We start from the raw sequence: 72,089 nt of genomic DNA on the forward strand, positions 1-72,089 counted from the left end.
TGTTATGCATTATGTATTGGTCTTGGCGCGGTGTTGATGTAGGATGGTAGGGTGATCACCTACGCGCTCTTATCAGTTGAAGATTTATGAGAAGAATTACTATTTGCATGACTTAGGGTTGGCAGCCATTGTTCACATGCTGAAGATTTGGAGTCACTATCTGTACGACGTTCTAAGTGAGGTCTATACCGACCATCAGAGTCTCCAGCACCTGTTCAAGCAAAAGGACCTTAATTTGCGGCAGTGGAGACGGTTAGAGTTGCTGAAAGACTATGATTATCACCATATTGTATCATACGTGGAAGGTCAATGTAGTGGATGATGCATTGAGTAGGAAGGCTGAGGTCATTGGCAGTTTGGCATATTTGCCGGCAGTGGAGAGGACTATAGCCATGTATTTTCAGGCTTTGGCCAACCGGTTCGTGAAATTGGATGTTTCGGAGCCTAGCCGGGTTCTTGCTTGTGTTGTGGCACAGTCATCATTATTGGAGCATATCAAGACTCGCTAATTTGATGTTCCTCACTTGTTGGTGTTGAGAGACACGAGGCAGCGGGGTGGTGCTAAGGAGGTTGTGATTGGAGATGATGGTGTTATGTGGCTTTAAGGCCAGATTTGTGTTCCAAATGTTGATAGGTTGAGAGAGTTAATCCTTGAGGAGGCTCACAATTCACACTATTCCATTTACCCAGGTGTCACGAAGATGTACCGTGACTTCAAAGAACACTATTGGTGGTGGAGGATAAAGAAAGATATTATTGCTTATGTCTTTCGGTGTTTGAACTATCAACACGTGAAGTACGAGCATCAGATCGGGTGGATTGTTGCAGAGATTAGAGATACCAGAGTGGAAGTGGGAGCGCATCACGATGGATTTTGTGGTAGGTTTACCACGGACCTTGAGGAAATACGACGCAGACTGGGATATTATGGACTGGTTGACTAAGTACGCACACTTCATTCCGCTGGTGACTTCCTATTCTTCAGAGCGGTTGGCTCAGATTTACATCCGGGAAATTATTTACCTAGACGACGTGCCTATTTTCATCATTTCTGACCGAGGCACACAGTTCATATTGCATTTTTTGAGAGTCGTGCAACGTGAGTTGGGCATGCGGGTTGAGCTGAGTACTGCATTTCATCCTTAGATGGATGGACAGTCCGAGCATACTATTCAGATCTTGAAGAACATGTTATGTGCATGTGTTATTGATTTCGAAGGTTCATGGGATCAGTTTCTACCGCTCGCAGAGTTTTCCTACAACAACAGATGTCAGTCGAGCATCCAGATGGCTCCCTACGAGGCCTTATATGGGAGGCGATATCTTCGCGGATTGGTTGGTTTGAGCCCGGTGAGGCTAGATTGTTCGGCACTGATTTGGTCTGTGATGCTATGGAAAGGTTAAGGTAATTTAGGAGCTACTTCGTACAGCTCAGTCCAGGAAGGAGAATTATGCGGATCGGAAGGTTCAAGATGTTGCTTACATGGTGGGTGAGAAGGTTCTTCTCCAAGTGTCGCCTATGAAGGGCGTGATGCAGTTTGGGAAAAAGGGCAAGTTGAGTCCGAGGTTTATTGGCCCGTTTGAGATCTTGGAGAGAGTTGGGGAGGTTGCTTATAGATTGGCATTGCCTCATAGCCTACCAGGGGTTCATCCGGTATTTCACGTGTTCATGCTTCGGAAGTATCATGAGGGTAGATAATATGTTTTGGACTTTAGCATGATGTAGCTTGATGAAAACTTGACCTATGAGGAAGAGCCGGTAGTTATTCTAGACCGGCAGGTCCGTAAGTTGAGATCAAAGAGTTTTCCTTCCGTGAAAGTGCATTAGAAAGGTCAGCCAATTGAGGAGGCTACATGGGAGTCCGAGTCCGATATGCAGAGTAGATACCCACACCTTTTTACTAGTCCAGTTACTTTTCTATGTCCATTCGAGGATGAACGTTTCTTTTAGAGGTGAAAAATGTGGCAACCCGATAGGTCATTTTGAGTACTAGCCTTAATTTTTGTGCTCTAAGACCTCTTATAGATTCATTTGATGTTTATTGATTTACGTGCATGGTCCATGTCATTTTTCGGAAAGCTTTTACGTAATGTTTTGAAGAAAAAGTGAATTTTGACGTGAAATAAGGCTAGAGTTGACCACGGGTTATCGTTTGTGGTAAACGATATCGAATTGGTATTTTGACGATTCTGGTATGTTCAAATGATATTTTTGGACTTGTACGCACATTTGGTTGGGGTCCGGGGTGACCCGATCGCGTTTTGGCGCATTATGTGAAAGATTGTGAAAAATGAGTTTTCAAGTTGAAATCTTAAGTTTTGATGATCGATTCTTATTATTTCATGTTATTTTGATGATTCGAAGAAACGAGCGATTTTATATGATGTTATTACACTTGTTTGCATGTTTGGATTGGAGCCCGGGGGGTTCAGGTGAGTTTCGGATTAAATTCGGACCATATTTAGACTTGTGAGTTTGCTGGTTTTTCTGTTGGTGTATCTGTGCTTCGCTGAACACGAGGGTAGGCTTGCAAATGCGAAGGCTTGGGGGGACTAGCCTTCATGAATGCGGTAGACCCCACGTGAATGCGTAGTGTTGGGGGAAGGTCTGGGGAAGGCAGGTGGTCCTTCATCGCGAACGCAACACATGGGATGTGAACACGGAGGCTTGGCTGAGAAATGCCTTCGCGAACACGATAAGGTCTCCGCGAACGCGAAGGCCAAAGGGCCTGTACACTTAGCGAATGCGAAAAACACTTGACACCCAGTTAATAAAAGGTAAAAGTCGGGATTTTATTATATTTCACCATTTTTGAAACCTAGAGCTCGGGTAAGTGCTTTTTAACTAGTTTTGATGTATTTCCATAATCACCTATTGATTTGTAACCTTAAATTTATTGATTTCAAAGTAGAAATAGGGGGTTTTGGGTAGAATTTAAAAAATTGGTAAAATTAAAATTTAGACCTCGAATTGGGTCGGATTTTAAAACAAATCACATAACCGAACTCGGGGGTGAATGGATAATCAGAATATGGTTCGAATCTCGAATTTTGACCAAGCAAGATTAGAGTTGACATTTGTTGGTTTTTTTAATTTAGTTAAAGATTGAACCTTTTTTACTCGTGGGTAGTTTCTAAATCTTGTTTTGAATTATTTAAACTATATTTGGCTAGATTTGATTGGTTTGGATTCTTATCCTAAAGGAAAAGCCGTGATTGATCATTGATTTGGTTGCGGAAGAGGTAAGTATCGTGGTTAATCTTGATTTGAGGGAATTAGGACTTGGTTGGTCCATTTGCTACTTGATTTAAGTGTGTGGATGGAGTATATGCAAGGTGACAAGTGTATATACGATGTCATGGGTTAAGCATGCGGGTTGGGATATTTATTTGTTGTCTTCAATTATTTCATGCCTTCATTTAATCCGTATTATTACGTGTTAAATGCTTTCGTTACTTGCCTTTACTTGTTAAATTCATGCCTTTATTCATTACATGCCTTAATATGCTATATGTTTCCCCGTATCTATGCTTTAATTATTGACTGTCTTTACTTGCTTTATGACTTTGTGTATTGTTAGATAGCCAGTTTTATCCATTTTATGTCCTTAATTATGTAATTCCCTTATTACGTTTCGTTGTGAGATATGCTGTAGTTGGTTGCAGTTTGTACATTTATGGTATTATTATTTGGGATCAAATTACACGCCGCAACGGATATTGGTATTATTATTTGGGATCGGGTTGCACACCGCAATGGATATTAGTATTATTATTTAGGATCGGGTTGCACGCCGCAACGAATATTGATATGTTATTTAAGATCGGGTTGCGCGCCGTAACTGAATTGGTATTTTTATGAAATTTGTGGATCGCGTTACGCACCGCAACAAAGAAGATGTGTTATGACTATTCTTGTTTGTTGGTTCTATATCCGTGCTGTGTTGTGAATTTGAGTATAGGTGATTTTCTAGATGCCCTCTATTATGTAATTTTGTTCTGGTTTTCATGTTAATACTTGTTTTCTCTGTTTTGTTATTATTTCATTTATATGCGTACAGGTTTATAGTGAGTGCCTTGTTATAGCCTCGTCACTACTTTATCGAGGTTAAGCCAGGCACTTACAGAGTACATGAGGTCGGTTGTACTTATACTACACTCCTGCTCTTCTTGTGCAAATTCTGGTGTTGGTCGGAGCAACAGTTAGTGGAGGCTCGCTCGTACTATCTTTACACGAAGATCGAGATAGAGCTGCACAGCATTCGCAGACCCTGAAATCCCCTTCTTATTTTCTTGTACTGTTTAGTTCGTTCAGACAGTATATTTAAATTTCAAACCTTTATTGTAGTATTTTATTTTACTAGCTCATGTACATGTGATACCAGATTTCAGGGTTTGACTAGACGACATATTTGGAATTATTATATTTATTTTGAGGTTCTAAAACTTTGTTTCTTATTAAACTATTTTTTTAAAATTTGTTTAAAATGAATAGTCGTGTACTAATATTGGCTTGCCTAGCAAGTGGATGTTAGGCGTTATCACGGCCCCGAGGTTGAGATTTCGGGTCGTGACACTTAGTTCGAGCTTTAATGGCTGATTTTCCTGGCCTCTACGGTGGTTTCATGATGGGTTGAGGTAGTTTAGTTAAGAAGAAAGGAAGAAGAGAGGCTAAGTTGTGGCTGCTTAAGCTCCCTACTATGCGACTCTAAGGTTTCTTGGGTTTTTTACAAAGAAAGAAAATTAGGCTGAAAAAATGACCTCATGCGCTCAAAGTTTTGTTAGCGAACACGCATATGCCATATTAGCAATATATGTTTACTTTATATATTTAATAACTACTTGAAGTGTCTAAATGGTGAAAGGATAAGTTGAGATGCATGTCTGGTCGTTATGGACAACTCAAAGAGGTCGTTTATGTATTTCACATAAATTATATACATGTGTTTACGGATGCACGTACACTACATATAATATATACGAGGTATACAGTACAATTATTTGACTTTCGCTCAGAGAGTCTTTTATATACTCCATGTTTATGTGACATTATTTGCTTTTCGAGATTCAAACTCCTTCCTAATTTTAACCGTGCATTTGAACATAGAATCTTTTATTTTTTTGAAATAAAATTTACATATTTGGAAACTATGCAAAAAGTACTATAATTCATAATAATTAATAATTCAAAATATTTAAAAGGCATATGAAAACGGTCAAAATATAATTCGTTTGATACTCGAAATCCGAACAACGTCACATAAATTGGGAGTTTTTTCCTTCTTGGTTCCCTCTCCTTAATTTCCCAATAACCATTTTTTGTCTTAACGCCATAACCTCTCTAATTTCCTATTACTTTAAATTTTTAATTTGGTAATAGTCTTTCAATGGAGCAAAAAAAAGTCTATTGTTTAAAGAAAATAGTTCAAATGCTACTTATTGCCTACGTAAAAATGGACTTTTTAGTCTATAACCCTAAAGCTAACAGAATACATAAAAAAATTGCGTTAAATTTAAAAGATTTTCTCATTTACAATTTGTTGACGACAAAATCAGTTGCTGCTATATAGCTCTTCTACTTCTGAATTTGTTCTTTTTTCTCTGCATACTGTAAATAAAAATCCAAGAAGACCATTTGCAAATTCTATTACATTTTCAAAATTTCTAATTTTGATTTTTTTCCATATAAAGATGAAATGGAGAAAAATAATCTTCACCTTTTGTTTACCCGTAAAATGATACAATTGAATTTATACGTAGTTTCTAGACAAATGAATTAATTTGATCCTGAAATAATGCAATAATAGAAGAAATATACAATATTTAGCCTTGAAATGTAGATGAAATATTAGAGATGATAGTTCCGGGAACAAGGTTTCCGGGCATAGCAATAATGAGATCAAAAAGCGGAAAAGTAAGATTGTATTAAGTTTTATATAGAATGTGGTGTAAATTTTGCCAGAAAATTCGTATCTTTTACAATGATAACTACGCTCACTATTTATAGTTGTATCTAGGGAAGGAGGTCTTAGGATCGTGCCCTCCTTTAATGTCAATTATGAGGGTCATTGATGAAGATGTGATGGTGAATATAAATTCCAAGTTCTCTGAAACGGGTCATCGCCCTTAATGATGTAGAATATTTCTTATTAAATGCTACGGGTGTAGAGCATTTCATACACCTTTATGAACGTTATCCCTTCCGGTGAGAGGCGGAATGGTTGCGTTCCCTCTTCTGCCATCCCTGTCTAGGGTTCCACATGTTTTTCTTTTAAATGACTGTGTGTCACATCATATTTCACCCTCTACAGATAGTCCCCCTGCTTTCCGGTAATATAATTTTGTCTTACCGGGAAGTTGGTAGAAACACTCTTTTGGTGTGAATTACTATAACTCCCTCTGAAGGCTTCTGACGGCTGATTAGACGCATGTCTCTCCGCATTTAATGCCCCGAACACGCGTCATCCCACGATTCAGCACAACTTTTGCCGATTATCGAGGTAATCATGGCTATGAATTTTGCCGCAAAAAATTTACTTATACGCATCATTTTTTTCCTTTGCACTTCATATTTTCTCGAACTTCTGATTTGCATCTTTGTTCTCCAGCCTTTCTCTAATTCTCTTCGAACAAAAACCTTTTCCTTCTTCTTATTCAATGGCTTCTTCCTCCAAGAGTGTCGGTTCTTCAAAGAACAAGAACAAAGCAGAGGACTCTGCTCATCCAACGGTGGGTTCCATCATCCCAAGGAGACTCAGTTCCACGAAGGACTTAGAAGAGAAATTCCCTACTGCTAACCCTCATACATGGGATATTAGTAGGTACCCTTCTTTCATTCGTCCTTCCAGTATTCCTGTTGAAGGAAGACTGTCGATGCCATGAATTGGATATCATTGCTCCTGATCCATCAGAGTGAGTGACCCTTCCCAAGGAAGGTTTTACATACTTTTACACGTATCCCTTTATTTTGGGTGCATTTTCTTTCAGTGGAGAGCTTGATTCCATGATTGCGGAGTTTTGCCTTCACTTCCAGGTGTGTTTGGCACAGGTAAGTCTTTCAGTATGGAGGACGATAGCCTGCCTTCGATGCTTGTGCCATGAGACTGGAGAGGTACTAACCTTAGCTCATATGATGAATCTCTATTCTCCCAAACACTTCTTTACGGAGTCCCCAGCCGGAGGATTTACAACTGAAGAGAAAACACTCCTCTGCGATCGGGGAAAAGAATAAGAGGGCAAAGATTGATGCCCTCGAGTCATCTCTGGTGGCGATGGTAACTGGTCCTCCTTTCGGGCCGGTCATATACTATGTGATGATTGATGATTGATGATGATGAAGAAGCTCATGATAAGGGAGCTTCCCTACATAGAAGACAACGATCCTCATCATCTCAACAGGATGCTCGACCTGTTAAGAGAGTTACACCAATCGAGGACGATTACTCGGCAATTTGGGGAGAGTTTGATTTTGTAGATAATATCAACTCTCATTTTCAGGCCCCAATTGTTGTGTCCGGTACTGCGGGGTTGAGTATCGGGTCCTTGCCGTCTTTGGTTGGCGAGCATCCAACAACCAGTATTGCATTTGATGCAGTTGTTTCTCACTCTTCAACTCCATCAGCTTCATCTACATCTTCACCAATACTAACAATTACGACATCACTTCCATCTTCATCCACTCTTCCACCAGCAGTTGCTACATTGCCTCCACCGGCCGTACCTTACCATGAAGAGGGTATTCCTCTTCCAAAGTCCCCAGTTCATGGGAATTTGGGGCAAAATTATGCTGTCCTTTCTGAAGATCCACAAAGGAGAAGGAACGTTACTCTTTCGGTCTCTACCGGATGTAACTTGCTATCCCGGCCGGTGGAGATTGCTAATTATCTGAAGCCTTTGGCTTCAAAGAAAGACTGGAAAAAGATTCAGGCACTCTCGTAGAGTATTTGTTGAACAACGTCATGCACAATGCCGCAGCGGTACGTTTCTTTCTTCCTTTGTTATTTCTTTTACTTTTGCATGAATGTATTCTAGGTTTTACTTCTTCTTGTTTTGTAGGCTAACTTTCTTGCTTCTGAGGGCCTTCAGAGGTTGATTCATGAAAAGGAGGAACTTACTTCTGAACGGAATCAGCTTTTGGTGGAATAGGACGGAACTATTCTCCGCCTCTCGTAACTGGAAACCAAAGCTACTGAGATCGTTGTTTTGGAGGCACGTTTACAGCAAAGCGAGCAAGAAGTGGTAACCCTTAGCCAAAATATTGGCCCGCTGAGGGTTAGATTTGATGAAGATAAGGCCAAATGGGCTGAAGTCCAGGACGTCGTTCTTGCTGCAACCGAGCGCGAGGCTGCCTCCGCTGAAAGAGTGATTAACTTAGAGGCAGCGTTGAACTCCAAAATTGAAGAACTTGCTGCTGAGGTCGGTTGTACTCATACTACACTCCTACTCTTCTTGCGCAAATTCTGGTGTTGGTCGGAGCAACGGTTAGTGGAGGCTCGCTCGAACTATCTTTACACAAAGATTGAGGTAGAGCTGCACAGCATTCGCAGACCCTGAAGTCCCCTTCTTATTTTCTTGTATTGTTTAGTTCATTCAGACAATATATTTTAATTTCAAACCTTTATTGTAGTATTTTATTTTAGTAGCTCATGTACTTGTGATACCAGATTTCAGTATTTGACTGGGCGACATATTTGGAATTATTATATTTATTTTGAGGTTCTACAACTTTGGTTCTTATTAAACTAAATGAATAGTTGTGTACTAGTATTGGCTTCCCTAGAAAGTAGACGTTAGGCGTCATCATAGCCCCGAGGTTGAGATTTCGGGTCGTGACACTTAGTTCGAGCTTTAATGGCTGATTTTCCTGGCCTTTACGGTGGTTTCATGATGGGTTGAGGTAGTTTAGTTAAGAAGAAAGGAAGAAGAGAGACTAAGTTGTGGCTGCTTCAGCTCGCTACTATGCTACTCTAAGGTTTCTTGGGGTTTTTACAAAGAAAGAAAATTATGCTGAAAAAATGACCTCATGCGCTCAAAGTTTTGTTAGCAAACACGCATATGCCACATTAGCAATATGTGTTTACTTTATATATTTAATAGCTACTTGAAGTGTCTAAATGGTGAAAGGATAAGTTGAGGTGCATGTCTTGTCGTTATGGACAACTCAAAGAGGTCGTTTATGTATTTCACATAAATTATATACATGTGTTTACGGATGCACGTACACTACATATAGTATATACGAGGTATACAGTACAATTATTCGACTTTCGCTCAGAGAGTCTTTTATATACTCCCTGTTTATATGATATTTTTTGCTTTTGGAGATTCAAACTTCTTTCTAATTTTAACCGTGCATTTGAACATAGAATCTTTTATTTTTTTGAAATAAAATTTACATATTTGGAAATTATGAAAAAAGTACTATAATTCATAATAATTAATAATTTAAAATATTTAAAAGGCATATGAAAACGGTCAAAATATAATTCGTTTGATACTCGAAATTCGAACGACGTCACATAAATTGGGAGTTTTTTCCTTCTTGGTTCCCTCTCCTTAATTTCCCAATAACCATTTTTTGTCTTAACGCCATAACCTCTCTAATTTCCTATTACTTTAAATTTTTAATTTGGTAATAGTCTTTCAATGGAGCAAAAAAAAGTCTAAATGTTACTTATTGCCTACGTAAAAATGGACTTTTTAGTCTATAACCCTAAAGCTAACAGAATACATAAAACAATTACGTTAAATTTAAAAGATTTTCTCATCTACTATTTGTTGACGACAAAATCAGTTTCTGCTATGTAGCTGCTTCTACTTCTGAATTAGTTCTTTTTTCTCTGCATACTGTAAATAAAAATCCAAGAAAACCATTTGCAAATTCTATTATATTTTCAAAATTTCTAATTTTGATTTTTTTCCATATAAAGATGAAATGGAGAAAAATAATCTTCATCTTCTGTTTACCCGTAAAACGGTACAGTTGAATTTATGCGTGGTTTTTAGACAAATGAACTAATTTGATCCTGAAATAATGCAATAATTGAAGAAATGTACAATATTTAGCCTTGAAATGTAGATGAAATAGTAGAGATGACAGTCCCGGGAACAAGATTTTCGCGCACAATAATGATGAGATCTAAAAACGGAAAAGTAAGATTGTATTAAGCTTTATATAGAATGTGGTGTAAGTTTTGCCAGAAAATTCGTATCTTTTACAATGATAAATGCGCTCACTATTTATAGTTGTGTCTAGGGAAGGAGGTCCTAGGATCGTGCCCTCCTTTAATGTCAATTATGAGGGTCATTGATGAAGATGTGATGGTGAATATAAATTCCAAGTTCTCTGTAACGAGCCTCGCTCTTAATGTTGTAGAATATTCCTTATTAAATGCTACCGGGTGCAGAGCATTTAATACACCTTTATGAACGCTATCCCTTTCGATGACAAGTAGAATGGCTATGTTCACTCTTCCGCCATCCTTATCTAGGGTTCCACGTGTCTTTCCTTTAAATGACTATGTATCACATCATATTTCACCCTCTACAGATAGTCCCCCTACTTTCCGGTGATATAACTTTGTGTTACCGGAAAGTTGGTAAAAACACTCTTTTGGCATGAATTACTATAACTCCCTCTGAAGGCTTCTGGCGGCTGATTAGACGCACGTCTCTCCGCATTTAATGCCCCAAACACGCGTCATCCAACGATTCAGCATAACTTTTGTCGATTATCGAGATAATCATGGCTATGAATTTTGCCGCCAAAACTTTACTTATACGCATCATTCTTTTCCTTTACACTTTATATTTTCTCGAACTTCTAATTTGCATCTTTGTTCTCCATCCTTTCTCTAATTCTCTTCGAACAAAAACCTTTTCCTTTTTCTTATTCAATGGCTTCTTCCTCCAAGCGTTCCGATTCTTCAAAGAACAAGAACAAAGCCGAGGACTCTACTCATCCAACTGTGGGTTCCATCATCCCAAGGAGACTCAGTACCACAAATGACTTAGGACTTAGAAGAGAAATTCCCTACTGCTAACCCTCATACATGGGCTGTTAGTAGGTACCCTTCTTCCATTCGTTCTTCCAGTATTCCTGCTGAAGGAAGACTACCGCTGCCATGAGTTGGATATCATTGCTTCTGATCTATCTGAGTGAGTGACCCTTCCCAAGGAAGGTTTTACATACTTTTATGCATATCCCTTTACTTTGGGTGCATTTGCTTTCAGTGGAGAGCTTGATTCCATGATTGCGGAGTTTTGCCTTTGCTTCCAGGTGTGTTTGGCACAGGTAAGTCTTTCAGTGTGGAGGACGGTCGCCTACGTTCGACGCTTGTGCCAGGAGACTGGAGAGGAGCTAACCTTAGCTCATATGATGAATCTTTATTCTCCCAAAATCTTCCGTAGAGGAATGATAAACCTCTGCAACCGTAGCAAGCATGCTTTGCTGTCTAGCATGGATGATGACAACGACCGTGGGTGGATGGAACAGTTCTTTATAGTCGCCACCAACGACATCATTCCGGCAACGGCTTCATCCTTCCGGCCGCTTGGAATTGCACTCGTAAGCTCTTTGTTTAGTACTTCCTTTTAATATAAAATTTTCTATAGCCATATTGATCCTCCATCCTTCATTTGTTTCAGCAACTCGATTGATCCTACCAGTGATGGAAGGCTTGGACCGGTGGGTTCAAAAGATCATGGACGTCACGATGCTCGAAACTCGTTTGTGGAAAGAACTGGCCCTTATATACGGGTGGAAGGCCAAAAAACATGGTAATTTTAACTTACCTTGCTTCTATTTTTTGGTATATGGAGAACTTGTTGAACCATTCTGACTTGTTCACGAAATTAGGTCTACCTGCGGGCTCTGTTATTGTCCCGGAGGAGGACGTCTTCGCTGATCTTGCTAATGCAGCGAGCCTGCTTCAGGAGGTACTTACTCAAACAGGTATCTTTGGGCCTATTTCGGGCGCAAACACTTCTTTATAGAGTCCCCAGCCAGAGGATTTACAACCGAAGAGAAAACACTCCTCTGCGATCGGGGAAAAGAATAAGAGGGCAAAGATTGATGCCCCCGAGTCATCTCTGGTGGCAATGGTAACTGGTCCTCCTTTCGGACCGGTCATAGACTATGTGATGATTGATGATTGATGATGATGAAGAAGCTCGTGATAAGGGAGCTTCCCTACATAGAAGACAACGATCCTCATCATTTCAACAGGATGCTCAACCTGTTGAGAGAGTTACACCAATCGAGGACGATTATTCGGCAATTTGGGGAGAGTTTGATTTGGTAGATAATGTCAACTCCCGTTTTCAGGCCCCAATTGATGTGCCCAGTACTGCGGGGCTGAGTACCGCGTCCTTGCCGTCTTTGGTTGGCGAGCATCCAATAACCAGCACTGCATTTGATTCAGCTGCTTCTCACTCTTCAACTCCATCAGCTTTATCTACATCTTCACCAATACCAACAACTGCAACATCACTTCCATCTTCATTTACTCTTCCACCAGCAGTTGCTACATCGCCTCCACCGGCCGTACCTTACCATGAAGAGGGTGTTCCTCTTCCAAAGTCCCCGATTCATGGGAATTTGGGGCAAAATTATGCTGCCCCTTTTGAAGATCCACAAAGGAGGAGGAACGTTACTCTTTCGGTATCTACCGGATGCAACTTGCTATCCCGGCCGGTGGAGCTTGCTAATTATCTGAAGCCTTTGGCTTCAGAGAAAGACTGGGGAAATATTCAGGCACTCTCGGTAGAGTGTTTGTTGAACAACGCCATGCATAATGCTGCAGCGGTACGTTCCTTTCTTCTTTTGTTATTTCTTCTACTTTTGTATGAATGTATTCTAGGTTTTACTTCTTGTTTTGTAGGCTAACTTTCTTGCTTCTGAGGGCCTTCAGAGGTTGATTCGTGAGCGGGAAGAACTTACTTCTGAATGTAATCAGCTTTTGGTGGAACAGGACGGAATTGTTCTCTGCCTCTCGGACCTGGAAACCAAGGTTACTGAGGTCGTTGTTTTGGAGGCTCGTTTCCAGCAAAGCGAGCAAGAAGTGGTAACCCTTAGCCAAGAAATTGGCCCGCTGAGGGTTAGATTTGATGAAGCCAAGGCCAAATAGGTTAAAGTCCAGGACACCATTCTTGCTGCAACCGAGCACGAGGCTGCCTCCACTGAAAGAGTGATTAACTTTGAGGCAGCCTTGAACTCCAAATTGAAGAGCTTGCTGCTTTGGGGGCGAAACACGTCCAGCTAGAAGAGAAGTACAGGAAAACTATCGAGCATAATAGGCTCTTTAGTTCAACTGTCTGCGACCTTGATGTCATCCTCAAATCTGCTAGGTCCTCCCGGGAAAACCTTTTTGTCGAGGTAACATAACTCAAAGAATAATTCAAGTGCCAAGAGGCTTCCCTCGTTGTTGAAACAACTTACGCCATGTACAGCTTGAGGAGAAAAACCTTGAAAGAGGCCAAAGCTGGTGTCATTGACTTTGATGCCAAAATTGCTAAGGCACGCGACCTTGAGTTAGTTGCTAAAAGTGGACTCCCATCGAGGTCTGATGTACCCGGCCCTTCTGGTTCTAGTTCCAAGTTTTTGGGAACTAGAGAAGGATCGGAAGATGATGATGCCGATGGCCAAACTAATGAAAATGTTGAGCCACCGGTGGACCTACCTACTTTTCTCGGGGATGCAGACACTCCTCTTCCTCCTGGTTCCGGAGGTACTGCAGTTTAGCTTTTCTTTTCTTTTTCCCATTTTGTACTTTTACCGTTTTGGCACGTTCTTGTAAATAAATAGATATTTTTGCTCAAGTATTATTTAAGTTTTACTTTTGTTTGAATATCCATGCAAGTCTTTAACCTTTGCATTTGCTTGAGAATTCTGCGGACGTTTTCCTGTTTGTGCTTTACTATGTGTTGTCTCGGATGCATTTTCCTCGAATCACTTTGGTTCCGAGCATTATCCCTTTTACGCGAGGGTTTCTGTAAGTATTTGTGCAAGTTTACTTTTTGCGTCTTTTTTTTTTTTGACAATCCACTAGGCAAGTGCCTAGGGCTGGTTTTTTATAAATACAAATCCAAGAAAACAACAAAGAATATCAGGAGGTCTTACATGATGAAATAGATAAAATTTGACAAATACATAGATCGTATTATCAATTTTGGGCGTATGATACCCAAAATGGATATTACATTGTGATCTAGTGTAGAAATAGAATATAAAGCATAAAATATGTAAAAATACTAGAGTATTACAAATGTATCGATTTTCTTTATTTGCGCGCACTTGTTTGGCATTATGACCCGTCGTGGTGTAATTCTCAGTATTTGTGTATTCCATATCCACTGCTAACATATCCCTCATGTGATAGAATCTGCATTCCATTGGTGTTGCAATATGTTGTCTCGAACTGTGGCCATCATCTTTTTCCAGCACTGCCCAGCAGTAGATGCTAGTGCTGACTGTCCATTTTTGCGTCCAAATGTCACGCATGATGCTTGTTTGAAAGTGTGACATTCCCCCCAACTTATCTTCATTGTACACCCTACTTGATGCATATGATAAGCTGCTCCATCTGGTACTTTTCAAAGCATCCATACGACCTGTTGAAGAACCCAGTGTCGTGCATGAAAGACTGGGCAGCTGCTGTAGTTTGCCTGGTTTGATGACGATCTCGTGTGAATTGCAGGCGCCTTCTTTTGATTTTTTTATGTCAATCCATTCATGGTATATTGAGCTTGTGAAATGTGATGTTGTTTTGGGCCCTTTTCTTCTGTTGCAAAGTTGTTTCCTTAGCAGCTTTTGTACAGACAACACGCTGAAGCTGTTTGTCTTCATTTTCCTCTTGATCTTCGATTTCCTGTTTGTGCGTATTGAGAAACACAAAAGTGTCCTGCTGCTGCATTCATTCCAGTTAACAGAATCAAAGGCCTTCACTTCATTTTTGCATGATCTCCTTCCGTGCGTTGCTGTATTCTTTGCTTCAAAATCCTCCTGAGTTGTTCTATAATTATGTCGCATTGAAATAAACACCCAGTTTGGATCTGTTGTTTCCAAAAAATCTTTCCAAAATTGCCTTGTGGATTGTCTTCGGTTGCATTTTTCCTCGAAGGGTTTTTGATTTCGGGCATAAATTCTTCCGAAACCAATCCTTTAACGTGAGGGTTTCATAAGTATTTGCACAAGTTTATTTTTTGCGTCTTTACGTGTATGTCTTCGGGTGCAGTTTTCCTCGAAGGACTTTTGATTTTAGGCATAAATTCTTCCGAAACTAACCCTTTAACGTGAGGGTTTTCATAAGAGAGGGCCCTCTTATGTTTACAGTGCTCTTGAAGAGGATGTCTCCTATTCATTGTGGCACTAACATTTGAAGTACTTGTTTAACTTTCAAATGACAAAGTTAGTTCATCGTTCAGACAAGAAACAAGATAAAAATAAAAGGATTTCTCTTCATATAATTCCTTCTATTTTCAAAAGTACACAAGCATTTATAATACTAAGAAATTTCCATTACTTGTGGCTAGCGTTTATTATGCTAAAAAGAAATTGTCATTACTTACGTCTATCTTGTACAACTTGTTTCTACACGGACTGGCTGCGCAGTCCCCGGTCTCGATGATGCATTTGGTTTCCGGATTTTCGTTTTCCGGTTGATGTGGCAGTCAATATTGTCGTATCCTCATATCATTCCCCCTATTGTTCGAATGTGAAGAATATAAATTGGAACACTAGAAGTCTTGTGTCTTCAAAGATCCCACCAATTAATTGCTAGATAATCCTTAACTCGGCAACATACCTTATTTCCCCTTGGGAATCCATGCTATCGAGAGAAAGAATATCTAACAATCCAATAGTGGTTTGTGCTCGTGAATGGTCGGGTAACCTCTATTCGGTAGCAACTTAACTTCCTAGTGGGAATTTGCTATCGAACTAAAGATTATCTAACTGTTCCCGAGTGGAAGCTTGTTTGTTTGCCTTGCTATCAAAAGTCTTATTGTTGTTGTCTTCGTAGTATACTTTCTATTGATACCTCATTAAAAATCTTGCCAGAAAAACCCAATGGGGACAAAAACTGAACGAAGGGAAAAAGAGTACAGCACATACTTTCCGCTTGAGTAATGTTCATCAGCAATAATATCTTTTGACGTATGCCACGTTCCAGTTGCTAGGCAACCTATCTCAATTTTGGTTCTCCAACTCGTATGAACCTTTCTAAGTGATAGTTGAAATCCGGTATGGACCTTCCCACGTTAGACCTAGCTTCCCCACGTTAAGTTCCTGTGTATTTTGGGCTACTTTCCTCATAACCAAATCTCCTACTTTGAAATAACGGAGGTTGGCTCTTCGATTATAATGTCGCTCCATTCTCTGCCTTTGAGCTGTCATTCTTACACGCGCCAAGTCCCTGCATTCCTCGAGCAGTTCCAAGTTGATTAACATTGCTTCGTTATTTGATTCTTCATATGCCCGAAAATATCTCAAAATGGGTTCGCCCACTTCCACCGGGATTAGGGCTTCAGCACCGTACACAAGGGAAAAAGGAGTTTCTCCTGTGCTCGATTTGGCCGTTGTTCGGTAGGCCCATAGAACTCCGGGCAATTCTTCGGGCCATTTGCCTTTTGCTGCTTCCAACCTTTTCTTGAGGTTTTGAATAATCACTTTATTTGTTGACTCCGCTTGACCATTTGGGCTTGGATGATAAGGAGAAGATATGATCCTTCTTATCTTCAAATCTTTGATGAACTTTGTAACTTTTGCACCGATAAACTGTGTCGCATGCTATCTCTTTTGGTATTCTGAACCTACAAATTATATTTTCCCACAGGAAATCCACCACTTCATGTTCTCCGATCTTCTGATAAGGACCTATTTCCACCTATTTAGAAAAATAGTTAGTCAGAATTAAAAAAAACCTTACCTTTTCGGGAGCCGGTGGTAGCGATCCATGATGTCCATCCCCCATTTCATGAACGGCCATGGGGACAGAACATAAGGGTTGTGCCGGTTAGTGTACTAGTGGTGCGTAGCGGTGGCACATATCATATTTTTGTACGAAGTCTTTGGTGTCTTGTTCCATGCGAGGCCAGTAATATCATGCCCGTACCAACTTCAGCACCAAAGAATTTGCGCCTGAATGATTGTCACATATCCCTTCATGGACCTCTCTCATGACATAATTAGCTTCTGACGCTCCTAAGCACTGGGCCAGCGGGCCTCAGAAGGATTTTCAATACAATTGGCCTCTCTTGAATCTATAATGTGCAGCTTTGGCACGTAACGCCCGTGATGCTTTGGGGTCTTCGGGAAACTTCCCCTGCTCGAGATAGTCGATTACTTTATTTCTCCAGTCCCAAACCAGACTAGTCGAATTTACCTCATAGTAACAATCTGTATCCAGGATTGAGTTTATCACTTGCACTACCATCCCAGACTCCGATCCTTTTATTTTCATCGATGATCCTAAGTTTGCTAATGCATCCGCTTCTGCGTTATCCTTTCTCGGGATATGAGTAATTGACCATTCTCGAAATCGTGCCAAAAGAGCTTGAGCCTTTACCATGTATTGTTGAATACGTTCTTCTTTGGTATCAGATATCCCGTAGAGCTGATTTACCACCAGTTGTGAGTCACATTTGATTTCTATAACCTCGAAATCAAGTCCCCAGGCTAATTTGAGCCCTGCAATCAAAGCTTCATACTCCGCTTCATTGTTAGTTAAAGGGATCGTTCTGATGGCTTGCCTTAAGGTTTTCCCCGAAGGCGTGATTAAGACTATTTCGAGTCCGGACCCTTTTACGTTGGAAGCTCCATCCGTAAATAAGGTCCAAACCCCCGATGTCGATTCCGACACCATTACTGCCTCCTTGGTTGCCAAAGACAGTAGTGCCAAACTAAAATCGGCCACAAAGTCAGCCAAGACTTGTGACTTAATTGTAGTCCTTAGTTTATATCTTTGTTGAACTCACTAATTTCGACGGCCTTTTTGGCCAATCTACCCAAGAGATCGGGTTTATCGAGGATGTTCCGTAAAGGGAAAGTAGTCACCACAGTTATCGGGTGGCATTGGAAGTAGGGCCTCAACTTCCGAGCGGAGAATACGAGAGCTAAGGCCAGTTTTTCCAAATGTGGGTAGCGAGTTTCTGCTCCCGTTAAAATTTTTTAATGTAATAAATGGGAAATTGCGTACTTTCGTCCTCCCGGACTAAAACAGCACTTACCGCAACTTCTAAACCCGCGAGGAAGACTAGCAATGTTTCACCTTCTTTTGGTTTTGAGAGCAATGGAGGGCTTGATAAGTACTTCTTCAGGTCTCTCAGAGCCTGCTGGCACTTTGGTGTCCATTCGAAATTATTTTTCTTTATGAGAAGTTTGAAGAAGCAATGACATTTTTTCGACGACCAGGAAATGAACCTGCTCAAAACTACAAATCATCCTGTGAGCCTTTGGAATTCGTTTACGTTCGACAATTGTTCTGGGATATCCTTTATGGCTTTGATTTTGTCCGGGTTTACCTCAATTCCCCTTTGTGAGACCAGAAATCTCAAAAACTTACCAGAATTGACCCCGAACGCGCACTTCTCGGGATTAAGTTTCATGTTATGCTTCCTTAGGATGTCGAATATTTCTTGCAAATGCTTAAGGTGGTTACCTGCATTCAAAGACTTAATGAGCATATCGTCTATATAAACCTCCATAGTCTTTCCTATTTGCTTTTCAAACATCTTATTTATGAGTCGTTGATAAGTGGCTGCGGCGTGTTTCAACCCGAAGGGCATCGCATTGTAACAATATGTACCGAAATTCATTATAAACGAAGTCTTTTCTTGATCTTTTGGGTTCATCTTTATTTGGTTATACCCGGAATAAGCATCAAGGAAACTCATTAACTCGTGCCCGGCCATGGCATCAATCATTTGATAGATATTTGGCAGTGGGAATGAGTCTTTTGGGCACACCTTATTAAGGTCTTTATAGTCTACACGCATGCTAAATTTATTGTTATTCTTCGGAACTACTACTACATTGGCTAGCAAGTCTGAATATCTTACCTCTCGGGTCGAACCGATATTAAGCAAGTGGGTTACCTCTTCTTTGACAAATTTATTTCTGGCCTCGGCAATAGGGCATTTCTTTTGTCTTACCGGAGGTACGTTGGGATCCAAACTCAGCTTGCGCATGGCTTCTTCCGTCTGGATACCTGTCATATCCTAGTGTGACCATGGAAAACAATCGACATTAAATTTAAGGAATTCAATAAAACCTGACCTGAGCTCCGGGTGCAGTCCTGTCCCAAAATGGAATTTTCTTTCTAGGAATTCTTCGAACAATGCAACTTGCTCCAGTTCCTCCGCCGTGGACTTCGTTGCGTCCGTCTCTTCTGGAACATGGAAATACCTCGGCACCTAATAATGTTCTGACGACTCTGCTCCCGGGCTAACTTCTTCTAGCTCGGGAATAGGTGTCGGTTCCTGTAATTGCTATGCCGTATGCTCTTTCCCTTTGCTACTAGAAACTGAAATTGCATTCATCTCTCTTGCTACTAGTTGATCACCTCTTATCTGCTTGATTCCTTCGGGCATTGGAAACTTCAGCAATTGGTGATATGTTGAGAGTATAACTTTCATCTCGTGTAACTATGGCCTTCCCAGGATGATATTGTATTCCATGTCACCATCTACTACTTCAAAGAGAGTTGTTATCATTACTCCTTCAGCTTTCGTGAGCAGCAAAAGCTCTCCACGGGTCGTCATGCTCGCAAGGTTGAATCCGGTGAGGAGCTTTGTTGCCGGAATAATGATTCCGGTGAGTTTAGCTTGCTCCAGTACTCTCCATTGTATGATATTAGCCGAACTTCCTGGATCCACTAGAACATGCTTAATCTTAAAATCCAACACATTTAAATAAATTACCAGTGCATCGTTGTGTGGTAACAACAATCCGTCTGCGTCCTCCTCCGTGAAAGTGATATCGTCTTCCCACAGTCTTTTACTATAAGTTATTGATACTTTCGTCTTCTTCATTGCCGAAAAGGTAACCCCGTTAATCTCATTCCCTCCGAAGATCATATTGATCGTTTGGCATGGGGGTTCTTCTCCTGCTTTTGTAGGTTCCGCATTGTCTTTGTTACGATCGTAATTATTCTTAGCTCGGTCACTCAAGAATTTTCTGACGTGACCATTCTTTAATAGTGTTGCCACCTCTTCCCAGAGGTGTCAGCAGTCCCCTGTTCGGTGGCCGTTCATCCCATGGTATTCACACCATAAGTCGGGATCCCTCTAGCCAGAATCAGATCTCATAGGTCTCGGGAATCGTGCTTCTTTAATGTTTCTCATGGCTGACCCCAACTCCACTATACTAACGTTGAAGTTATATTCCGAAACTTTGGGGTAAGAAGGATCCCGAGACCCCGACGTCTCTTTATCCTGAAAGGATCTATTGTTTTGACCACGATCGGTCCCTCTGTCAACGGTGAACTTGTTTATTGCCTGAAAGTTTCTGCCATGGCCTTCGGTCTGCTCGTAAGGAAAAAATCGGCCCCTCGAAGTCCGTCTGTCTGCCTCGTAGTCATCCTTTGATTTTTCTCTGCTCTTATCCCGTCCCTTGGCTGATGATGTAGAACTGACCTGGTCATCTTCAATCCTTATCTTTGACTCGTACCGGTTGTGGACATCTGCCCAAGTTGTTGCTTGAAACTTAAGCAGGTTCTCCTTCAGCTTCCGGGAAGTGTCTGAGCTTCTCGGATTCATTCATTTGGTGAATGCTTTAGCTACCCATTCATCCGGGATAGCCTGGAGCAACATTCTTTCTTTCTGGAATCGGGTAACGAGCTCTCGTAATAATTCGGATCCTCCCTGTGAGATCCTAAATATGTCGGCCTTCCGGGCTTGTACTTTTCTGGCCCCGGCATGAGCCTTGATGAAAGAATCCGCGAGCATCTCAAAGGAATCTATGGAATGCTCGTGTAATATTGAATACCACGTTAGATCTCCCCTCGTGAGAGTTTCTCCAATTTATTTAACAACACAGATTCAATTTCATGAGGAGCTAAATCATTTCCTTTTACCGCCGTTGTGTATGTGGTGATATGCTCCTGTGGGTTTGAAGTCCTGTCATACTTAAGCATTTCAGGCACTTTGAACCGCTTTGGGATTAGTTTTGGTGCCGCACTCGGCTTGTACGGCAATTGAGTATACTTCTTCGAGTCTGGGCCTTTCAATACTGATGGCGCGCCCGGGATCTGGTCCATGCGGGCGTTTACTTCCCTCATAAACCATAAAAGTTTATTCTTGAACGGGTCGTTCTCGTTGTTGAGATCGGGTTCGTTCCCCCTAGCCCCGTCGGAGCCGACTTTACCCCTGGGAGTGTTGTTGTCGACTCTCTACATTATTTGGTTTGCGGGAACACCGGGAGGAATTGGATCTCGTCTGTTTGCATTATTCGAAGCCCCTGATAGCGCCTGCTTCAGCTCCGTCATAACCTTATCCTACCGCGTGAGATGGATTAGAATGATCGCATGTTGTTCTTGCAAGACCCTCACCGCATCCACGACATGCTCCTCATCAGCATCATTAAGAGTTGTCTCCCGAACCTGTCGAGGGTTCTGCCTGTCATGCGCCGGCATGGCATCATTTCCCTCATTGCGGGTGTCACTGATTGAATCCTCAAAATGAGGCTGATCCCCTCGAATTTTAGGTTGTACGTGTTGTTAACAGTATTATCTGCCATTTTTTGTGATTTTTTCTAAGACAAAATAATCAAATCATGTTAGTGAAAAAGGCAAGGATCAATTTAATTGTACTGTTATCTGGGCCCTACGGTGGGCGCCAAACTGTTTACCCGTAAAACGGTACAATTGAATTTATGCATATTTTCTAGACAAGTGAACTAATTTGCTCCTGAAATAATACAATAATTGAAGAAATGTACAATACTTAGCCTTGAAATGTAGATGAAACAGCAGAGATGACAGTTCCGGGAATAAGGTTTTCGGGCACAGCAATGATGAGATCAAAAAGCGGAAAAGTAAGATTGTATTAAGCTTTATATAGAATGTGGTGTAAGTTTTGCCAGAAAATTTGTATCATTTACAATGATAATTGCGCTCACTATTTATATTTGTGTCTAGGGAAGGAGGTGCTAGCATCGTGCTCTCATTTAATGTCAATTATGAGGGTCATTGATGAAGATGTAACGGTGAATATAAATGTCAAATTCTCTGTAACGGGTCGTCGCTCTTAATGCTATAGAATATTCCTTATTAAATGCTATCGGACGTTGAGCATTTAATATACATTTATGAATGTTATCCCTTCCGGTGACAAACGGAATGGCTGCGTTCGGTCTTCGGCCATCCCCGTCTAGGGTTCCATGTGTCTTTCCTTTAGATGACCACATGTCACATCATATTTCACCCTATACATCTTGATCAATCATGTTTTCCTATTTTCTGGTTGTCAAATTTCATGGAAAACAAGAATATTAATAATGTGCATCAAACAGAAGGGTGAGGTAAATTTTTCTTTTAATATTTTTCGATATATGTTTGTCTGAAAGAAGAACTTTCTTGTGGTAAAGATAGATTTGAAGCTCATAATTAGAATATAGAAAACCAAAACCCACTTTTACATGGTTTTTATGGTAAAATCAATTTAGCAAAATAAAATCAGAATATCAATGATATAGTTTAGAGAAAAAATAAGAGAAACGTTCAAGAAAATATAGAATGAAACACAAATCAACATTAAAAGGATGAGTACTTATATGAAAGATAAGAAGTTGAGGATACTAAACAGGTGCTTAAGGGAGAGACTAGTGAGATTAAGAAGAGGAGAAATGTGCTAAACTCAACTGGAACTGTGATATCTTTCATTAGTTTTACCATTAATCCGTCGTATCAACGTAACGGTCTAAAATCCCGCCTTAAGGATAGTGATGGAACCTAGTTCCTAAAAATAGGTAAGCCTATCACGTAGCAAGATCAACAAAATCAAACATCAACTTAAATAGTAATGAAAGCTGAAAAGTGTTATAACATAACTAAAAGCGGAATACAATAGTCACATAAATCTCCAAAACCCGGTAATACTGAATCATAAGATCTACAGAGAGTACACAAAAAATCTCAAAATACAACACTGTTTGGAATAAAATAATAGTAGAAAAGAAAATAATGGAAGGTGACTCGAAGGCCTACGAGCGGAATAACAAGTATACCTTGAAGTCTCCACAGCAACCAGGAATCAGCTCACTAACGACTAGTACGCTCTAAGGTACCTGGATCTGCACAAAAATGTGCAGAAACATTGTATGAGTACACCACCATCGGTACCCAGTAAATATCAAGACTAACCTCGGTGGAGTAGTGGCAAGGTTTAAGTCATGACACTCACTAGGCAAATGATATGTGTAAAGATATCAACAACTAGAAATAGGTAGAATAACACGATGCGATAACTACAATCTTATCAAAACAATAATAACAATTTAATACAGATAAAGGCTCAGTTTCCACAACCAGTCACTCAATAGAATCGTGCCCATATGGCACCTCGTGCCTACATTGTCAATCACCATCGTACGACAAGGACCTCGTGCCACAACATATATCATATCTGCACGGCAAAGACCTTGTGCCACAACATATACTACACCTATACGGTATGACATCATGCAACAATATATATTATATTTGAACAACAAAGACCTCGTGCTATAATATATAGCATACCCGCATGGTAAAGACCTCGTGTCGCCGCATGTATCATACCTCTGTCAACTACCAATAACATATTCAAGAGGAATTTATCAAAATATCAAATAAAGTAATGCATGATAACAACTTTCTTTTTGTTCCAATCTGTTAAGCATCCAACAACTCAACAGAATATGAGATAACAACTTCACATAGGTAAATCTATCTTGCCAACCAAATTATATAGTAACAACAAAGGCATAGAATGGTATATTAGAAATCACACAACAAATTATGTATAAATGCATGGTATACACAAAGAATGCATAAGCACAAACAGAATACCCCTTTTTCACCACCACACAAACCTCATTAATAAACACCCCCAGATCATCACATATCATCTCCATATAGCCATCCTTATCTCACCATGTGCACAACAATTAAGTAAGTGACTGCCTTATTTCGCTACACGTGTTTTACAATCATCCCATCTTGTCTCGCCACACGCGCAGACTCGATATAATTCGCCTTGTCTCACCACACGCATTTTATCAATCATCCCACCTTATCTCGCCACATGTGCAAACCCGATATAACCTGCCTTGTCTCGCCACATGTGTAATATAAACAATAATAATAGCACGGCAAAAACCTCGTGAAAGCACCGAATAATTCACCCAACAAGTCCACATGTGCCACAATCATCACAACATAACATGCCAATAATTGTCACTAAGACATAAATTCATATTCTATCGACACAGTGTACAAAGACAATTCAACAAGGAATGCGGGTGGGTGTTCAACATATAAGCATGAAAGCTAACTCAATTAGTAATAATCTTACATGGCCAACTTATGAAATATAATCCTAAAATAGGATCTCTAGCATGAACATAGATTCAAGTAATTATCGCAAGTGAAAACACATAGTACAGGGACGTGTCAATCAAAACAAAGCAATAAAAGCAATCTCGGGTCAAATCCGGTCATCAGGCACACATACGTCCGTGTACACACTTGTCACCTCGTGTACACGTCGTTTACACACACACACAAATAAGCAATTAAGCTAAATCCTAAGGGGCAATTCCCCCACACAAAGTTAAGTAAGATGCTTACCTTAATGAGACCAATTCAATACTCTAAATATGCTTTTTCTTTAAAATTCACCTCCGCTCGGCTCAAATCTAACCAAAAATGACTTAATAATATCCAATAATGCAAGAGAAACTAATCCAAACTCGATTTTTCAAAAGTCAACCTCAGGCCCGTCCGGTCAATACCCGAATTGAAGGATAGATTTTGACTACCCATAACCTCAAGAGTTCAAATATGTGTTTGGTTTTCAAATCAAAGTCCAATTCGACTCTCAAATCTTAAAAACAAAATCAAGACATAGTCAAAAATCCCCAAAAATTCCTTCTAAATACCATGATTTTGATGTTAAAATCCATACAAAATTAAGTTAAAATATTGAAATTGAGTCAAAATCACTTACCCAATAGCTAGATGTAAAAATCCCCTCCAAAAATTGCCTCCACCAACTCAGGGACTCAAAATATAATAAAATGAGACTAAATCCCGAAATCCCTTCCTTAATACTAGCTGCAGATGTCGTATTTTGAACCTGGGATTCGCAAATGTGGAAAAAGAATAATCGCAAAAGTGACAAAATATTCGCAAATGTGAACACAGATCCCTTCACAAAAGCGATAGCTAGGTTACAAATGCGGTCATCCCCCGCCCAGATGCCCATCGCAAATGTGATCAAAGAGTTCACAAATGCAAACTCTCCAACCCCTAGCCCCTCTCGCAAATGCGATTAACTGCTCGTAAATGCGAGGTCCACAAATGCGAACAGGATTTCGCATTTGCGAGACCTGCAAAATAAGCCTAAAAACAGCAAAACTGAAACTCACTCAAAATACTCTAAAACGCGTCCGAAACTTACCCGAGCCCTCGGGGTTCCACACCTAACATCCACACAAGTACATAAGTATCATACGAACTCGTTCGAGAACTCGGATCATCAAAATAACATATAAAATGATGAATCGAACACCAAAACACATAGAAATTGTCATGAAACTCAAGAACTTCTAAAAATACAACCAAACGTCTGGTTCCTACCAAACCAACTCGGAATGATGCCAAACTTTGCACACAAGTTTCCAATGACAAAATGGACCTATTCCAAGTCACAAAATCAAAATCTAAGCCTGATTGCCACAAAGTCAACCTATGATCAAACTAAGGAAATTTCTAAATCTTCAAACTGCCAACTTTCGGCAAAAAGAACCAAATCAATCTAGGAATCTCCGAATCACATTCCAGACATAAGAAGTCAAACCTCGGTCAACTTTTTCAACTTAAAGCTTTCAAATTGCAAATTTCTCCATCAAATAGACCCTGAATCTCTCGAACACCGAAACTAACTATACACGCAAGTCGTAATACATCATATGAAGCCACTCAAGACCTCAAACTATTAAATGGAATGCTAAAGGTCAAAACAACTGGTCGGGTCATTATATTATCCCCCTCTTAAACAAATGTTCATCCTCGAACGTGCCAAGAGTCACTCCAAAGCCATCAAATTACTGTATAATATCATCATACACGTAGCCATGGGTGATTCCATGTCACCCCAGTCCATATAAGCCCATCAACACAATCTTGACTGAAGATTATCTGTTCAACCTTAACCGATAAACCTTAGAACCAAATCTCAATATCCAGGCCTCCTCCCAGGACCTAATTCTCATATATACACATTATATCAACCTCAACCAACTACAAAATATCATAAAGACATTCCCAAGGTATACTCATATGATGTAACTCATCGCTCGTATGCCCATAGCAACATCTCTGATCACAACAACTGCCTATTACCAAACTCGGTACCAATAAATACCCTCATATCAGCTAGAACCTTGTTACGAACCTTCACAACATTGAAAATGATGTAAGAAACACATGGAAACTCATACCACTCACACAACCAACAAGCCATAGAGATCTCTCGCCCGACAAGAACTAATGCCAAGCTATACATTGAACAACGACATTCTTACTCCGACATGCCTCATCCAACTTCGATCGCACTAATCTCAGGTCCAATGATCTCATCTCATCCAGTACAAGATATACTACCGACAAGCCACACCAAACGCCAACTAGTCACAAACGTCGCAATCCGTACCCAACATACACAACTCAAATATAACTAAAGATGGAAAGAGAGACACATGAGAGAACTATAAAACAAGTCCAACAGGTACAACTCCCCATCAGTACCATACTAGGAATCCATTCCACAAGGGAGAAACAATACACAAAAAATAATCACAAAGAATCTCATCCTAACATAACTCCACCGCGGCACGTAGCCCCGCCCAAACATATCGATCCACATGAAAAACACGAGGATCCCATCCTTAACTCGGAATCAGAAGTAAGAACAACATCCCATCAACCAAAAACCCTTCACTAACTCAACCCCATGGAAAGTCACAACATATAAGGGACTTTCTATGCATGTAGAGCACCACAATCGCACGTCATGGCCAAACTATCCAAAAATCACGTCAAAACCCACCATATTAAGTAACAAAAAGTCAAACCTAGTCTCATAGCCCCAATAGTGAACATACAAGAATGATATACACGATCCACCATAATAAAACCTCCAACAGGTATAGACACATAACAGGAGTACTCATGAATCACAAGATATATCCAAACATGAAGCAGAATAGGACGACTCATACAATTAAGCAGGACCCGGATCAAATAAAATTGATGCATCTCTATGACATACCGACACAATACCTGTAATGACATTATCTGGTGCAGCAGCCTCAGTCCTACCAAGGAAAGCATAACAACGGGCTTGTCCTCCTCCTCTAGGACGCCCTCTACCCGCTTGTCCCCCGTCTCTATCTAGCTGCGCAGGTGTAGTAGCAACTGGAGAGAAAACCATAGCCTGAGTACTCTGCTGAGGCACACCTGCCCAGATTGTGGGACAATCTCTTACCATGTGCCTGATGTCCACACACTCAAAGAAACCTCTATGTTGACGTGAATGTGAGAGATGTCCAGAACGAGTGCTTTGTGGCCCATGGATAACTGGAGCACCACGTGAAATATGAAGTGCAGACTGAAATGGCTGACCAACAAAACGTCAACCATGACGCTCCTTGCCCCAAAATAGGGACCAAAAGCAGGTGCATGACGAGTGTCAGTCTCCAACTCCCGTGGCATCCCCAATCTGACACCATAACTGAGTCCCTCAATAAATCTGCGGACTCTCTCTCTCTAACGGTGGAAACAAAAGGAAGTGCATGACGAGATAACTCACTAAACCTCATAGAATACTCGGACACAATCATAGTCCCCTTGCACAATTGCTCAAACTCGGTGCGCAACTCATCCTTGAGGTTCTGTGGAATGAACTCCCCTAAAAATAGATTAATGAACTTAGACCAAGTAAGTGTCGCTGTGCCGGCTGGCCTACTCTCCTCATATTCCTACCACCATCTCTACACCGGCCCTGTCATCTGGAAAGTAGTAAGGTCGACCCCGCTCAACTCCACTATGCCCATAGTGCACAGAATACGGTGATACTAGTCTAGAAAATCCTATGCATCCTCAGAAGCTGCACCACTAAAAGTAGGAGGAAAATACTTCTTAAACCTCTCTAACCTCTTCTGCTCATCCTCTGACACCACTGGCGTGATCTCAGGCTGAATCGCAATCACGGGTTGCACCTGCATAACACCCGGATCCTGAGTTGTTCTGGAGTACGGGCGGCAGAAGTCTGAGTCCTCTCTCAACCTGAGAAGTAGCTGGTGCAACTGGAATCAATCCCACATGAGCCAAGGTACCAAACTTGCTCAAGAAGTGAGATAAAGTCTCCTGAAGTCTAAGAGTAGCAACAAGCGCCTCGGGTGCCTGGTCCCCAACCGGAGCTAGTGGTATCTCCTCAACTGCTACTCTGACAGGTGCTTTAGATGTAGCACGTGCCCTTCCTCGGCTTCTGCCTCTTCCCCGGCCCTAGGGGCAACATCATCAGTAATTGCAGCTCGTGTCCTCGCCATCTGTAAGAGAATAGAAGGACAAAGTTTCAAACTCAGAAATCAATAAATCAGCATGATATGAATGAAAGAAGTGAAGCTTCCTAATAGTTCTGTAGCCTCTCGAAGATCAGTATAGATGTCTCTATACCGATCCGTAAGACTCTACTAAATTTGCTTATGACTCATAGAACCAATGAACCTAGAGCTCTGATACCAACTTGTCACGACCCAAAATCCTGCCTTAAAGACCGTGATGGTACCTAGATCCTAGAACTATGTAAGCCTATCACATAACAAGATCAATAGAACCAAACACCAACTTAAATATTAATGAAAGCTGAAAAGTGTTATAACATAACTAAAAGAGGAATACAATGGTCATATAAACCCCCAAAATCCGGTAATATTGAGCCATAAGCTCTACACAGAGTACACAAGAAATCTCAAAATACAACATTAGTTGGAATAAAATAAACAGTAGAAAATAAATAATGGAAGGTACTCTGAGGCTTGCGAGCAGAACAACGGGTATACCTTGAAGTCTCCACAGCAACCTAGAATCAGCACACTAATGACCAGTACGCTCTAAGGTACCTCAATCCGCATAAAAATATGCAGAAGCGTAGTATGAGTACATAACAGTCAGTACCCAGTAAGTATAAAGACTAACCTCAGTGGAATAGCGATGAAGTTCAAGTCAAGACACTCACTAGACAAATAACTTGTGCAAAGATATCAAAGACTGGCAACGGGAAGAATAACAGGAAGCGATAACTGCAATCTTATCATAACAATAATAATAATTTAATACAGATAAAGTCTTAATTTCAACAACCAGTCATTAAATAGAATCGTACCCATATGGCACCTCGTGCCCACATTGTCAATCACCCCCGCACGACAAGGACCTCGTACTACAATATATACCATATCCATACGGCAAAGACCTCGTGCCACAACATATACCATACCCGCACGGTAAAGACCTTGTGCCATAATATATATCATATCCGCACGGCAAAGACCCTGTGCCATAATATATAGCATACCCGTGTCAGCTACCAACAACATGTTCAAGAGGAATTTATCAAAATATTAAAATGAAGTAATGCATGATAATAATTTTCTTTTTATTCTAATATGTTATGCGTCCAACAACTCAACATATAATAACTTCACGTAGGTAAATCCATCTTGCCAACCAAATTGTCAAGTAACAACAAAGGCATAGAATGGAAAATTAGAAAACACACAACAAATCATGTGTAAATGCATGACACACACAAAGAAGTCATAAGCACAAACAAGAATACCCCTTTTTCACCACAACACAAACATCATCAATAAACGCCCCCAGGCCAACACAAACATCATCAATAAACATCATCAATAAGCGACCGGCGCTCAACCGAGAAATTCCGGCCGAGCAAGCCTATTAGACTTACTTCTACCCAAACTCATCCATGAATAAAGAGGAGATGTACTCCATTAATCAATCATTGAAAAGATTTTATTAACAACTTTCTTTTCATTCCCATTAGTAGCTTCATTCATAATTTCCAAAACATTACGAGTTTATAAAATTAATGAAAAACATAATTTCCAAGTACCAACATTTTTAGTTCAATTCCCAACATAAATCATAACCCACAACTTGTCTACGGAGCCTCTAAATACAATAGAAGAGTAATATGGAAATGCCGGCAGCAAGGCCCCGGTTATACCTCAAAATATTGTACATGAGAAGCAAAAGATACATGACCCCGAAATAAAGCGAGGCTCACCAAATTAGCTGAAAAGAGTGTACTGCTATCACTGATCAATGTCGCCTGCTGAAGAACTACCTGTATCCATTAAAAATGCAGCGCCCCTGGCAAAAAGGGACGTTAGTACTGTCGAATAGCACTAGTATGTATAGCTAAAAATCCTCTTTCAAAATAGAATGCCCATATAAGAAAAGGCAACACATAGAAACAACAAGTCACAACCAACAATATCCAAACGTCCAGTTAAAACATAATAATTTTCAAAATACAAACTTCATATATAATTTTGGTTGGGAGATCATTAGCACCGATATACCACCGTCTTTGTTAGCACGGAGTCCGATCACGCCCGATCGGCTAGGCCATCTCCCCACGAACAATGTGGTTTGACATGTGATGCGAAAGAAAGTTGTTACCAAGAGTAGTACCACCATATGCGCAATATGGCGTCTGATCTTCACCCGATCAGCTAGGCTGCCTTCCCACATATGTCGTGCGGGTTGACTTTTTCAATCCACAAAGGTTCCAGTTTCATCCCAATTAAGGGGAATAATATCACAATCCACCCCTACACCGGCACGTGTAGTTTCAGGTGTGGGCCTTATGACCCACCCTTCCTCGGTATTGCTAATGATGCTCCCAAAAATAGTTTTGATTTGATTTGCAAACAGAAACATCATAAATACAATTGTACTCACCTCAACATCTTTCACATTGTATGAATTCTCATTAGTATTTTTAGTCATTCACAACGACAATATTTCCTTGGCTCATTAGGCCATTCACAAGATTCTTTATTCCTGGCACAATGGCCGTATTTCATATTCCACACTTTTACCTCTTTCAATTTCAAAGATCACCATCAAGTATCAGCATATAGGATATTTTAAAAATCATATACTTCAAATTCATTTGAAATGGAAATTTCAAACACAAATGGTTTCTTCCCAAAGAATGAAGCATACCAACCAACAATAGAAATACACATGAAAAATCATAAACAGTCAATACACCATTTACTCTTACAATACTCTCCCCCAGAAATGACAATATACAATTTCAACACAAGAGTATATAGAACTCGAATCACACTGGATATATTTATAAATCAAAGCATTAGTTAAATCAACCACTAATGGGCATGAATTTAGTACAAAAGCTTTTAGACAATTCTATCTTTCGTTAAAACACGACTCAAAGCCATAACCTTTTAATACGTAACCCACACTTTGAAACTTACAGAAACATTATGGAATTCAATTTTAAGAGAGAAAGTTTAGCCAACATACCTCAATTGCGCTTCTTTAGACTCTACAATTTTCCGGAACCCTTAGCAACCTCAATCTATTTTAGCAATATACAAATTGAACCCAAAATTAGGAAAACGTTCATGGTTCTAGTTTACTTCTTATTTTCCCCACACTCTTTATCACATGCATGCAAGATAAATAACCCTCACACCCATGGACCATCTTATTAATACCCCATTATAGCTATGTTTGAAATTAAGATTTGGGGTGATGAAGTTTTACCTTTTTGGATGAAGAATTTGGTACTCTACTTGAATATTTCCAAGCTTTGAGTGATGGTTGAAGATTAATTGGTGGGAATTAGGCCCTCCCTCTAGAACCCTCTCTCTCTCACACTAAAAATATGAGAAATGAGCTTCAAAATGGAATAAATGGGTGTTTTAACGGAATGGGGGTCGGGTTTTAAATTAAAAAAAAATGGGTGCCCCGACACAGGTCTGCGGTCGCATATGCGACCGCATAATGGTTATGCGGTCCGCAAAGTGACCGCAGAAATGGCCCTCAGAGGCATAAACTTTCGGCCCAGATATGCAACCAGTATGCGGTCCGCATACTTGTTCTGCGGTCGCATAATGAACCGCAGAACTTCCTCCGCAGAAAACCAAGAAGAATTATGCGACCAATATGCGGTCCACATATCGATTATGCGGTCCGCATATCGATTATGCGGTCGCATAATCGACCGCAAAATGGACCTCAAGCTGGCCAAACTTACTGCTTCACTCTGCGGCCATTATGCGGTCCGCAGAGTGATTATGTGACCGCATAATGGGCCGCAGAAATGCGTTCTTCTGCGAAATATTTTTCTCTCAGTCCGTAGGGTACTGTTCAATCCAAAAAATCTGAACCGCAGAATTTCTACTAATATAACGCAGGGATCTATCTTGGCACCACGAAACCCCGAGTTTTTGGTTTAAATTTTTTACAGGTCCTTACAATAGCCACACTTATCTCACCATGTGCACAACAATAAAGTAAGTGTCTGCCTTGTCTCGTTACACGTATTTTAACAATCATCCCACCTTGTCTTGACACATGCGCAAACTCGATATAATTCTTCTTGTCTCACCACACGCATTTTAACAATCATTCCACCTTGTCTCGCCACATGTGTAAACCCGATATAACCCACCTTATATTGCCACAATGCAATATCAACAATAATAATAGCATGGAAGAAATCTCGTGCAAGCACCCAGACAATCCGCCCAACAAGTCCACATGTGCCACAATCATCACAACATAGCATGCCAATAATTGTCACTAAGACGTAAACTCAAAAACCATCGACACAGTGCACAAGGACAATTCAATAAGGAATGCAGATAGGTGTTCAACATAACTCAATCAGTAACAATCTTGCAAATGCCCAACATAGCCAACTTAGGAAATATAATCCTAAAATAGGATCTCTAACACAAAACATAGATTCAAGTAATTATCCAAAGTGAAAACACGTAGTACATGAACTTCTCAATCAAAACAAGGCAATAAAAGCAACCTCGTGCCAAATTCGGTCATCAAGCACACATACGTCGGTGTACACACTCGTCACCTTGTGTACACATCATTTATACATAACACAAATAAGCAATTAAGCTAAATGCTAAGGGGTAATTTCCCCATACAAAGTTAGGCAAGACACTTACCTCAATTAGACCAATTAAATACTCTAAAAATACTTTTTCCTTTAAAATTCACCTTCGCTCGGCTCAAATCTAATAAAAAATAACTTAATAATATCAAACAATGCAAGAGAAACCAATTTCGATCAATAAAGTTAATTTCTTACAAAATTTTTCAAAAGTCAACAAAAGTTAACCCCGAGCCCGTCCGATCAAAACCCGAGTCGAAGGATAGATCTTGACTACCCATAACCCCATGAGTCCAAATATGTATTTGATTTTCAAATCCGATTCCAATTCGACTCTCAAATCTCAAATTTTTATTTTTCAAAATATACTAAACATTTCCCAAAATTTCCTTTCAAATCACATATTTGATGTTTAAATTCATAAGAAATCAAGTTAAAATATTGAAATTGAGTCAGAATCACTTACCCAATAGGTAGATATGAAAATTCCCTCCAAATATTTGCATCCCACCAAGTCTAGGGCTCAAAATGTGAAAAATGAGACTAAAGGTGTGTTTGGTATGACGATAAACGTTTCCGGCAAATGTTTTCCCATTTTTCACTGTTTGGTTGCACAAAATAGTTCGAAAAATATTTTTCTAGATATTACTTTTTCCTGAAATTGGAGAAAAATGACTTCCGTAGAAAAAGTTAGGAAAATATTTTCCAAAAACTCCACCTACCCTCACATCTAACCCCAACCGCCACCCCCTTCCCCTACCCCCTCTCCCACCCCATCTCTCCAAAAAGGTTTTTTTTAGATTTTAATTTTTTTTTCTTTTCAGTCACCACCCACCCTGCTAATCCCCCCTCCCATTTTTTTCCTCCCTCCAACCCTCCCCCCCCCCCCCCCGAATTTTTTTTAATTTTTTTTTGTATTTTTATTTTTTTGTAAAAAATATTCTACAGACCCTTTTGTAAAAGCGACAGCTTGGTTGCAAATGCGGTCGCCTCCCACCCAGATGCCCATTGCAAATGCGATCTTCCAGTCCCCAGGACACTTTGAAAATGCGATTACCTCCTAAAAAATACGAGGTCCGCAAATGTGAACAGGATCTCGCATTTGCGAGACCTGCAACATCAACCCAAAAACCAGCAAAATTGGAACTCACTCAAAACACTCTGAAACTCGTCCAAAATTCATCCGAGCCCCCGGGGCTCTACACCAAATATCCACACAAGTACATAAATATCAAACAGACTCGCTAGCACACTCGAATCATCAAAATAACATATAAAATCACGAATCGAATACCAAAATACATAAAAATCGCCATGAAACTCAAGAACTTCTAAAAATATAACCAAGCATCTGATTCCTACCAAACCAACTCAGAATGACGTCGAACTTTGAACACAAGTTTTGAATGACAAAAAAGACCTATTCCAAGTCCCGAAACTAAAATCTGAACCCGATTGCTACAAAGTCAACCTATGGTCAAACTTAAAAAATTTCTAAACCTTCAAATTGCCAACTTTCAGCAAAAAGAGCCAAATCAATTTAGGAACCTCCGAATCAAATTTCGGACATACTCCTATGTCCAAAATCACTATAAGAACCTATTGGAACCATCAAAATAACGTTTTAGATCATTCTCACAAAAGTCAAACCTCGCTCAACTCTTCCAACTTAAAGTTTCCAAATTGAGAATTTCTCTTCAAAATAAACCTCGAACCTCTCGAACATCGAAACCAATCATACACGCAATTCGTGATACACCATATGAAGACATTCAAGACCTCAAACCACTGAACGAATGCTAAAGCTCAAAACGACCAGTTGAGTCGGTACATTCAAAGACAATTTGTGTTAACTGGAAGAAGTTTTGACACTTGAAGTTATCTACAAAAAAAATTTTTGGAGGTTAACTCAAAATATTTTGCCTACTAAATCAAATTTACTAGCTAGAGGCATTAATCTTCAAATGGGATATCGTTTTTATGGCTCAATGAAAAATAGTGAACATATATTTCTTGATTGCAAGAAGGCAAGAGACGTTTAGGTGGAATGACAGGGAAGGCATTGGTATGGTAAGAGTTCCTTGGTGTTGTTGTTAATGACTCAGATTCGTTGAAGGCTAGGCACACATGTACAATCCTTTAAAAAATTTGGGCCATGAGGAATGAATTTATATGGAATAGTAAAGTTCTTCCTCCTGCTTATGTGCTATATGAAGCTTTAAAATTTTTAAGCGAATGGGAGATTGCCATGACTAAAAAGCGACTACGAGGTCTAATGAGTGCTTCTACTCAGGTTGTGGCCTCGTCTTGGTCTAAGTCTCCATATGGGATCTGAAAATGCAATATAGATGCAATTGTCTTCCTTACTTCGGGTTGTAGTAGAGCAAGACTGTCGTGTGTGATTCAACAGGTAAATTTATAGTTACAGCTTCTTCAGTTTTTCAAGGTTGTATCTATGTTAGGCAAGCTAAAATTATGGGTGTACGTTTTGCCCTTATCTAGCTGATTCAACATTTTAATGGCCCGGGGTATAATCAAATATGATATTCAGGAAATTATAATTTCTTGTAACTCCAAATGAAGATTTTACGGAATTTGAAGTACTTTTAGATGGTTGTCGTTTCTTGTTAAGGAGAAAAATCTAGTTGCTCATCGATTGGCAAGAGATTCTAGAAATTATGCTAATTTTATTTTAAACTTGCTAGTTACCGAATCAGCCTAATAAAAGTCTTTATTTGATTTGTGTTAAGCTACATATATATTAAGAACCAAAATAGTTTACCCTACCATTTTGATCTTTTTTCTCGCCTTTTCTAACTTTTCTAATCAAAGGTACTACCTGAAATGGTTCATGTCTTTGTTTTATAAACTTTAAGGTGCTCAAGAAAACAAAAAGTTATTTAAGGTGGCAAAGTATGAAAATCCATAAAAGCTTAACAAGCTCCTACACTCTTGACTCTATTTTCTCGCAGTTCTAGAGAATCAAAGGAAAGAGGAAGGAGAAGATGATGCGAACGAGGTTGCTATGGTTCACAATAGGTCTCACTTCCGTTTCAGCTACAATGACTCACTTCATATTCAAAGATCTATGGGCTGATCGACTCTCTCTTTCTTCCCAAGTAATTTCTGTGACCAAAAAAATATTATTGTTATTATTTGTTTTTTTGGGGAAAAGAAATGTTGATTTATTCCTTTTTCTTTTTGGAGTACAGTTGAAGGAGAAATTTAGCGTCTTGGAGACTAGGGTTTCCAGTCTTGAAGTGCTTCGTGATAGTCCCAATCCTCAGCAGGTATTTTCTGGCTAATATTAAGGAATAATATTTATTGTAATTTGTTTTAACCTGAATTTAGCTTCAGAAGTTAAGCTGGTCAATTGTATGTTTAAGTACGGTTATATTATGAGATTATTTATTATATAAGCAAATTCCTGTGGAATCAAGCTTTGTTTAGTTCCAATCAAGTTTGCATTCTGGATTTAGATGAGGTGTGTGCAAGTTGGCCCGAACACTGCAACAAATAACTAAGCCTCTCCCAAACAAGTTATGCTTGGCTATATGAATGTCTCATTGACCACATTACTTCATTCAAACTCATCTCATGCTAATAGTATGCACATACAAATAAAAAGTGTTAGAAGTATTAGAAACAGGCCCGAACACTACTGTTATGAAAAAGAAAAGTTTGCCTTCTGCATTTGCATACATCCATAGCCAATTACCTTGTTCAAATCGTTTAAAAAGTTCTAAATAGTTTTGCTTAGCTCACCCTTTTGAGGGATGACCTCTCACATTATTCCTGAATATTAGTTTGATATATCAGCTCTGTCTTCTGTTCCCCGTTTCTTATTCCAAATGTTGTTATTAATGTTATTAGTCTCTTCTAGATGGAGACTAGTTTTTTTTTTACAGTCAGTGAGAAGCTGAGTGGGAATGCTTGACAAGGACAGTGTTTTGGATAGCGTGCGGCGACAAATAGCGACGAGGGCCCGCTTCACTAAGGCGAGAGGCGCGCAGCGAAGCGCTCTCCTTTTTGATGTGAAGCGACAATTTATACAAAAACATAAAATATTATATACATATAACTAAAAACTCAATAACAATAATATATTAATAATAAGAAGAAAAACAGAGGAAAAAAAAAAAGGCTACTGCCTCTGGAAAACAGCAAAGAAAGAAGAAGAAAAATGAAGAAACTAATAGCAAAGAAAGAAGAAGAAAAACAGAGCAAAAAAAAAGGCTACTGCCTCTGGAAATCAGCAAAGAAAGAAGAAGAAAAATGAAGAAAGAAAGAAGAAAGAGCCGATCATTGAATGATTGAAGAAAGAAGAAAGAAGAAAGAAGAAAAAGAAGAAAGAAGAAGAAGTCGCTGCTGAAATAGAGGAAGAAGAAAGTAGAAGGAAAAAGGAGAAGAAGAAGAAAAGAAAAGAAAGTAACATACCTGGTGATGATGGCTGATGATGGAAGAAGAAGAAGAAGATCGAAGGTCGCTGAAGGAGAAGAAGAAGGTCGCTGTTCGTCGCTGAAGGAGAAAAGTGAAACCCAAGCCCTAATTTTGTGTTTTAATATTAATGCCGCCTTTTCTTCCGTTTTATTCAAAAAGCGACGCCTCGCAGCGCCTCTCGCCTCGCAGCGCCTCTCGCTACACATGCAGAGGCGCTCGCCTTTTCTTCCTCGCAACGCAACAGACCAAAATAGCGATGCTGTCTCGCCTCGCGTCGCTACACGCTATTAGCGCTGTAGCGCTCGCTATTTACAACACTGGACAAGGATGCCTCCTTTTAATTGGTGTTGCACTTTTCATCTAGCAAGAAATTCTCTGATTTTTTTGTTTTCAGAAATTTTTCCGAGAGGTAGCTAAGAAGAAAAGAGCAGATTACTAGCCCAAATCACATGCTGATACTGTGAATCAACATTACTTTTACAATATTTTTTTTCAGAACTTAGTTCCTCTAAATGTTATCAAAGACACCTAATGTGCCATAAGTGACATACCTGATTTACCCAAAAATAATGATAATGAGAACAATGTTAAAAAATTTGTTATAAAAAGAATGAGAACATTGTTAAAAAGTTGGCTTGAGGCATGCTTCAGCTCTGAACCTAGGTCTAGGCATGTTGGGTGCTTCACCTCACTTAAGCGGCTGTTCAATGCCTCAGCACCCACCGGCGCTTCTTGAAAAAGGTCATACCAAGAAATAAATATACTTGGCAAAGCAATATATTAGTCAATCAGTACTAATTTATATTTCACTCTTTCAATTTCGAGGTGTCCCGATATGTTTGGAAACTGGTCATTCTTTATGCAATTTTCATGTCTTTCAAGAATTTAAATACACTAAACAAGTGGAATTTTTTAACTTTGATGTGATGCGTTCTCTATCAAACTAGTTTTCAGTCATTATTTGAGAATATCTTTTTATGCTATCAGCTGTATAGTAGATAAATCAAATTATCATTTTAAACTCTATGTCCAGTCAAATACTCGTATAGCATACGACAGATGCAGCACCTGCTAAGAAAATAATATCTACGAACATGTTTATTAGGAATAGATATATAAACACATCTTTCACAGCAAATTACATATTTAACTTAATTGCAACTCTTTCAATTCAGCTGTTTATGTAATTGTTGTTTGTGTTTATCACTTCTTCTACTTGCACTACATATATTATTCTTCTCTTCATCCATGCCTCTCTTCAGTAAAGTGAGTGCTTTTGTACGGTTGTTGCTTTTTGACAGCACCAATGAAAATAATGGGTCTTGGACCCTCTTTGCAACCTTTGAAGGGGAGCCTTGGAACAACGGTAAAGTTGTCTCCGTGTGACCTATAGACCATGGGTTCGAGCCGTGGAAGCAGCCACTAATGCTTGCATTAAGGTAGGCTGTCTGCATCACACCCCTTGAGGTGCGACCCTTCTGCAGGTCATGCGTGAACGCTGGATGCTTTTTGCACCGGGCTATCCTTTTACCCTCTTTGCAAACCTTTAATGGTTGACTTAGAACTACGAAGGGATTCCCTGACCTGAAATTGGAAGTAAAGATCTATATCTCAAAGGGCTCGCCTGAGGATTATTTGTGGCTCGATTGGTAGAAATCTTGATGGAATTTCATGGCTAGAGATGAGAGTGCAGTTGAGGGAGAGAAGCAACAAAATCGGGGAGAGTTAGTGGTTGTTTATAGGCTGTAAATAGGTCATTTTAATCAGTAACAGCATAAAAAAGAAGGTTGAGTACTCTAAGAGGTGCACCATAAAGGAAGAAAAGAACCAAAAGTCGGACGAATTAGCAGATAATACTAATGCAGTGAATGCTGCTGCATAAACAGTACGTACAGGTTGAAAGAATGAGAAAGAAGAAATTCTAGAGCTGACACCTAGAATTTCCTTGTAAATAACTCTATAGCCAAGGCTGAATAAATCACCACTGAAGCTTAAAAAAAAGGAAGGAATCATGGAAATCAACTCACAATTCAATCATCATAAGATAGTGTGTATAAGTAGCTAGATCTTTTGTTTATGCATTGAACAATAGCAAGAATGAGGCAAATAGCTATTTCATGATTTTAGAACTACTATACTCCAACTAGAGTGGAAAATCATTGGATATTGTAATTAAACACTGAATGATGTGGTTCCTCGAATCTATCATAAAAAACACATTAGACTCTTATCGGCTTTAGGACCTTCTTGTAGAAGCAACAATAGTGCCTGTATCTGACTGACTGAACCTAAACCGGTTAAAATATGCTCCAAATGTGTCGATATAATATGCTTATAAAAAATAACATAAATTTGTTACAGTTGTTGATAAGAGTTTTCAAAATTATTTCTGACTTGCATCATGTGTCACAGACCCAAATGTTATGTCTTACCAACCTTCTGCAAAGAAGTGTGTGTGTGTGTGTATATATATATATAGTAAGTTTTATTAATGTTAAAAAAACCAAGAAAATACCCTGATTACCCCCCCCCCCCCAAAAAAAAAAAAAAAACAAAAAGAGAGAGAGATAAGAAAAAACAAAGCACCTTGACGACTATCTATTCTATGAACTGTAGCATGGCTTCTGCTTCATTTACCCTTTCCAATTTACGCTAACAAGAAATCAAAAGAACACAACCAGACTTGATTTTCAGCTGGGAGTTCTCTTGTCATTCTAAAACTCTTTTTGTCCTTTCTCTCCAAACACACCATCAGATGCCAGCATGTATGGTGTTTCGACCTTTCTTTAAATTCTTACCTAGACCTTTTCACTGCCAGCACAAAGTAAATCTGCTGCTGCTTTTGGCATAGCCCAGTTGAGTCCCAAAATATTAAACATATGCCAAATCTTTGTGGTGAAAGTACAATGCAGGAAGAGATGGTTATGAGTTTCTGACTCAATGCACAAATAACTTCTATTGGCAAGCTGTATCCCTCTTATTTGTTGGTTGTCTTGAGTCAAACCAGCTTCTTTGGTCACTAACTACTCAAAACACATCACTTTGACTGGTGTGTGAAAGTTCCATACTTGTTTACATGGTCCCTGAGTAGTCTGGTTATTTTCTTTAAGCAACAAAAAGTATCATGAGTTTACTGTGAATGTGCCATTGCCCTTTCTTTTTCATATCAGCTGATCTTCTCTGTTGTTGAGGCATTGGAAAGAGGCAAGGATGCTGTGAAATTCTGAAATATTGTGCAACTCCCAGTTATTTAGGTTCCTTCTGAAAGTGATGTTCTTACTGTTACCTTCCCTACTTTGTGCAGCAGTAAGATCGATATCTTGAGCAAGGTTATAGAGGGATGAGAGTTGATCTCTAAGAGGTGAATGCCACATATTCTCCTACCAGAAAGACACCCTTCTTCCATTTCCTAATTTAATACCAATGAGTGTAGAAAAAAGTGGCCAATGTGCCCTAATATTTCTCCAGATTCCAGCCCCTTAAAACATTGACTTCAACAATGAATATTTAAAGCCATTTCATTAAGAGGCTCTTGTTTTGCATTCTTAGATTTTTGATACCCAGCCCTCCTTTTTAAAGTAGCATTGCCCTATTTGACCATATTAATTTCCTTTTTGTTCCATTGCCACAAGAATTCTCCCCTCAACTTGTCTATACTCTATTCTTTTCTCTATCTTCAAAAGCATTGGAAACAAAGACATAATATAAGCATAGAATTCAAAACACTATGAATAGAACAAATGCTCCCCCCCCCCCCCAAAAAAAAAAAAAGAGAGGTATTGTTTCTTAATTTGCTTCTCACTCTCACATCTTTCCGACGCTCCCTGCCATATGTCTTCTGATTTAAGTTTTCTCTTAAAGGTAGATCCAAACAAACTGTAGGAAGGTTTGCAGTTTGGCAACCCAAGATTGATGCCAAACCCTACAAATCATGGACTGAGTTGACTGGAAGAAGCTCGCTCTTGGACACACACACACACACACACACACACACACACACACACACACACACACACACACACACACACACACACATATATATATATATATATATATATATATATATATATATATATATATATATATATATATATATATACATACATACATACATACATACATACACGTGAGGCAAGGTTGAGATGGTTCAGGCATGTCAAGAGGAGAAGCACAGATGCCCCAGTCAGGAGATGTGAGAGGTTGTCCTTGAGAGGTGAGATGAGGGGTAGAGGTAGGCCAAAGAAGTCTTGGGTAGAGGTGATCAGGCGGGACATGGAGCAGCTTGAGCTGATCGAGGACATGACCCTAGATAGAAGGGTGTGGAGGTTGAAGATTAGGGTAGAAGGTTAGTAGGTAGTCGTGCGTTTTCCTTTGTCTTCTATAGTTCGATAGTATTAGTGCTAGTACGGTACTCTTTTTTCCTTAGTTTGCTATATTCGCATGTCTTGTTATGTTATTACTTGCCATCGGTAATTCCATAGTTTGCTGGCAGTACTTCGTTCATATTCTCGTTTGCTGCCTTGGATTTTGTTTTCTAAATATATTGTCTTGCTATAGTTTATCGGTACCTCTTTCATATTCTCTGTTGCTATCTTCGATTTAGTTTTTCAATTATTTGTCTTGCTATTGCTTGCTATCAGGGCTTCTTTAGCCGAGGGTCTATCGGAAACGGTCTCTCTATCCTGCCAGGGTAGGGGTAAGGCTGCGTACATCCTACCTTCCCAGACCCCACTTGTGGAATTATACTGGGTTGTTGTTGATGTTGTCCTAAATTCAAATCATGTTCAAATAAATATTTTGGGCTAATATAAATGAATTAATTATTCAAGTCCAATATATATGGATTTAATTAAAAAGTTCAATTTGGGTTTGTCCTTTTAGTTGTGCTACAAATGATAAACCCATGTTATTAGCCCAAGGTCAATTAGATGTCATGTTTTCTTAAAGGCTCAACTTGTGTCACGTGACAAGTGACATGGCGCGCCAAGTCAAACAAAGGAGCCAGTGAGATCTGCCATGTGTAAAATGATGCGGCATGCCAAGTCAAACAAAAAGTATCATGCCAAGTGCACAAGTGATATATTTTGACTCATCAAATGTGGTCTTATCATTGTTTTAATCTGATAGGCGATAGGTCGGTGGGTCAAGACAACAGAACAATAGGTATCCTGCAAAGATAAGGTGCCAAACTGAAATATCGTGTCAAGTTCAGGGGGTTGTCAATGTATTTGGCCTAATTTTTTACACGGGGAAAGCAAATTAGTTAAGAACTGTTATTGCTAGGGACTATATTTCCTCCATTTAGCAGGTGAAAGCTTGAGCCACTAAAGAGTTGAACAGTGCTACACCAAATGGACAGGAAGAGGTTGCTCTCTCCTCTGGAATTGAGGGCTGATAATCATTCTTTCCATATTCCATTATTTCTCCAGTGAAATGTACCAAAAAGTGGGTAACCTTGCTCTTCATAAGAGCTTCTCTTTCTCCCTGCTTTAAGACATTAAGAAATAAGTATTGATTCTTGAGATAAGAAAAAGTGCCCTTTATAGTGGTAGAAGTTTTGTCATGAAAGATGCACTAAGAAAGCTCTAGGAACTTGAGCTTGGACAACATACGTGAAGAAAGTTCAGAACCATATTTTGGGTATCCTTTTTTTCTTTATCTCCTAGATCAAATATTTTGATGTATATAGGAAGCTGTACCTCTTAATATGCCCTGGAGAATCATCTTTATATATACTTGGAATGACCTGATTGCGGATTGTAGAATCAGCAACTGTTGCTTAAATATTTTTAGAACTGTTAACCAAGAGTTCCTGCATTGGGATCACCAAGGGTCTCATCTTCTGCTTTTCCTTTCCTCTTCTTCCTTTTCCCACTTTTCTTTATTTAAACTCTCTTCTTTTTCTTTTTCTCCCTTTCGACATCCCTAACATCCTTTTTCTCTGTAGATCCTGCATCTTCCCTGCCTTCCCTTTTCTTTTTCTTGTTTCGTCGAAACTAAATGAATGGAACTGGGGTAGTTGCAGCTATCTGTGAAACTTAGGTGTTTTTACTTGCCAAGGATTCAGTAAGGAGCAAAATGCAATGTGGGGAAAAAAAAATCAAAGCAGCTCCTTGGCACTTCACTATGTCTTCTTCTCTTTTATGTTCGCCCACCAATTTAACATATTTAATTATTCAAACTGTTTTTTTTTTTGTTTTTCCAAGTGTTTCTCGTACATAGTACTTTTGCTGTTGCAGTTAATGTGACAAATTCTAGTTCTGGTTGTCACTGAATTGCCAAATCATCATTTATACCTATAGGCAGAGAAGGGACAATGATGAAAAGGATATCACAGATGCCTATTAACATGGCTTCTTTCTTGGTCTATGTGGCTCTTTTGTTTTCAAAGCACACACACTTGGAACAGTTTGTTCATAATTGTTGTTCAGGATATCTTCAATGCTCCATTCTTTGTGTTTTTGCCTGAAGGCACTTAATGGGGACTGAGGCGTCGTTGATCGATTGTTTGATTGATTTTGCGGCTAAAAGCACAACATCACCTTTTGAGAAATAAAAAAGAGGAAGAATGGGCTGTTGTCTCCTTATAGGCAATCCTCAGTTCATGATTTAGTATTTTGGGTAGACCCATGTCCATTTTCTTAACATTTGCAAATATGTAGTATTGCTTTGTTTTGGATGAACACATTATGAAATCTGATTGTTTTTACTCTTAACTTCAGATCTTCCATTGCTGCTCTTGTACTTGGTTAACTGCTTCAGCCTTGCTGAGTTTTTGCTTAGTTCAATTTGTTAAATATCTTACAACTCTTCTTCCTTTTCTTGTAGGATGAAGGGAACTAAATCACTAACTAAAGCGCCATCTTCAGATCGTTGCATCTACATTGCTGGACGTTGTTTCTTGATTATGTACCGTTGTGATGTCTGATATCTCAAGATAATCTGTAATAGAGAACATGGAATTTAGTATTTTCATTTGGTGGTACAAATTTGTAGTCTCGCAATCCAGTCGAAGTCAAGCACTCCCTTCCTCCAAAATTCACCAAAAGAAAAAAGAATAGAAGTATCTCTGATCAATTGAAAGGGTGTTCCCTCAACTTTAAGAATATTATAATGTAACATGATATTCTCCGAAGATTTTAGCATGTTTCTGAACTCATAGTCACGTTATTTGAGTTGCAGTGAGCAAAATGTCGCCTCTAGTTATTTATTTATGGACAAGTTACAGTATATTTTATCTTTCGGAGCATATCTGGAAATGGAATAATGGATTGAATTGACATAGGATAATTTATCTCGCCTAGGAAAGTCAAAGCGTTATTGGTTTATATATCATATTAGTGCTTCGCCCTCTTTTGGGCAATATTAGTTCTATTTCTTAAGAAATCACACGGATTGAGGGAAACCTATGTAAATATTTTGGTTTCAAATCTTGTGGTGTTTGGATTTGGTTTTGGTTCGCGTTTATCTGGGAAACATTGTTGTTTGTTCTTGTTTTTGGAAAATGACGTGCATTATTCTATTTGGTTTTGAAAACAAAATCTGTAAGCCAAGTACTTGGTTTAAGTACTATTTTCCAAGTCTTTATCAAATAAAAAGGAAGAGGAAGTTTTCAAAGTAAACTGCACTAATTGACCGGCCTAAAGTCCTCAAAAGGAGTCAACAGGATGAATAAAACTAACAAAACAGCGGGACAACATGTTTGAAAGGTTTTATTTTTGTGTACCAAATCTCTCGGTAGAATTCCTAAGATACAAATGTCACACCTAACACATTTGGACTATATTTGGAGTCCTGCTAACCTCAACTCAGTGCTAGGGGGACGAATTCTTCAAATAATAGTATTGAACTAATGAGTATAACTTATTGACATGAACAATAAGAATTAACATAATCGATCCTAACTTGTTTGAGATTGTGATATTATTGTTGTTGTGGTATTTGTGTACCTAGCTCAAGTCAATTACTTTTCTCAAATACAAAAAGATGCATTATGAATAGGTAGAAGGAATTAATGCGACAATGTTCTTGTGATGGATGTGAATAGGAGTTACTGATACTTTTCCCTAGATTTAATATTAATGCTTAATTTCAGGTCTATAGAGAAGCAAAATGCCCTTGAGCTGTGGGAAAAGATTGAATAAAAATGAATACTCTTCTAGCTTTATGAATTTCATACATGCCATTGAGGGTTTGTCCCCATTGCTGGCTTCTTTAACTTTCAGAAGAAGCAAGAATTTCCTATTCGGGCTAATTCTGGAAAACAATAAGCAAAACTAAAATAAATCTGGTCCTATAACTCTACTACATTTTCCTCCATAGGAAAAAAAAGGAAAGGCATTTTCTAGTCCCCTGAGCTGAGGGTGCAGGGAGATGTACCCTAAAATAAAAGAATGAAAGGCCGCTTTGCGTTGGATGCTCTTTAACCATGATGTCTCAGTTGTTGTCTGGGAGAGCGTCGAAGCTTGCTTCTTCTCCAGAGCATTATTTGATCTCTCATAATTCTTCTAAACGCCTATGATCGTTTCTATCTATGCAATACAATGAAGTAATATCTAATTAGCTATTATTATTTACATGACTGAAGCAGAATTTGAGCCAGTGTTGGCTTCTTTTGCTGTGCTTAATTCCAGCATATCTGCTGCTGCAGATTGAGGCTTGACAGAAGTATCTAAGTTGTGATGATTCCCTTCATGTCTTGCTTCGAAAGACCACACGAGGACTAATGCTACCATTACAACTGAGAGGAAAACAAGTCCTCCCCATACCAAATGCGCGCTTTTCTTCAATGGTTTGCAATGTTTGTCAATGATATCGCCGAATGCATTAAATACTGTGTCACACTGAGTTAGGTTCTCCATTCCAGGGTAGACGTCGAGGATTTTCTGGAGAGCAATTGTGTATGCCTCCACATTGTTGAAAGCTCTAGGGGAAACCATCACTCCTCCCTTGCAATTTGGATCAGTGCATGTCAACATCCTTAAGAACTTCATCAAAGAAAAGGTCAGATCAAAGGTAATGGAGAACTAACTCACGATGCCAATGTCTTGTATAATCACTGAACTCTATTCCTAGAGTCACAAAACTATTTTGTCACATTAATGTAACTGACCTTATCTACTATGTATAATAGTAGAGTCATAAAATGATTTTTTTGTCATGTTAAATTATACTTTACCCGATATAACATTAAAATTACAAACTTTTATCCACTATAATAGTAAATTCACCTTAATGGGTAGGTTTGTTTTAGTAAAGTTTAGTAACAATATTATTGCTATAGTAGGTAAAGTTCAATTACTTTAGTGTGACACGAAATAATTTTGTGATTTAATTGTTATAGCAGTGGATAAAGTTCAGCAATTATACGTAAAATCATTGGCCTTTTTGTACTTACCCCAGGGAGATCCCCCACACGAATCGTAGTAGATGAACAGTTTCGTGGCTGGTAGTTGTATTCTGGTGGACCGGAGAAAGGATTGCAGATTTGTGCAAGATTTCCATAATCTGTAGATAACCTTTGGTTCACCTGCAGTTATCCAACAATATTGATAACTACGATGGAATCTTTATTGACTCATACAACATAAAATCGAGTTACCAAATAGGAAAACTGAAGAATTAGCTAGGCCTTGGTAAGTAAGTGTTCAGTCATGGCCTAATTCCAGCTTTAGTCCACATTTGATAGCGAAATCAAGAATATTATGTAAAAGAAATTTAATACTTAAGTTATAGGTTTTGATTCTTTCCTCCAAATATATATAATTGCCTTTCTGCCCTCGCGCGTTCCAATGTCATTGAAAGGTTGCAATAACTTAAAAGAGAGAAGCAAGGATGTAGCCAGGTAGATCCAAGGGCACTTAGCCAGTGAAGGAGCCAGAAATCGTAATAATTGTGATTAAACCATGCGTGCAAATTAAAGCAAATTTGCAGCCACCTTTGCTACGACAATGGAAGCTTTCTTTATGTCAAGGGCATTGAAATTTTTTTATATATATATATATATATGCGCTGAGCATGATCTGATCTATTATATTTTGAATTTAATTAGACCTTCTTAATTTTGCCAATGTAACTCTGCCCAGGAAGGGAGTGGGTAAGTATTTGTCAAATTTCATTCATTTTGCTTGGTGCCATTCGTTGAAGGAACATTAACCCTTTTTTGATAAATAAAATGTTAAAAGTGTTGACTTTTGGTGATGAAGTGAGACAAATCGGATTAAAACCCATAAATAATATAATGGATCGGAGTATGAATTTTCAAGTTTACCTCGTTAACTATTCGATGTACCCCTTCACTGACATCATAAAGGACTGATTCAGCTGAAACCAATTCATCACAGGGAAGAATTGAGCTCAAACTGCTGTTGTTGGGATCTGACTGGAAATTTTCTAGTGCAGTGCATGTATCTCCAGCAAAGCTGCAAAAGTCATTTTCTATAATTAATTAGAATCCAAAGTAAATACAGTTTGGTAATGAAATAAATATATATATCAGCTAACAATTGGTTGAGAATAGTTTTCATACTTGTCTAAAAAGTAATAAATGCCAAAAAGAAACCAACAGAGAGTTGTAAAGACCCAACACAATGTAATGAGCCTGCATTCAATCAGAAGAATGTGTCAGAAGTTTTTTTGTAATAGTGTCTTTTAGTTTTTGACATAACATACTTACAAGTTAAGGGTTCTTCTAAATTTGAGTATCCCAAATACTGCAATTAAAAAGATCAGACCGTTAGTCAGTGTAGTTGAGCAATGCAAAAATATAAAAAGATCAAACTAGATAAGAGTTTATTACCTGATAGGGCAATTACAGCAACCAAGTTTAGAGAAATAACCACTGTAGTCACTATGTACCTGTGCGGGGATCCGGATTATTTGAACAGTAAATTCCGAATATATACTGAATGATTAAACAAAGGAGAGAGACTTACACTATCTTGAGAAGTTTTTCGATTAATCGCCTATTTTTTCTGGCTTCCCTATGTATATCATCAGCCTGTCTGTTAAGAGTTTTAGAGGTAGGTACCAAGAAGTCAGCAGCCTCTTTACCTAAATCAGTCCCTTGTAAGCCATTATTCATCTCTTTCATGGCTTCAGTTGTAGTGTAAATGGTCTCTGATGCCCCATCTGCTGTATCTATGATTATGTCCACTACTGTATCAGCTCTTGAATGAAACTTTGCATTCCCTCCTAGAACAAGGCCTGTTGCTGTTCTGTGAAAATTGTAAAAGCTGTTTCAGTTGCTTGAACCTTTCAACCATCCTTTGGAGAATGACTTTTTCTTATTACTCTCTCTCTAGTACCATTCGGATTTCGAGTTTAAATATTTTGAATTGTTAATTATTGTGACTTATAGTAATTCTTAGATAGTTTTCAAATATATAAATGTGAAAATTCTAATTGAATTAATTCTCCAAATCTAAATTGTCTCACATAAATTAACTCAACTTTACCCACTGTAATAGTAAAATCATAAGTTATTTTTTATCATATTAAAATAACTCTTTAATTAACTTCACCCGCCATAGAAGTAACGTAACACCACTATAATTATAAAGTCGCTTTGATGGATGTTGTTATAGTTGGTAAAATTTAGTAACTTTACTGTTATAGTAGGTAAATTGCAAATCATTTTAGTATGACAAAAATTAGTTTGTGACTTTACTGTTATAGTAGATAATGTTGAGGGACCGTACCCTTCTATACACACATTTTAAGCCCTTGATGCAAAGAAAATTGTGAAGTAACTTACATGGCTAAAATTGTCAAGAAAATAGCTGAGAGAATAAGCCAGAGATAATAGTGCTCATTATGACAAGTTGATCTCTTTTTGAGCTTTCTGTTCTTTCTTTTGCAGCAAAAAGTTGAAGCAACAAGACATAGTCCATATCCTAAGCCGAACAAGAGCCACACCACAGCAATGGCATAGCCATATATACCTGTAAAGATGGTTGACTGCACCAAATATTAAAATTTAGTTTCTTGAAATAAATTTGTTTCCTACGTGATCCAATCTTCTATGTTTCGTAGCTAATATCTCGAAATTTAACTTTATTCACATAAGAATAAAAATGATGTACTAATAATTAATACTTATAAGTGAAATGACCACAAGTTTAGAAAATAATATTCCTATTCGATTTTATCAGAGCGTAAAATTTTGCTAACTTACACTCCAATAATGTTTCTCCGTAATGTCATATCCTCCTCTATATTTCTTGAAATTGTCCAAAGGATCAATCCTCACAGTATCATCTGATTGCTGCATGGATCCTGACTCATTCTCTATTTCAACCAATTCTTTTTCTGAAAAATTAAAAAAATCATTTTTGCACAAAAAATGAGAAGAAAATAAAATAAAAATATATAAAAGACAGGAATGATTAATACACTTTCAGCTAGCTAGGACATAATTTGCAAAAATGAACAACGTTTAATTGATATGTAAGGTTTGCAATAGCGCCGTTAAATATTTCCAAACTCTCGTATTCCTAATTTTATGATGATAAATGATAATATACCCCAATCGGAAAAGTAGGCTAAGGTTTTGAATATTTATTTACATCTCAGTATCGCGCGATTAAAATGTTATTGTAGGTCTTTCTTTCTCAACTACGTTATTTGTTTCATAGGTCACAAAATGTTTAATTATATGTAAAAAAATCACTGTCACTGAGTTTTAATAATTTCAAAAAAAAATTATGTTTTATACACTTTAAAAATATTTACATAATTAGATCATTTATAAAGTAATCACAAATAAATCTGTATGATAAAAATTAGTAAGTAATCCGAAATAATAATAATAATCTGATATAATGTGTTAAACTACATCGATAATGTAATATTATACTATCAGTATATATAACATAAATCCTTTTAAATATATGTCTGTATTATTGAAAATTGAAAAAAGAAATGTTTTTTTTTAATTTAAATCTTATAAACTAACCAAATTGATATATCATTAATAATTGCAAAGTATCAAATATGGAAAGGAAGGAGCAAGTTCAAAATTGATGAAAACCTAACCTAACTTCATCTTTTTTTTCTTTTTTGTAGCAATCAAGGTAGACTGTAGCCCCAATCTACTATCATCTTCTCTTTCCTTTCAATTTATACGACTAGTTTGATTCGACACATTTTTAAAAAAAAAAAGATTTTTAAAATTAAAAATATATGATTCTTTTTAAAAAATAAACAAAGAAGGGATGTTACAAGAAGAAAAACGAGAGAAATTAATGGTTCTCACTTCTCACCTGGTTTAATTATTTGTCCATCAAGACTACTTAAGTTGAAGGAAATGAGGATAACAACCAGTAGCAGGGATAACCCCACTTTCCTCCTTTGCATCCATTTCATCTTCTAACTTCTAACCTGTCAACTGCCAATTAACCATTTATTGCGACAAAGACTAATTAATTTGACTTTTACTCGAAAGAGAATTTTCTGAATAATTTACTTCAAGAAACACAGTCAGGCAAACAAAAAGAGAGGAGGAAAAAAGAAGAAGAGATGGAGCACGTCACTTGTGAGAATTAATTACTAAACTGGGTTTCTAAAGATGGAAAGTATTTCTTATATAAGAATAATAATGATATGATCGCTCTTAATACAAAAAATATATTATAACAATTCCACTATTAGAATAAGCTACAATTGGAAAACCAAATATGGATATTTCTTCTATTTCTTCCACCTAGGACAGATACTAGTACACCAACCTACCCCCACTGTCCACTCAATCCCATCCCACCCCACGCCCAACGCAAATAGACAACCAAATAATCTCTCTGTATTAATTTATGTAGCCGAGTTTATACTCGATATGTACAGAGACGGAGCCAGAATTTGAATGTTATGGATTTGAAATTCTAATCATTTTAAGTTACTGTTAAATTTCGTAAGATAAACAGAGAGTTTGGACAAAAGCTACTGGGTTCAGCCGAACCCGTAGCTCATGGGCTAGCTCCGCCCATGTATCAGTAGCTAATAAAGTATGCTATTAAGAATACAATAAAAAATTAAAAGTTTTCAAATATAAAAACAATTCTTTTTTTTAAACATATATAAAAAAATAATAACACATAAATGAAACATTGCAAATATTAGACTCAAGTACAAATCTCTTTCACGTATACATACACACTATGATAAAATTTTGAAAGCTAGCTAAGAAGAGATAGGAAGGGAGAGGGGAAAGAGGGAGTTATCAAAAAACCAAAAAGGAATTTAGAATCTAAACTCCTATTCAGGTAAGAAAAAATATTTTCAGACTTATTCATAAAGGAGAAGGATATCTGGAGTTTTTAAGTCATTATCTTCACGTACGAGCTACATGTTAACCGAAATTTTCAACCATTTTAGAGTAAGTTTGATATCCAAGTAATCTTTGAAAATGGTTAATCAGAATCCTATAAATAAGAAGAGACAACAAAACAAGAAAAACAAAAAAAGATACACACACACACACACACAAAAAAAAAAATCTAAGAAAGAATTGTCACCTGAGAAGCAAAAACTCTATGTCTGGCTTCTTCTTCTGCTGGCACTAAGTAGTTTCGTCTATACACAACTCAAGGAGATAGCCAAGCTTCTTGTTTTTTGAAGGTGAAGATGATATATATAAATATTTAACTTGCAATATTAGAAAATTCTTCATATCGGTCCAAGGATAGAAACTTTTCTAGATAGCTTCTTCTGTATAGAAAAGGGAAAGTTCAGTTTCACACGAAGAAAAAGGATCAGGAGAACAGATAGTCTTTTATTTCTTTATTAAATAAACAGCAGCCTCTCTATCTTCAACCCCCTTTTCTCTACTTTGAATAAGAAACATATCGAGAAAGTTTAGAACTTTCAAAGTAGTTTCCCCCTTTTGCTGCTCCGAAACAGCTTTAAAAAAGGTTATAATTTTATTTAAAAATACTTAAGTAATAATAATAAATAGTAAGTTTTAAAATGAAAAAAAAATAAACATGGATAAAAGCATCCCTTATCCGTCTATAAAACATTTATATATGATGCTTATACAGAAGGGATTGGTTACTTATCAATTACTAGCTAGTTTGACAAAAACTTCTTAATTAGTTCCTATTCCTAAATTAATTATAATTCCTAGATTTCAATTTATATGATATTTTTTCCTCTTTTAACATATTGAAAAAGGAAAGACATGTTTTTATATTTGAAAATTCTTAAATTCTAATATTTTTTATATATTTTCATTAATGGCAATCTCTTAATAATGACATGAAAGGTTTATGAGCACAAAATTTTAAGATATTTTAGTGTGTATATATATATATATATATATATATATATATATATATATATATATATATATATGTATGTATGTATGTATAGCCGCATTCACAATAAAAATATAAAATTTTGTACTTAATCAAACATTAACATATAAAATGAAACATGTAGAGTAATATTTTCTGAATGTCTATTTCTTCATTTAAGAAAAATACCAAATTCAATTCTTTCCGTTAGCTAGTCAAAAAGAAACAGTCATTTCATGGTCAAAGGAATGATCTTTTTGACATGGGCTACGTTCAAAACAATATTGTTAGTTTATCTTTTAGATTTTAAGTTATATATACTAACTGTGTTTAGAATATTTATACTATTGATGTCTTTTAATATGTAGTAGCAGGTTAGATATCGTTTTTATTAAGTTATATCATAAATTTTACCGATAATTATCTTACAAATAATTTGATTGTGTAAATTAAACTCTTATTTATTTGGTATGGGAAAATTATTTGGCGTTTTTCTTTGGTAGGAAAACGTGTGAAAGCTGGTATGGCGATGTGTCAAAGGTTTTACGAACTCAGGTACTTCAGCAAGTTTGATAAAAAAAAATTCTAAAATAATAAACTAAGAAGTATCAATGTCTAATTAAATGCATAAGATATGCATCAGTGCGAAACTGGTAGAAGAGCAATAGCACGAAGGTCTAGAGGCACTTTTGACATTGTTTGACGACTATTTTCGTCAAATAAAACACGTAGTCAGAGAAATACAACGACCCATTTGTGTGGGCTTCTTTTGGTCCCACATATTTATTAAGGGAGAAGTCATTTCTCGTTCTAAATGTGTGAAAACAAGGAGTTTTTATTTGAAGAATTGACCTAAATAATCGTTCAATCATTAGTTTACACATAAAATAATCTATCTATATGTAATATATGTACAGTTTATTGTGTAATATATATGTATTATATTCGATAAATAATCTATGTATTATAAATTTGATCGATTATTTGTATAAAAATTCTAATTTTTTTTAAACATAAGAGTTGAATATTAATCTCCTCTATTTTCACGCTGCCGTCATTGACGGATGAATTTAAGAGATAATACTTGAGTTGACCTTTTAGATTATAAATCTGACATTCTTTCCTTTTTCTTTTCATAAAATTGATTAACTTGAATACTTGTTATCTCTTCTGATTTTTCATCTTAAATATTTTACGTACAATTTAGCATATCGTATCGTATCTTGTTCTGATTATCATTCTTGTTATATTCACAATATAAATGAAAAAGCCTTTATTTTAAGCAACTGTTATATTAGCTAGTTTTATTGGGTCGAGATCCCCTCCAGTATCCATCCGTCCAGTATTTCTCACTGGAATGGTAGGACATTGCCACGTGTCAGACTAAACTTTAAAAGGCTAAGATTTGCTTAACATTTCAGGAGTCGAACATTTCAGGAGTCGCTTTGTTTTAAGTTGTTTCGGTTGGGTCGATTTTTCCCTAAAAAAAAATCAAATTAAGTAAGTCAGTTTTTTAAATATTAGAACCAAACCAAATCAATTGAGTTGGTTTTTTATCGATTTGATTTTTTCGGTTATTTATCGATTTTTTTCTTAAATATGAGGCATACACTACCAAAGAACTAGATTATTATAATAGTAAAGAACTAGACTAAAAATACAAATGACTAATATGTACCATAAAATTTTAGAAACTTTATATAAAAATATACATATATATATATATGTGTAATAATAAATTTAAATAGCTATAGGTGTAATAATAAATTTAAATAGCTACTTTTATAGTCGGTTTGGTTTGATTTTTTCGATTATTTTTTGATTAAAACCAAAACCAAACCAAATTTGATCGATTTTTAAAATTCAAAACCAAAATCAAACCAAACCTAAAAAGTATCGATTTTTTTGATCGATTTAGTTCGGTTTTCGGTTTGGCTCGATTTTTCGGGTTTTTTTGAACACCCCGGTGTTACTAGTATTTTAAAGCAAACAACAATTTGTTTCTGGAATAGTGGAACTTACATGACCTGAAACTTTGGATGCCGGCAACATTTTCTTTTTTTTTTTCTTTCTCCTCTCTCTATTCGCTTATATCCCCTCATCCACCCCTCTTTTCTCTGTTTTTTGAAGATTTGTCTTGATGTCATACTTGGGTACTTGTTTTTTGGGGCAAACTTCCCTGAATAATCGAAGGAGACATCAAAGGTAAGATTTACTGTTTGCAATGCGTATGTGATGCATGCGATCATGCTTAGTGGCTTTCACTCATAATTAGAATAAGAAATTCAACAAAGATGAAATAAAGAATTATTGAGAATATGAGAGATCGAGGACATCCAAATTCAACTTGTAAGTTTCAAAATGGAATCTTATTGGGTTACGCATTTATGCTTTCCGTGTCGAAGTTCACGGCAGTCCAACTCCAACTCCAAAGGAATTTCTCTTTGATCTTAAAGTACTACAAAAATGGGTCTTGAAATGGCAAGCAAATCTTAGCCTTTAAAAGTTTAGTTTGACAGGAAGTCCATTGAGTATGTGGAGTTTCCGCTCCTTTCTTTTCAACTTGTAGCTAAAATTTAAGTTTTGATAGGCATCAGTAACTAACTAATTAAATTTTACTACTATTTTCAGTTTTTATGTTATTACTTAGAATTCTTTCATTCTTTGATGTTATTAGCGAATGTGTTCTATTACTATTTGTTTCATTTTTTGGGACTTCATAAAAAGCATGTGAGTTGTGCGATCACGTCCAACTATGCCTTATAAAAAGGACTAAACGGTCGTTGCAAATATAATTCGATTTATAAGTCCGGAATCGAATCCCACAGAGAACTAAGGCTTAGCTACAGTTGTTCAATATTGCTAAGAAACACAAGTCCAAACAATTTTCTAGTTATAAATATTTGATTTTTATTTAACTAACAAATATAATAAAGCAGTAAAATTATCAACTAACAAGGATGAAATTGGAGACAAGCCTAAGGAGGTCTAGAGTTATAATTTCCCTCATTGTCAGAATCCTTTCCGCTACGCCTTCTATAATTTCGCCAAGTATTTTCTACCGATCGTGAGTACTTTGGGTGTCGTAGCTCTCTCTCTCGAGCAACTACCATAATTTACTAGACGTATTCACTCGAACTACGCTAGCTGGCACTAATTCACTGCTCACTACGATCGCACCAAGGTTTCGTTATCTCTAATCCCACCTTTAAACCCTTTGTATCGATCTCTCAACTATGTTTGGAGTGGTGTTGTTCAACAACTACCTAAATGTGTACTCTCTCTCGAGCAATATACACAATATATGAAAATATAGTTGAACAAGTAAAGAAAAATTAAAGTCTCAATTATATAAAAACATAACAAGAATTCATCCTACAAAAGGTTCTATCAAAACTCTAGATAACAAATTAGCTATTCATAATAGTATGCAACACTACAATACTAGAATTCATAATCAATAATGAAAATAGGAAGAACGAAGTGATAAACTCATAAAAGAAATCTCTGCCTTGCTCCTGGTATGTTTTTGCCTCCTTAGGTTGAAATCTCATCTCCAAAAACACCCCCTTTGGTTGAATCTACCCTAAAAATGGCTCCTCATGTGCTTGGCAGGCTTTTTCTTCTCCAAAATCGTGTCCAACCCTAGAATAACTCATTTGAGGAGTATCTATGTCAATCCTCCGGTCCAAATTCGGGTTTGAGTCTTTTAACCCGCGACTTTTAATTATCGTGATATAGACCTTGCGAAGCCTGGTCTGTAGCGCGGTTGACCTAGCTATAGACCTCGCGAAACCTGGTCTATAGCGCAGTCGACCAGGCTATAGACCTCGCGAAGCCTGGTCTATAGAACAGTCAACCTAGCTATAGACCTCGCAAAGCCTGGTTTGTAGCACGGTTTGGGTACTTGATGTTTTTGGCTCTTTTCTTGCATTTTTTGTCCACGTTTTGTGCAACTTTCATTCGATGATTCATTTCGATGTTCCTACTCATAAAACAACACAATTTAGCGCAATTGTCGCACAATAACTCACTAAACCAATAAAATATAGGGCGAGTAATGTGCTAAAAGTATAATCTTTTTGCCTAACATTACCACCCCACACTTAAATGTTGCTCGTCCTCGAGTCAACTACCAATTCCTATAGCACTTTTATTCTCTTTTAGCATATCTGAAGCACACCATACCTATGACTATGGTTGATAGCAACAATTAAACTTTAGCATATGCCTTCAAACTACCCTTTACTTTATGCTATACTTCAAAATTTTATTCAACAAAAAGACAACATATTTATAACAATCTTGACCTCACAAACCGACTCAATATCACAATGTATTCATGGCTTTAACACTTATATCATAGAGAAATCTAATAACTTCACCTATCCCTTGCGAAATTATGTGCCCTCACAACAAGAACAAGAGAGTAAGTTGAGTCCACATATTTGAATCAAATGCTCAAATATATTTTAAGGACTCAGATAAATCAAAGAAATTTCTCACTCTCACACAAGTCACATGCATGCACAAAGTATCATAGGCTTGCCCATTATGTAAACCTCTGCTAATATAGGCTTGCTCGATCTAAAATCAAGTAGAACTTTTTATGGTTGAAACGTGGGCTAAGGGAAGGGTAAGATATATTTTGGATTAGTGGTTCATCCTCCCAAGTACTTTAACACATGACATAATAAACTTTAAGCGCAAATTCTTCAACCCACTTCAATTTCACAAACATTATCACCCCAAAAAATATTTTCTCTTTTTTTAAGCACTATATTAATTCATACACACTAGCAAGGATAAGATATGCTTATTTTCCTTTGCTACATATTTGTTTTTCTTTTCAACAATACTTTTTTTCTATCCTTCCTGCTAGTGGTGTATTATTTACAATACAAGTGCCCCTTTCTTTCTTTCATTGGTTCTACTCAAAAGCCACCCAAGTTTCATCCTTACTTCTTTTAGCACTCATTTTACAATTAAAGTGATTTAAAAGGTAAAAGGATCAAACAATGATAATTAAGAACAAAGGGATATAAGCTTGTAACGTGGTTGCCAAATAAAAGTTTATAGGCTCAAAAGGGTTGACTAGGGATAATTTTTATTGTGGTAAGCATTAAGTTCAAATAAATTAAAGAAAGCCTAAAATCATTTTTCAAACCAAGCAAAACCTAAAATTTTGCTTCAACTCATATACCGGGCAAGTTCTAGACTCTAATGCAATGACATGGACTATATAATTTCTCACCACACATGGCACATAATTCACCAAGGATGGTTCCATTTATATTCTCAAATAATTACAAGTATTCACAAAGCCACAAAATATTAAGCATCAAGCACAAAGTGACACAAGCCAAGAAAACGAGATATAGGCGTCAATAAATATGTTATTACTCAACAAGACATCATAACATTTTCAAACCATAGTGAAGGTACTGCTCATGCTAGAACCTAAATATGCTACTATCAAATTAGTCAAAAGCGCCTAGCAATTCTCATTTTTCCATTATTTTATTTCCTAAATCCTATTCTAATCTAAAGACAAAACAAAAACTACTACTCGGTTCAACTACATCCCATGGAAAAGAACCGAGGCACAAAGAAAAATCACGAGGGATCATTACTATCTAAAATAATAAAAAGACATATTTTTTTTGGATTTTTCTATTTTTTATTTTTCTTTTTTTTTTTTGTCAGACTTTAAACCCTCAAGAAAATTGTCTAGGATATCCATCGTCGGGAAAAGTCCAATAGTTTTCTATTTTTCTAAAAAAAGCATTATTCAATTAAACTAACACAGCTAAAATAGCATAGAAAGTTACCTAGACAATCTCCTCACCCCACACTTAAAATTGTGCATTGTCCCCAATGCATACTATACTAATAAGAGGGTAAAAGAAACTCCATGGTAGGCCAAGGACCGAAACACTAGCAGCTCATGGGGTACTCAGACTTCTCCCATACTTGGTTCGTTGTGCGGGTACCTCACACTTAGTTCCAACCATCTGCTTTGTTGTTGCATCCTTCCAATAGCTTTACTTTTTATGCTCCTAGAAAATCAAAAATCGCCACTACAAAAATAATACAATTAAAAAAAATAAAAATAAAATAAAATAAAGTAGTAAAGCTGGGTTGCCTCCCAACAAGCGCTTGATTTAACGTCGCGGCACGACGTGAATCACTTTCTGCCTCCGCTTCGAATTTATGAATTGAACCCCAAGTTTTGCTTCAAGCTTATGATTATGCTCCTGGGGTGGTGGAACGAATCTAACTGACCCAAGAAAATAATATAGTATTCTACACTTGCCTTTAGATAAGGTGTGTAATTCCGACTTTCTGGCAAGAAGAATTTCAGAATGTAGGCACCTTGTTCCTCATTCCTTGACTCCTCAAGTGGCTCGGATGACTCTATTTCTATATCATCATCCAAACACAATGTGAAAAAATAATTGGAGTGTGGACCAATGCGCTCAACTACATGAACATTGGGACTGTCTACATCCTCAACACCAATGACACTAGAGTCAACTAAATATGTATCCTCAATATCCTTGGTTGACTCTAGTATCTCTTCTACAACATCGGCATTCTCAAATTCTAGTTTTGATTGATTGTTGGTGTTCTACTCAGACCTCCCCCATTAGAACCTCAATTTCGGTATCTAATTCATGCTTTTCTTAGCTACTATTCACAATATTGGCTTGTTGAGCATTAAATATTTCAACTAGTTGACTCACTTGTGCCTCCAAGTTGAGAATAGTAACATCTTGCATTTGTATGTGCAGTTGTTGCTCATTATTTTGTTCCACAAGGCACCTTAGCATATCCCTGATCTCTTTCAAGTCCTCATCCCTGGGTTCTTTATTCCTATTAACTTCACAAGAAAAAGAAGAACCATCAAAGTAATAGGTTAGGGGAAGATAAGAAATATAAGCACAACCATGAAAGTAACCATCTTGATCACCAAACACATCACATACATTCAACACATAAGATTGAGTTGGTGCACAAAACTCAATCCCTGATCTCTTTCAAGTCCTCATCCCTGGGTTCTTTGTTCCTATTAACTTCACAAGAAAAAGAAGAACCATCAAAGTAATAGGTTAGGGGAAGATAAGAAATATAAGCACAACCATGAAAGTAACCATCTTGATCACCAAACACATCACACACATTCAACACATAAGATTGAGTTGGTGCACAAAACTCGCTCTCGAAAATATTTTGACAATTTTGCCATGGGTGATTTTCTTCACAATATGCATAAGGAGGATCAAAAGTAGAATTACCAACATCAAAACTCTCATAATTCTAAGATGCCATGTTTCTAAAATCAACAAGTAAAATAAAAAATAAAAAAAATTAAATACAAAAAACAAAAATAAAAGTTCAAACTTGCAACCTAGCAATATGTACACCTACAACTACACCATTCGTTCCCCGGCAACGACGCCAAAATTTGATCACGCCCAACTATGCCTTATAAAAAAGACTAAGCGGTAGTTAAAAATATAATCCGGTTTACAAGTCTGGAGTCGAATCCCACAGAAAACTAAGGCTTAACTACAGTTGTTCAATATTGCTAAGAAATACAGGTCCAAATAATTTTCTAGTTATACAGATTTGATTTTTATTTAACTAACAAATATTATAAAGCAGTAAAATTATCAACTAACAAGGATGAAATTGAAGACAAGCTTAAGGAGGTCTAGAGTTATGATTTTCTCCATTGTCAGAATCTTTCCCGCTACGCTTTCTATAATTTTGCCTAAGTATTCTCTACCGATCGTGAGTATTTTGGGTGTCGTATCTCTCTCTCTCGAGCAACTACCATAATTTACTAGATGTATTCTCTCGAACTACGCTAGCTGGCACTAATTCACTGCTCACTACGATCGCACCAAGATTTCGTTATCTCTAATCCCACCTTTAAACCCTCCTTATCGATCTCTCAACTATGTTAGGAGTGGTGTTGTTCAACAACTACCTAAATGTGTACTCTCTCTCGAGAAATATACACACTATATAGGCCCAGTTAATTGAGAGATCTTCAATTAACAACAATAAAAATATAGTTGAACAAGTAGAGAAAAATCAAAGGCTCAATTATATAAAAACATAACAAGAATTTATCCTACAAAAGGTTCTATCAAAACTCTAGATAATAAATTAGCTATTCATAATAGTATGCAAAACTACATTACTAGAATTCATAACCAATAATGAAAATAGGAAGAAGGAAGTGAAAAACTCATAGAAGAAATCTCTGCCTTGCTCCTGGTGTGTTCTTGCCTCCTTAGGTCTAAATCCCATCTCTAAAAATGCCCCCTTTGGTTGAATCTACCCTTAAAACGGCTTCTCCTGTGCTTGGCAGCCTTTTTCTTCACCAAAATCGTGTCCAACCCTAGAATAACTCGTTTGGGGAGTATTTATGTCAATTCTCCGGTCCAAATTCGGGTTTGGGTCTTTTAACCTGCGACTTTTAATTACCGTACTATAGACGTCGGGAAGCCTGGTCTGTAGCGCGGTCGACCTGGCTATAGACCTCGCGAAGCCTGGTCTATAGTGCGGTCGACCAAGCTATAGACGTCGCGATGCCTGGTCTATAGCGCGGTTCGCGTGGTCTATAGCGCGGTCGACCTGGCTATAGACGCCTGGTCTATAGCACGGTCAACCCGACTATAGACCTCGCAAAGCCTGGTCTGTAACACGGTTTGGGTACATGATGCTTTTGGCTCTTTTCTTGCGTTTTTTCCACGTTTTGTGCCACTTTAATTCGATGATTCATTCCGATATTTCTACACATAAAACAACATAATTTAGCGTAATTGTCGCACAGTAACTCACTAAACCAATAAAATATAGGGTGAGTAATGTGCTAAAAGTATAGCATTTTGGCCTAACATCATTATGCGAATCAAATAACACTAATAAAAAGCAAAAACAATTTCTGATACAAATAATCTACGAGGAGCTGGTTGATAATTAGAGGGAAGCATATAAATGTATTTATATATCACCGTTCAATTGTTGGAAATTAAAAATAGTAGGATGAGAATTGGGGGTGGGGTTGATTTTTGTTCCAAAGAGAAAGGAAAAATAATTTCCCCCCTATATCTTAAAGTTCCAGTACAGTATTTTGTTTTCTTTTCCTTTATGGCTTTCTTCTCACTTTTGGTTTTCACTTTTCGACGATAGCGTTTTTATATTTAGAGTAAGATGTTATGGTTTCAAGCTTAACCATGTTTTAATAGTTGTTCATTTGGTTGTGTTTACCTTGTTTGGATATATTTATTTATCTGGTTGATAATCTAAGAAGTATATATTATTCACTCTAGTAAGAAAATCTGAAGGTGCAAAAGTGAAATACTTATTTGTACCTATTATGTGTATCATGTCACTAAATACATCACATGTCTTTCGCATAAATGTTTTCGTTCAACTATGATTATATTTTTGAGTTCTAGCTTTCTGTTTCATGCTTTAAGACTTTAAATAGTCTAAATTGATGATTTATGACTTGTGTGCGTTGTGTTGATTTCCGAAAAGTTTAAATGTGATTTTTCAAAGAAAACTTGATTTTTGAACTTTAAAATGGTTAGAATTGACTACGGTCAATATTATTGGTAAACGATCCCGAATCGGTATTTGAACAATTCCGGTAGGCTCGTATGATGATTTTGGACTTGTACGCATGTTATTGGGGTCCCGGGTGACCCGAGGCCGTTTCGATGCTTATTGTGAAAAGTTAAAAATTTGAACTTAAGAACTTCGAAATCTTTGAGTTTTGATGTATGATTCTTGGATCTTTGAGCTTAATTACGAACGAGTTCATGTGAGGTTTATATACTTGTGTGGATTTTGGTATAGGGCCCGAGGGGCTAGGGTAAGTTTCAGATTAGTTTCAGACTGATTTTGTAGTGTTGGGCAATGCTGGTGTTACAGACATCGCATTTGCGATGGCCTGTTCGCAAATACAAGTCTCGCATTTGCGATAATAGGGAATGATTGGTCATCTTTGCATTTGCAAAGCTTAGCTCACTTTTGCGATGGTCTCTTTATTCGCATTTGTGAGGTCCTTGTCGCATTTGCGACAATCACAATTGCAATACCTTAGTCGCAATTACGAAGTAAGTGGCTCAGGAGCTTGTTCACATTTGCGAATATCGCAATTGCAAATAAGAGCTTGCAATTGTGATATTTGCAGCTGAGTGAAAATAGAGAATTTCGGGGTTTGCTCATTTATTCCATTTTTGAGACCTAGACTTTGTGGGAGGTAATTTTTGAAGAGAATTTTCTTCCCAACTTCAAGGGTTAGTAACTTTAACTTGTTTTTGATCAATTTTCATTACTTTCATATATTTTTATCCCTAAATCTAAGATTTTATAGAGTAGAAGGGCTTTTGGGTAGAAATTTAGGATTTTATATTTTAGATTAGATCTCGATTTGAGGTCAGATCTCGAAATAAGTCACATATTTGGACTCGGGGATGAACGGGTAATCGAGATTTGGTTTTGATTTCAGATTTTGACCAAGTGGTCTTAGATTAACTTTTTGTTTACTTTTCCAAATATGTCAAAGATCGAACCTTTCTGATACTAGTGTCACACCCCGAACTCGGGGAGCGCGATCGATGCTCAACCGAGTGAACCCGATCAAGCAAGCATGTTAGATACTTTCTACCCACATCACTTATGAATACAGAGAATACATATTCTCGTTAATTATACGATAAGGAGACCATGTATACAATACCAAATCGGTACCATTAGTTACTTTATTTTAAAGTCTCAAATTACACACACATTTTTCATAGTCTGAAGTGGAATAAATAATTCAAACATAATATAACTAGTTTGACTTCCCCAGCACCAATATACAACCCACACTATGTCTACGGAGCCTCTAATAGATACAGAAGAGTATTATGATAATGCCAGCAACAAGGCCCCGACTATACCTCAAACACAATACACAAGGAACAAAAGATACATGACCCCGAAATGAAGTGGGGCTCACCAAGTCTGCCGAGAAGAGGGTGTACCGCTATCACTGATCAGTGTCTCCTGCTGTGGCACCACCTGCATCCATTGAAGATGCAGCGCCCTAGGCAAAAGGGACGTTAGTACATATGGAATATTACTAGTATGGATGACAAAATACCCTCTCAATAGAATGATAAATAATACAAGCAAGAATAATCATAATATCAATGGAAGCCTCAAACAATATCAAACCTCAAATTAGGATCAAGACAGTGTTCAAATTAATTTTCATATCTTAAGTTGAGAGATTTTTAGTACCAATAATATCACCTTTCACAATACCAATACCACCGTGCTTTAGCACGGAGTCCGATCATGACCCGATCAGCTAGGCCGTCTCATTCGAGACATCAACTATAAATCATAATTTCCAGCACAATCACCACCATGTGTGCGGCATGGTATCCGATCACGACCCGATCGGCTAGGCCGTCTCATTCGAGACATCATCCTTTTATACCAATCATTTTGCTTCATATCTCTTTCATATCTTTTTATTTCATTGGCACCAGTGGCCACAATTATAAAATTATTCTTGGCACATCGGCCGTATTTAGTATTTCATGCTCACCTTTTTCACTTTCAAACATCACTATCATCGACAACAACAAAGAATTACAAATCAAGGTTTCTAGCACACATGTGAGCAATTAAGAGTCTTAGACACATAGAGACGTTTCACAAAATTTGGCATAATAGCCTTCGTTTGAACTTGACTTGAAGTCGAAACATCTTAAATGCACAACCCATACTTTGAACACGTTCTCAAATGATGACATAACACGATAAAAGCATTTGGTATACATATTGAACATATATCTTTCAACACAAGCTTATTTGGAATAGCCAACTTTATAATGAACAACTCAAGACTTACATAAATTACATGAATACAGTGGGATTCAATTCTAAGAGAGGATTTTAGCCAACATACCTCGATTGAGCTTTCCTTAAATTACTACAACGTTCCGAAAGTCCTAAAAATTCCAATCTATTTTGAGACATGATAAAATTGAACACAAATTAGGAAGATATTTATGGTTTCAGCTCATTTGAGGTGTGCAAATTTGGCTACAAAATTTTTCTACAAGATTTCCTTCATTCCATAACCCAATATTTACTTATTTGAGCTCAACAATCTTCCCACAAACCTTATTGGTACATGCATGTATACATAATACTCTCACACCAAAGAATCATACTCCCAATCACCCATCGTTTACCCCAAACTCGAAATTGAAGAATTGAAGAAAGAAATTCTTACCTCTTTGAAGCCCTAACAAGATCCCTGTGAAATCTTCAAGCCTTGAGCAAGTATTGATGAACAAATGACTAGGTCTTCTCTTTCTCTCTCTAAGATACTCTCACCTTTCTCTAAAAATATCAGATGAAACACTTAAAAATGACCCCCAATGCATTTTTATAAAAATGGAATCGGGTAAAATTTTCAAAACTTAAACTTATCGAAACCAGGTTTGCGATCGCAGACCGTACCGAAAAACCATTATGAGGCCCGCATATCGGTCACATAAGTGACGCTCCAAAACTGGGGGTCATCTGGTTGGGTCTGCGGTGATTATGCAGCCCGTATACCTGTTCTGCGATCGCATAATGCACCGCATAAGTGGTCTGTGGTCGCATAGTGTACCGCAGACCTTCCTCCAATCTTGCCCCGTTTATGATTCACTCTGCGACCATTATGCGGTCAGCAGAGTGATTCTGCGGCCGCATAGTGGGCTGCAGAAATGTCTTTTTCTGCTAATAGTTTTCCTTTACTCCCCAGCGCATTGTTCAACCCAAAAAGTTAGAACAAAATTCTCAAACACATAAGCCTAGTTCGGCACCACGAAACCTTAATTTCCTTTGCAAAATTCTACGGGGCCTTACAACTAGGGTAGTTTCTAAAATTTATTTTGACTTGTTTGAGTATTGATTGACTAGATTCGAGTGGTTTGGAGGCTTGTGTTAAAGGAAAGGTGATTTTGAAAGGTTGAATTATTCCGAAAAGAGGTAAGTGTCTTGGTTAATCTTGATTTGAGGAAATTAGAATGCAAGTGGTATATTTTCTATGTACTATATATGTTGGGAGCGGTGTATATGCAAGATGATGAGTGTATATGCGTTTGCTATGAGTTAAGCATGCAGGTAGAAGTAGCCTTATTTATGTCATGTTGCTTTTATGAATTATGTCTTATCTACTTTAAATAGATCATGAAATTCTTAGATGTTGCTCATGTTAATAGCTATGTTGGGTTTGTTGAGATATTGGACGTTGGAAATTCTTGAAATGTTGGTTTGGCTATTGCAGCAAAAGTTATGGTTATTTCTCTTGTGTTTTATTATATTTAATCACTCTTGTTGATATTGTTGTTGCTCCTCACCTTGTTTGGTACTGATTTACGTATTTTTGGTGAGGATGAGTGATATTGCACGACGGGTGCTCTGTGTTGTAAGGATGAGTGATATTGCACAATGGGTCATTCCGTGCTGTGAGGTTGAGAAATATTGCATGACGGGTGCTTTCGTGCTATGAGGTTGAGAGATATTGCACGACATGTGCTTCCGTACTGTGTGGTTGAGAGGTATTGCATGACAGGTGCTTCCGTGCTCTGTAAGGAAGAGTGAATATGCATGAATGATGTTTTTGTTCTAATTGATATGTTAACTTTTGCTCCTTGCTTTTACTATGCGGATTGAGTAATTGGCTATGCTATTTCATGGTTGCCTTGTCAATCTCTTTGACTTGAGTTATTGTGAAAGACTTGTTTGGAGTTATTGTGGAAGTGAAAAAAATAGTTGTTTACCTTGGTTGTTTCTTTCATTAATTATTCCTCGTTCTATTTCTTCTTGCTATTACACTTGTTATCTCCCTTGTTATCTATTTTGCTATCTTATTATTTTTCTCGTTATTTAACTGCACATTTTTATATATAGGTATTTTGTCTTAGCCTCGTCACTACCTCGTGGGGGTTAGGCTTGATACTTATCGAGTACATTGGGTCAGTTGCACTCACACTACACTTCTGCACTTCTTGTGCAGATTTTGGCATCGGGCTTAGTGGTACTCAGAAGACGAACTAGCTTGCTTGATTGAGGAGACTCGAGGTAGTAGTGCACTCTCTTCTGCAGGCCTTGATGTCACCCATCTTTTAGACGTTCTACTGTTTATTCGTACCAAATATTGTAATTATCATTTTAGAAATTATATTTAGTAATTCTATAGATGCTCATGTACTTAGTGACACTAGTTCTGGGAGGTTAGATGATTGTTAGATTTAGTCTTGTTAAACATTATTGAGTATTATCCTTTATTTATTATTTCATATTATTTTAAGAAGAGTATTATTTCTTTATTTTTTAAGTGTAGACTTACCTAGCAAGTGGAATTAGGTTCCACCATGACCCATTGGTTGGGTATTTGGGTCGTGACAAGTTGGTATCAAAGCACTAGGTTTCATAGATCCCACGAGTCATGAGCAAGCTTGGTAGAGTCTTGAGGATTGGTACGGATACGCTTATATTTATCTTCGAGAGGCTATAAGGCTTTGGGAAATTTCACTTTCTTTCTTTCTTTATCATGCGATTTTGTTCTATCCTAAAGTTTGAATCTTTGTTCTATATTCTTTCCTAGATTATGAGAACACTCACTTCAGCCGCAGCCGATCAGGAGCTGGAGCCCTAGATTGCAGCCACTACCAGGGGTAGGGTCCGGGCCAGGGGCAGAGGTAGAGGTAGAGGAAGAGCTCAACCTAGAGCACATGCAGCAACACCTACAGTCGAGCCTCAACTAGCTTCGGATGGTGATATTCCAGTTTAGGTCAAGCCGATAGGGCCAACTCAGGTCCCAGAGAGGTTCATTTCTACCCCAATGGTTCAAGAAGCCTTAGTCTGTATGATGTGCCTTATGGAGAGTATGGCGCAGACCGGTGTGCTTCCTAAGGCACCCACCACTTCTCAGGGCGAAAGCGAAGTTCGGATCCCGTAACTCATACTGCTGAGTTGATGGCTCAGGGATATCAGACCCAAGGGTGTTACTAGTTGGGTGGTGCAGTCTGTTATTGCAGCACAACCAAAGATTAGGTCCGCGATGTTAGCTTATGAGCTCAAGAGGATGGATAGGTTTTAGAAGTTGTTTCCCGCTCACTTTGGTGGTGCGCCTTCAGAGGGTGCTCATGAGTTCTTGGATCATTTTTATGATATATTGCACAATTTGGGACTAGTTGAGTTCAATATGGTTAATGTTTCCGTCTTTCAGATGCATGGCACCATCACAATCCCTTGGTTGGAAATTTAGGTTGTGATAAGTTTGTATCAGAGATAGGTTGCATAGGTCTCACGAGTCATGAACAAGCTTGGTAAAGTGTTTAGAATCAGTATGGACATGGTTGTACTTATCTTCGAGAGCCTATAAAGCTTTCAGGAAACTTCACTTTCTTTCTTTCTCTATCATGCAACTTTATTTTGTCCTAAAGTTTGAATCATTCTCTCTTATTCTCTCACAGATGGTGAGGACACGTGCTTTATTCGTAGCTGATTGGGAGACAAATGTAATATCCCGTAGATTCAAAGAAAGACGTGAGCCGTGCAATTAATGTCATGAGACTTGAGCCCTAAATAATTTTGAATTTATGTAAGTGAATCCATGAAAATTTTGTTATTAGAAAAGGTCAACGTCAAGAGTCGAAGTGAAAGTCGCTCGTAGTTAAGTTTTTTAGAATGCATTTGAACAAGTTCCAACTTCCAGTGCATGTTGAGACCTGTGTATTTGGAACTAAGGGGTAATCCACTTATCAAATTAAAAGTTTTTGAGTCTAGTTTCGAATAACGCAAACCTTTCATCGATATGACGTCGGAGTAAAACGTTATGCGTGTCTTACTAAGGACGTGCTCAATGCCCAATTGCTACGGGACATGTGGCGCCCAAGGTTAAGTCGGCCAAACCTTGTCTTTTATAAGCTAAAATTTTGGAATTTCTCTCTTATTTTCATTGAAGACCTTATGGGAACTGATTATCTCCATTTTCTCTCCTCTTCCCGCTCTCCAAGTTCAAGTTAGGTCATCCAAACACTTCATTAATAAAATTCTTCCTCAAGAACATGAATCTTACCCTCAATCCATCTTGGATTCTTGAGTTAAGGTTTTTCTAGAAAAGTTCAAGTGATGAATTCTTAGGGGAACAAACATCAAGGTAAGAAGATTTTGAAATCAGGGAGTCACATTCGCGTAGAGGAAGACCGGCTGGGGGGGGGGGGGCTGGCATGCATTTGGTCTTCACGTTCATGTGCATGCGACCGCGTTCGCATATGCCCAACATGTTTAAGCATTGCGTTCGCGGGGGTGGCCTTGCGTTCGTATAGAAGGGTCAGCAACTGGACATGGGATGATCTTCGCGATCGTGACATAGGTCCTACAATCGCGATGTGTATACCCGGGCAGAATCATTTAAGTACTCTATTTCAAGGGTTTTAGTTATTTTATCATATTTTGAGATCTAGAGCTCGGATTTGAGCTATTTTGGAGAGGATTTTCATGATTTGGATCAGGGTAAGTATTTTTTACTCGAATTTGTTTATTATTCATGGTTCCAACCTTGATTTTAGCATTTGATTGGTGAATTAAAGGTAGGATTTGGGGGGATTTTGACTATAGTTTTGGAGAGTGAAAATTGGTGATTCGATGGTCGATTTGAGGTCGGATTTGGATGAAACACATATATTTGGACTTGTATTGGAATAAGTGTTGAGAATTTGTGAGTTTTGTTTGGTTACGGTGCGCGAGCCCGGGGTTGACCTTTTAGGTTGACTTTGTATAATTGAATCAAGATCTTAGCTTTATTGTTCGGGCTTGTTTCTTATGACTTATATTGATGATATTAAGTTATTTTGGCTAGATTCGAGTCATTCAGAGGTCGATTCACATGGGAAGGGATATTGATTCCCACGTTTTGAGGTAAGTATCGTTTCTAAACTTGGTTTGAGGGTAATCATCCTTGTGAACTATGATATTTGAGATGTGTTGGGGTAACATATGTTCTAGGTGACGAGCGTGTATGCATACACCGGGGTATTCATGATTCGGGTAGGACTTAGGCTACTATGAGACTTATTTTCTATCATGCCTCGTTATATCCTTATATTCCTTACTTGTATGATTGTTTGAGATATGATTCATGTTAGAAAATATGTCTAGGCTATGTCCTTATTGTTTGAGACATGATAGGGTTATTCTTGCTATTTTTGAGATGTCTGCCTTAATTGTAGACATACTCTCAGTCATGATGCTATATCCGTGTATGATATCTCTGTCTCAGTACATTCTTATTAATATTTCTCACATATTGTTGATTCCTCATAAGATATACCCGAGTCCTACCTATCGAGCACCCCTAAGCATACGTCTAAGATATAAAGAAATAAGGGCAGGTCATGCATAACATCTGCCAATAAACTGCTGAATCATATGAATACCATACGTGAGGAAACATGCCCAAAAGACATATATACATATAAATGCGGAATACGGTAGGGCAAGCCGACAAGGCCACATACTATCCAACTATACATGACTAACTACAAACCTCTAATAGCGTGTACAACTGTATAGCGAGCCGACAAGGCTGCTATAGATAACTATATATCAAAATAGAATCCGACAAGGCCACACACTATCCAACTATACATGACTGTCTTACAGACATATAATATAATGTACAACTATATAAAGGACGGGACTAGGCTCTGTTATACCCATATATGTATACAAAAGTATCGTACCAAAACCCAATAGTAGTTCCGGATCAAATGGAGCACACCAACTCTCGCTGAGCAAGGATCCTAAGAAGGGGGACTGTCAACCTGTCTAACTGTACCTGCGGGCATTAAATGCAGCCCCCCAGGCAATAGGGGCGTCAGTACGAATAATGTTAAGGCATAAAAATTAGTATATAAAAGACATAAAAGAAACATAGAGTAAAGGACTCAACTTGTATGTCTGAATAGATCTATGAATCATGAAACATTTATAATGTCATGCATATGCATATAAATGTCATATCATGCATAAGTATATGCATACATAACATCATCAAGGCATCCCATCATATTATTTCGGCCACTGTGGGCAAATCATCAACGTATACCAACTGATCAGGTGGTCGTGCATATATAACGCCATAACCTTTTTCCTTATCCCATATATATATAATATACATATATACGCGTATATAATGCCGAGAGTTTCGAATGCGTATCAGAGTGTTTGAGTGAGTTTCAAACTTGTTGTAGCTGGACTGATGCTGCAGGTCTTGCAAATGCGAGACCCAGTTCGCATTTGCGAGGTGGGAATCATATTTGCGAGGTGGCCTGGGGGGATGCAATGTTCGTTTTTGCAAAGTTTAGGTCGCATTTGCAATGGGTATCTGGGCAAGGGGTTGACCCCATATGCGAGGGGTCGCCTTTGAGAACCCTAGGTCACAAATACGATATCTGCAACTCATTTATAGCTAGTTATTTCGGGACTTAGTCTCATTTTGTCAGATTTTGAGCCCTAGACTTGGTGGGAGACGATTTCTGGAGGAGATTTTCACATCTAGCTATTGGGTAAGTGATTTTGACTCAATTTCAATATTTTAACTTGATTTCTTATGGAATTTAACATCAGAATCATGAAATTTGGAAGGATGTTTTGGGAATTTTTTACTATATTTTGCAAAATAAAAATTTATGATTTGAGAGTCGAATTGGACTCGGATTTGAAAACCAAATACATATTTGGACTCGTAGGGCTATGGGTAGTCAAGATCAACCCTTTGACTGGGGTTTTGATAGAGCTAGCACATGGTTGACCTTT

General features: G+C 37.8%; 1 protein-coding gene and 1 long non-coding RNA gene across 6 annotated transcripts; one reads left to right on the plus strand and one right to left on the minus strand.

Annotated features, from left to right (window-relative positions):
- The first annotated feature begins 35,714 nt into the window (after positions 1–35,714).
- Positions 35,715–45,040, plus strand: LOC107829390 (uncharacterized). Of its 3 annotated transcripts, none has more exons than XR_012699221.1 (4): positions 35,715–35,866; positions 36,429–36,575; positions 36,669–36,746; positions 44,725–45,040. It is a non-coding gene; the product is annotated as an uncharacterized LOC107829390 (long non-coding RNA). The 3 variants fall into 3 exon arrangements; XR_012699222.1 differs by lacking the exon at positions 35,715–35,866 and adding an exon at positions 36,147–36,288; XR_012699220.1 differs by lacking the exon at positions 35,715–35,866 and having other exon boundaries at positions 36,307–36,575.
- Positions 45,041–46,032: 992 nt separating this feature from the next.
- LOC107814495 (uncharacterized) lies at positions 46,033–52,690 on the minus strand. Of its 3 annotated transcripts, none has more exons than XM_016639926.2 (11): positions 52,407–52,680; positions 51,159–51,276; positions 50,072–50,205; positions 49,652–49,854; positions 48,831–49,112; positions 48,695–48,753; positions 48,572–48,608; positions 48,425–48,496; positions 48,167–48,317; positions 47,294–47,425; positions 46,033–46,883 (listed from the first exon to the last, which is right to left on the minus strand). In XM_016639926.2, the coding sequence occupies exons 2-11, from the start codon at positions 51,259–51,261 to the stop codon at positions 46,470–46,472; spliced, it is 1,587 nt and encodes a 528-aa protein (XP_016495412.2). In that variant the 5' UTR covers positions 51,262–51,276; positions 52,407–52,680; the 3' UTR covers positions 46,033–46,469. The 3 variants fall into 3 exon arrangements, with proteins under 3 accessions (XP_016495412.2, XP_016495410.2, XP_016495414.2); XM_016639924.2 differs by having other exon boundaries at positions 51,159–51,283; positions 52,407–52,679; XM_016639928.2 differs by having other exon boundaries at positions 46,722–46,875; positions 51,159–51,283; positions 52,407–52,690.
- Between the last annotated feature and the right edge of the window lie 19,399 nt (positions 52,691–72,089).

This window comes from Nicotiana tabacum, chromosome 15 (genome assembly GCF_000715075.1).
Source record: "Nicotiana tabacum cultivar K326 chromosome 15, ASM71507v2, whole genome shotgun sequence".
Lineage (NCBI taxonomy): Eukaryota > Viridiplantae > Streptophyta > Magnoliopsida > Solanales > Solanaceae > Nicotiana > Nicotiana tabacum.

Bases quoted from the DNA above. Each gene is read 5' to 3' on its own strand.
- LOC107814495 (XM_016639926.2), bottom strand. From the start codon at position 51,261: ATGAAATGGATGCAAAGGAGGAAAGTGGGGTTATCCCTGCTACTGGTT. The intron at 49,113-49,651 runs GTAAGTTACTTC...CAATTTTCACAG, and splicing joins TTCTTGACAATTTTAGCCAT to AACAGCAACAGGCCTTGTTC. The intron at 46,884-47,293 runs GTAAGTACAAAA...TCTTTGATGAAG, and splicing joins GTGTGGGGGATCTCCCTGGG to TTCTTAAGGATGTTGACATG.